Below are 60,948 nucleotides of genomic sequence, written 5' to 3' on the forward strand. Positions count from 1 at the left end.
TCTTCATTTCAGTCCTGGGGGCTTGTCTGTCTAGCAGCACCCCAGGTCCCCTGACCTCCATGGGTCCCTTAGGTGGCCTACACAAATTCTCCCAGCTGGTAGGTCACCAGGACAACGCTGCCTTCTCTCTGCACAGCTTCTGCTGGGTCTGAACACCAAGGACCAGCTCTCCGTGACTGACAGGGTCCTGCCAACTGTTGGCACCAGGGACCCCAAGGCAAGGGAGAGAGGGGAGGCCAGGCTGGGAGAGGCTAAATGGAGGGGCCCAGGGTGGCTGGAGGTGGGCACATAGGTAGGACAAAGGGTGTGTGTGTGTGTCTCGGCCCAGGGACTGGGGCCACCCTGGCTTCCCACTAAGCCTCGGTTTTCTCATCTGAACAGAGGGCGCTGGGAGGATTAAGTGAATTCATGGATCTGAAGCCCAGCATGGAGCCCTGTGACCCAAGACCAGCAGCAACCCCAAGAAAACCTCCCTGTCACCCTGTCACCAAGCACTCACACAGCAATCCCTGCAGCCCTCGTGGGTGCTGTGTGCTCAGGCCTGCGAGCTGGGAGGAGGCTGTAAAAAGGCGGAGGCCGGGATGGGAGGCAGAGGCAGAGGCCTCGTCCCTGCAAACCCTCCCGGGTCTCCCTGGCCTGTGTGTCCTGATCAAGAACCGTGGTCTCAGAATCAGGCAAAACCCACCCGTTCAGAAACGGGCCCGGGTGCTTTCTGCCTGCTTCCCGCCTCCGGAGCCTCAGTGTCCCCTGCTACGAATGAGAAGCGCCACCTGCGCCCTCGGTCCTCCAGGTGGGCCCAGGGACCAGAGGGCAGGCTGCCGTGGCGGCGCGGGCTCAGACCTCTGCGGTGGGGGCTGGGGACCGAGCGGGCAGGAGCGCGAGCCCCCTCCCCGGCCGCGCACACGCGCCCCCCCAGCGCGCCGCCGCCTGCAGGAGCGCGCCTGTGAGTCAAGCGCTATTCATAGAGGAGCTCCGCCAGCTGCGGCGTCACAAGCACAGAGGCCTCAGCCCATATTATTATTTCAATTACCATCTGAATTAAAAGTTTGAGCAGCGATCAGCCCACGTAGCCAGGGGAAGAGGGAGCAGGAGAAAAATAAAGACGAAAAGGAGAAGAAGGGCCGCGCTGGAGATCCCCCACACCGAGGAGGGCTGCGCGTCCGCCCGGGAGGCTGAAAGGTTACGCCAACCCCCAGGATTCCTGACCGCCCCTTTGCCAGGGCCCAGGGTCTGCAGGGGAGGGGCCTTTTGAGACAGCAGCCCAATGGCAGCGACTTGTTGGAAACAGGTCCTTCCTTCCAGATTCTTTGTCATACAGATGGGCAGACCAAGCTCAGAGAGGGTGATGGACTGACCTAAGGTCACACAGAGAGCCCAAGGCTGCTGTCTCCAAGATCATCTCTTCTCGAGCAGGTTCGACACTCAATTTCCCCTGACCTCACCAAGCCATATGACACTGATATAGTAGGTGGCCCTGGGGACAGGACAAGGAGGACAGAGGTGCTGTCCCTGCTGGTTTCTCTCTCTGTTCTCAGAGCCTGGTTCTTCTGTTCCAAGTCCTGGTCTGGAGCGGTTCCCTCTGTGACCCCAGCCTCACATCTCATGTCCCCATCAACCCAAAGGCCCCTTCTTGCCCACTCATGCAGGGAATGGAGCCCCTGGCCGAAATCTAACACTGGACACCTCTGGTAGGTTATCTCTTGTCTGAGCCTCAGTCTTCCCGTCTATGAAATGAGTCGTCCCCTCCAGTTCATGTCTGTGTCTTCAGAACGCAGCCCCCAGAGGATCCCTGAGGGGGTGTCAGGCTGTGGGGGCGACTAGACCATCTCCTGCCAAGCCCCAGCACAGGGGAGGAATATTTTCCACTCTTTTTCCCAGGGAAGCCCCAAAGCAGCCTCGGAAAACTGGATCAGTCTAAGCTCAAATTCAGGCTCTTTTGCACTTTCTTGCTGTGTGACCTTGGGCAGATCACATAGACTCTCTGGGCCATGGCTTTGCCATCTGTAACATCAGGATATTAAGTCAACAGGGCAGGTTGCTGGGAGGCCTAGATGAGAACTTGCAGAAGCTCCTAGCCCGGTGCCTGGGGAGGAACGTGGCTTCACTAGCTGGGAAGAGTGGAAGTGAAGGGCGCTGCCTCCCTTCTCCTCCCGAGAACATCAAAGACTCCCAGGGTTTTGGAGGTGGGGATGTCATTCAACCTTGCCCATGAAGCAGGAGTCACAAGGCCAAGATCCCTGGTCCCACTTGCATAGGCCTGGGAATGGGGAGCTCACTATTTCACCAAACGTCTATAGTTACTCCCCGTTTTTCTTGGCCTCTAGTTCTAGGAATTTTCTAGAATGGACCATAACCTTCTAGCCTGTTCCTGCCAGAGACTGCCTGAAACTGGCTCTAAATGAGCCTGACAGGGGGTCCTCAAACAGACGGAGCAGGGCCCACGATGGCAGGATGGGGATCTGGAGGGTGGGGATGGAGAAGGGAGGTGGCCAAGGCAGAGTGGGTCAGAGCTCCTGGGTAGGAGCTGTCCCCGCGAGCCATGGAGCTCCTGTCTCTCTGCTTCCAGGGGGTTGGCAGCCAGGAGCCCTGGGTTCAGGCCTTAGCTCTGTCACCTCTGCCCTCAGACCATCACTGTGACCCTCAGGGACCCACGTCCCCCTCTGGGTTTAGTCTCCACTTTTGTAAAATGAGGGATCAGATCTCCAATAGAAGCTCAGGCCGTGGGTCTGGCTGAAGACCCCGCTGCCTCCCCAGCCCCAGCAATGGTTGGGCCTCTTGCCCGGTCTCCACCCAGGGGGCCCCACCAGTGTGGCTCCTGCTCGTCTGCCGGTTCAGGGCCATGTCCGCCCTCCTGTGCCCTCCGTCCCATCTAGTGCCTATAGTATCCACCATCCCCACTCTTCAGAGGAGAGAGGGGGTCCTGAGGTGAAGCCACTCGCTGCTCAAGGTCGCGGGAATGGAAATGCAGAACCCACCCCCTCCTCAGACCCTGAAGAGCGCAGCACCCACAGGCTCCTTCACCAGGAGAGTCACCCAGGCCTGAGTGGCCAACTGCTCTCTGTATGGATGTGGCCTCTGCATGAGGGGACCTGCCCAAGGTCACACAGCAAGCACAGCAAAGACAGAGAAGGGTCCTGGGCACCACAGACCTCACTTCACCAGGGGGACAGCGGCACGGGCACGCTGGCTTCCTCCCCAGACCTGGGGATCTCCCCTAGGCTGGGGCCTTGTCCTGCCTCCAGGTCCACGCAGCTGCCCCTAGAAGCCCCCGCGCCTGCGCCTGAGGCCGGCAGGGTGGGCAGAGGGCAGGGAGGACAGTGGCCTCTTGGCCCGGGCCTGCCCCTCCCGCTCCCTCGTGCAGGGGGAGCGGTGATGATGTAATGCGCTCGGCTTTCGTCCCGGTGCCAATCTCAGAAGAGACGACAGATTGCAAGAGCCAAATTTGGCATCCTAGGGGGAGAGGCACGAAGAGTGGGGGAGAGGAGCGGGCCTGGAAGGTGTGGAGAAGCCCCCTGCCCGCCGCGCCCGGGCGTGTCCCCTCCCTCCACTCTGGCCCCCTGCTTCCGCATGGCCCACCTGCTGGCCCGGGGCCTCACCTCCTCTGTCTGGGTGGCCAGCACAGCTGCTGCCAGGACCCTCCCGCCTGGCGCTGCCAGTCTCGCCCTCCCACCCCCACCCCACACAGCTCAGCTTCATTTCCCACCGCTAGTTTCCTGGTTACCACGTTGCTGGTTGTCATGTCGCTTACATGTCCTCGTGACTCAGTGGTCCCCGCAGAGGGGGCCCCTCCTCCTCACACCCCCCTTAGCACTCGCCCCCGCCTCCCCCAGATCCACATTAAGAAGCAGCCCGCCCTGGGAGCCCGCCCGGCTCCTCTCCCTTCCCTCCCATCCCAAGCCTGGGAGTCTTCCTGCAGCACCCTAGAGCTACTCCGCTCTCCCTTCCACAAATGTCTGTGGAGGACCTACTGTGCGCCAGGTTCCTGCAAGTTGCTCTGAGACCTGACAGGGTCTGTAAGCCACTCGGTGCCTTGAAGAAGTCAGTGACACAGCCCCATTCTCCAGACGAAGAAACTGAGGTTCAGAGAAGTCAAGCCAGCTGCCCAAGGTCACCCCAGCAGAAACCCGTGGCTAGTTCTTTTTGGTCATGGTCACCTCAAAGGTTTTTTTCTGGGAGAAATTTCTTTTCAAGGGCTTCTTTTCAAGGGATCTTGAGGAATAGCTTCCAAGCCCCAGATGCCCCTTCTAACTCCCGACCCTCTACTCCACGGTGGCCCCTCCACTCCACGGTGGCCAGTGGCTGGGCCTCTGTTGCAGCCACATTCCTTTCACACCCCCTCCCCCCATCAGCTCTACACCTCTTTAAAGGTGAAATGAGTCCTTGCCCCCATCTGCCCAGCACGTCCCCAGCCTGTGGACAGCCTTCTGCTCATGGAGCCCAGAGCTCTCCATTGGAGGTCAGTGGGGCAGGGAATGTGGCCTCTGGGAATGAGGTTCCACAGGGGTGGAAGTTGAGGCTCGGGGAGGGGAGTGGACTGCTGAGGCTGCGCGGAGGATACGGGAGGCTTGATGCCCTGCATGGAAAACCCCCGAGAGCCTTCCGTCCAGTGGAGAAGGAAGGTTCCAGGCGCTGCCCTTCTGGCTCCAACTTGGCTATGGGTTCTCTTGGTGGCCAGAGGCCCTTACTTCTGCCAAGTTGTACACCACCCTCATCCCAACTGTCCTCTCTTCCATTTGCCTTCCTCATCAGAGGCCATGCCAGGGCCACAACAAGGCTCTTGGGCCTAAAGCCCGAGAGGTCATGGATCAGAGCAGATGCTACACACACAGGGCTCGAGCCCCTCTCTGCACCACCCAGGCCTGGCCCTGGGGCCTCCCGGCTCTGGTCCCCGGCTCTGGTCCTGGGCTCTCTTGACTCAGTGCTGTCACTCCACCACTCCCGAGCCCATCTTTCCACACAGCAGACCACTCCGCCTCTCGTGCCACCACTACCCTCCAGCCCGCCATCTCCCCTGCTTTCTCCCATCCTGCAGCCTGGGCACTGGAGGCAGAGTGTGGGTGGAGGGAAAGTAGATGACAGTGGTTGGGGGACATTCTGCAGGTGGCAGGGCTGCTCTCCCTGCTCAGGGAGTCATCAGACGGCTCTTCCCTTGGGGTCCTCACAGAGGGAAATGCAGCCTCTGCCTTTCTCCCCAGCCTCAGTTTCCAAAACTGTAAAACACCTGTCATTCACAGAATCCCTGCCCACCCACCCTGGGTTTGCCTGGCACAAAGTAGGTGATCAAAATCTGAGAAGTAGGATTTTTTGTCAAATTGGGAGGCATTTGGAAATAGGCTGCAGGTAGGGGATTGGGAAGAAGAGACCCTCCACACACACCTTGCCACAGTCACCTGCCTGAAAGCTCCCCACCTTGACAACTGTGGGTGGGTGGAGGGGAGGAAAGGTCATGGCCAGGGCAGGAGGTCAAGATGCCTTCCACCCACTCTTCTCTTCCTCCCTGCAACCCAGACCTCCGCTCCTGACCCACAGCCTGACAGAGCGCAGGAGCGCACCAGCTCCGGGGAAGTCACGGGACCGCGCCAAACGCGCGCGCGGGCCAGCCAGGACCCGGGTCAGGGATAAGGTGCGGAGCAGGCGAGAGGCCTGGCCCCAGGACACACAGACACACAGTTGGCCAGACAGACGCACGGACGGACGGACAGCGCCCGGCTTACCGCGGGGCTGAGGGTCCGACGAGTGTCCGGGAGGCGGCAAGCGGGCGCTACATCCCCCGGCGAAGTCCTGCGGGCGGCGTCCGGGAGGGGAGAGGGGCGTCCCGGCGCCCCCGGCCCGCGATCTCGGCCGGCCGGCCCGAGCCCCCTCGCCGGCTGCCGGTCGGTCTGGGCGTGGGGTCTCGGGGTCTCGGCGCCTCCGGGCCGTCCCGCGCCGCTCCCCGCGGGCCACCCAACTTTCAGCTCTGTCACTCGCCGCGCCCTGGGCGCCACCTCGGCGTCAGCATCCTCGGCCCCAGGCCCCGGGCTCAGAGCGCGGGGCTCGGGGACCCAGGACGCCCGGCCACCGCGCCCGCGCCCCCCGCCCCCGCCGCAGGCACTGTCGCTCCGCCGCCCCCCGCGGTTCCCTCCCTGTCACTCGGTCTCACTGCACGCCGCCCCCCGCCTTCCGCTCTACTCCCTGCACCCGGCACCGGTCACCGGTCCCGCGACCCTCGGCCTCCTGGCCCGGGCTCGCCTCCCCGCTCCCGCCGGGCCGGCTCAGCCGCCACCTCCCGCCCTCGCTCCCGGTGGCTGGCTCCCGCTCCTCTAGTCTCTGCCTCTCTGCTCCGTCCCTCTCCGGTCTCTCCCGCCTCCCTGTGTCTCTGTCGCTTTCTCCCAGCGGGGTCTGTCAGCGTCCCCGTCGCCCTGCGGGTCTCCCCCTGCCTCTGCCCTGTCGCTCCCCTGCCCGCCTCTAGCCGTCTCCCCCGCGGCTCTGTCCTCCGTCTCTCTCCCTCCCACTCTCGGTGCGGCCCCCTCTGTCTGGGACCCAGGCCCCCGCTCGCCGCGTCCCCGCCTCGCCCGGGAGCCCGAGCTCCCGCCGCCCGCGGCGCGCCGAGAACTCCCAACTCGCCGCACGCCGCCCGCTTTGCGAGACTTTCGCCCCTCCTCACACGTGACCCGCGCCCCGCTGCGGAGGCCACGCGCCCCCCCAGCTCGGCAGCCCCGGGGCGCGGGGGCCCCCCCCTGCCCGGTGTCCCCGGTCTGCACGAGTCTCCAACCCGCTCCCCGCGGGGCCCGCGGCGCGGGGCAGGGGCAGGGGCTGGGGGCTGCGCGGCCCCGCTCCGGCCCTGGATCCCGCCCGGGTTTTCCTCCTCGCCCCAGGAGCGCTCCTCCCAGAACCCGTTCCGGGGATCCGCTCCCGTGTTTCCCAGCCCCCCGGGGCAGGTGGGGAGGGCTCCTCGGAGCTGGGAGGCCGGTGGGTGGGAGCCGGGGGCCTGGGGTCCCGGGGCTGCCGGCCCCTCTCTAAGTCGGCCGCGACCCTTCCCAAGTGCCTGCAGTTAAGGGCCCCAAGCACCCGGCTCCAGGAAACCGAGGTGGCCCTAGGAGGGACCCTCATGATCAACTCTTTCACAGACCGAGAGAGTACCAGAGAGGGTCAGCTCACCCAAGGTCACCCAGAGGTGGCAGAGCCACACCAAACTTGTCTCCTTCTCCACCGTCCGCACTGCCCTTGTCTAATTAAGCCGCCTTAAGGGAGGATCTGTTCACTTCTACCAGACTCACCACCAGTGCGTCCAGGTCAAAGCTGCCAGCACCCCACTGTCCCTAGCTAGTTGGTGGCCATTCTGCCACCTCTCTCCAGTTCTCCAAGGAGACAGGAGGGAAAGTGAGTCTGTCTCTGTGGTGATAGGATGAGCAGACACCTGTGGTTAGACTTCCAGAAGAACTTTCTTGGGAGCCTGGCCATCTCTGACTAGCCCCTGCTCAGAGAGGGAGAGTCAGGCATCCCAAAGCTGGGTGGAGAACTGGCTGGGTAAGAAATCCCGGAGGCTCCTACTCCAAGCTGGTTTTGAGCAGAAAACTACCAATGTGCAAACCACCTGTTTCCCTCCCTGTCCCCGGGTCCCAAGTCCTCAGCAGAGGGTACACTCAGGCACCACCTTATTCCGCACACCATATCCCCCCCACACCCTGATTCCCACAGATGGAGAACACACCAGATGCCTGCACACCTCTCCGCTGCTCGGAGTTCCTCCTGCCTCCAAGCCCAGCCTCAGTCCCCCTCCCTCAGGGGCCTCCTGATGCCAAGCAAAAGTCATTTTCTACCTGCTCATTCATTCACTCAGCCAGCACTGGGTGCCCACCATGGGCCGGGCACAGTATGGTTCTTGCTTAATGAGTCTGGGAGTCAGCCCAACCTGGGCTCAAAAGCCCTTAGGAGCTACGTGATTTTAAGCGAGGGTTTTATTTAACCTGTTAAATGGGGACTCTAACAGCTCCCCCAGGGGCAGATGGGCTTAGGTGGACACACCAGAAACGCACAGCTCATGCCAGCACAACTGTTCCTTCCTGGTGCAGCCTTCAGTACTGCACACCTCCACAGTGGGCATCTCCCACGCCTGCGTCCCTTGTTACCTGCTCTGTGCCCCTTGTTACCCGCTGTGCCCCCCGCCCAGATGGCCAGGACTGATGTTGCCTGGTGCAAGTCCACTGTGGGACTGAAGAGGGGTTAGGCCCCGTTAGCAACCGATGTGTGCTGGGGGCCTATAGCACCTTTGCTTGACTGAAAGTGGGAGGATGCAGATGACACAAATGTCCACAGCCTCTCCCCCTCACCAGAGGCCTGGCCTGGGGGCTGCCCTGGGAGCGCCAGGTTCAGGGAAGAAGACAGCCGAGAGAAGGAGGTGGGTAGAGAGACAGGGAGGTCTGCATCCAGAGTGCCTAGTCCCACAGGAGCAGTCCCCCAGTGCCAGGTCACTCAGCCCAAGCTGAGGTCCCCTTGCTGGGCCTGGGCTGTACTCCAGGGGCATCTCAGCCCCTGCGAGGGCGGTGGACTGGGAGGGAGTGAAGAAGGGCATTTCCAGGAAGAAAGAGGCTCAAGGGTGTCAGGAAAGGGTCCCTCCTCCCCCATGGACCCCTCTGAGGCCATGTGCTCTAGACCTGGTTTCCTCATAGGTAAAGTGGGAGGGACAAGGTCCAGCTCTCCTGAGGATGACTAAAGATCAAGGAAGGATTGGCCATCGTCTGTCCCATGTTTGAGAATTTCTGGCCCTGTTGAGGTCAGGAGGGGTGATTTGACACAGGTGTGCACAGGCCTGCCAGTGTGTGTGTGTGTGTGTGTGTGTGTGTGTGTGTAAGTGGGCTGGGGAAAAGAGGGTCATGTATCAGAATCTTTGTGACCCTGGGCAAGTTGCTTATCCCCTCCACACCTCAGAGGCCAGGTCTGTAATGGGACAAGCTGAACTAGGTCCCCAAGGGGCAAGTAGACTTCGACGTCATCATCCAAGACAGAAACAGAAGCATGCGTCCTGGGGGCGGAGGCAACCTCCAGGAGAGTGAGGTCCACCCTGAAGTTTGATGATACACGTCCTTTGTCCCTCTGTCCATTTCACCAAAGCTCCCTAGCCAGACCCTCACAACTTGGAGGCAGAGGCCGCGAACGTCCCCACTTCACAGGCAAGGAGACTGAGCTGAGACCCAGAGGGGGGGGGGGTCTGGCATGGTCAGTCAGGGTTAAGCAAATGTCCAAGCCGGGATTTGAGCCAGGCCCAACTCCTGGAGTCTGGTGACAGGTCATTCTAGGCCAGCGCGTGCTCACTATCCAGCCCACTCCAGGGGCCTGCTCAGGGGTCCTGAGGGCATGTGCAGAGGACTATGTAGAACAGGAGGGCAGAGGGACTTGGGCCAGGCAGGTGAGACAGGGTGAGACAGCTGGGGAGGAGAGGGGAGGGTCACTTGGATAGGCCAGACTCACAAGGTCCAGTTCTGGGCCCAGAGAGTTCCTTAAAGTCCAGTCTGCCCACTCTGCAGAGGAGACAAACTGAGGCCACCCAGCTGCTTAGCTGAGAAATCAGATCAGGGCACAGCTGGCCGGCCTCAGAGTGCTTAAGTCCTGGAGGTGGCAAAAGGGATAGCAGAATGGGCCAGGACCCATCCCAGCAGGCTGTACCCCAGGGATGGAGGACTGTAGGGGTCTCTCCCGCCCTCCGCCCCCTCCCTCAGCCACCCCCCAGCACTCAGTAGTCACCAGGGTGGAATATTTTAGCACCTATAGAAAAACCGCCACAGACGGCCGTGGCAGCTGTTGCTAAGGAGACGCTCCCAAAATAGCCCCCCTCCGCCAACCTTTCCCGCTGCTGCTCCTGCTGTGGGGAGGGGAGGAGGCCATGCGGGAAGGGGTGTCACATGAGCCCTGGCCCCAGGCTCACCCACCCATCTGGGCCCCTGGCGGCCACCCTGGCCAAAGACCTGGGCAGCCACAGGTCGGTGGAGAGTGCAGAAGCCAGCCAGTGTGTGCCCGTGGCTTGTGGGGACAAAGGTCACTCAGGTGAGAAGAGAAGGAGGAGAGAAGCCCCTGCAGCCAGGACCAGCAGCACACTGTCACACACACAAGGCCACAGACCCTCACACGCCAGTGCACATGCAAGAGCAGCCCCACACATGCCCGTTAGACATTCACACACACAGCAGAGACACAAATAGCTGTGCGGGTAAACACATATGCCACCCGCACAACACACACCTGCACGCGCCCTCCACGACGCCATAAATACACACATTTTCATACACACACGCAAATACACATCTGAAGTGCACACAGACATCAATGTGTGCAGCCAGGCATATGGACACAGAAGCCAACCTTCACAGTCCATGGACACACACATTCACAGATACACACAACTGTCCCAACTCATGCCCGGCACGAGGCATCAGAAGGGTATTCAGTTACCCAGTGGGCCCTGTCCAGCGGCCAGGTGCTGGGGCTTCTGCATCCCCACTTAGTGGGGACCTTATGATCCAGACACAGGGCATGGAATAAGGAGGATGTGTCCAGGCAGGGGGACAGAGGGTCACACCTCTGTGAATCCCTCTAAGTCTGGGGGCTGTCTTAGGAGAGCTGTCCTGGACCCTTTCCACGGGGCGGGAAGCACAGAGGACTCACCTGCAGTCTTGAAACCTCTGGGCATGGAGGGAAGTTCTGAGACCCAGGTTCACGGTGCAGTTGAATGTCACCAAGGCTGCCCTTGGGGCTGGGGTGATGAAGAGGACAAGGTGGCAATAGAGAGCCATGGTGACGGTCCTTGACATGTGCAAAACACTTTACAGTTTGCAAGCTGCTAGTACACTCCTTGATCACTTCACACACTTGGTGACAGCTACTCTGAGACATTAGTGGTGGTGGCCCATCTGGGAGACCAGAGAAAGAGAGGGGATTTCAAAAACACACAGCAAGTTACTAGCAGAACCAGAATCAGAAACCAAGCCCTACTGGCCGTGCACCTGGCTGCACTGTGGGGTGGGAGGCAGGCCACCAGGGTGGCGGGGCCTGGCCTGGCCTTGCACCTGATATGCCCAGTGTTACCGGGATCAGCCAAGCCCACCTGGAAAGCTGAGAAAGAATCACCATAGGTGCGCCAGGCAGTAGCCTGAGGCCAAGTCAAAGCTCGGGGTGCTGTGTGCCGGATGCCCTCAGAATGCCTGGAAGGACACAGGGCGGCCCATCGCTCCCCTGCTCAGTTGGCCGGCCGCGATCTCTCTCCAGCCTCTCTCTGGGCTCCAGTTAGCAACCCGCGCTCCGGGTCTTCGCTCTCTCCTCATCACTCAGGAGACGCCGAGAGCGGCTCGCGGTTGCCGTGGGAACCTCGCCGGGGCCAGGCGCGCGGCGCACGACTCTGGGTACCGGGCGCGGGGCCTGAGCACCCTCGCGGTGACAGCAGCGTTTTGGGTCTCCAAAAAACACCTGTCGCCAGCCGCGAGGGCGGGGGCTTCGTGACCTGGGTTATTAGTCCTTTTCCTTTTAATTAAATTGTGCCTTATAAACAGCAGGGCATTCGCGCTCCTGGAATTTTTGCATGTAAATAAACCCCGTCACCACCACCCGGATGAAGATGCGGCACTTCCAGCGCTCCTGAAGTCCTCCGCCTCAGGGAGGAGCGCAGAGAGAGAGGACGCGAGTCCCGGTCTTCTCCAGGCTCTGCGGCCCCTACCCCTGGCCCTCTTTGGGTGTCAGCTTCCTGTAAAAGGGGAGCAAGGAACCGAGAGGTGCTGCGTATTCACTCCTTGAAAAGCGCTGGAGATACTTGCTTTGGCCCTGAAGTTGCCCTGTGAAGTCGGTCCTTGGTTTATGCTCAGCTTACCAACGTGGAAACTGTGACGAAAATTGGACTTTGGCAGAGCTTGAGACTCCAACTTACCTGCCTGACCTTGGCGGTCCTTTTTTTCACCTTTCTTTCCTCGACTTTTCTTGTTTTTATTTGTGAGACAGCTCTCCTATGTGGTCCAAGCTAAGCTGGTCTTGAATTTGTGGGCTCAAGCAATCCTCCTGCTTCCGCCTCCCAAGTGCTGGGACTACTGCCTGGTGCCACTGTCCTGGCTTCCTTGGCTTCTTTGGGACGGGCGGGTGGGGGGTAGGGATACTGGGGATTGAACCCAGCGGGTACTTTACCACTGATCCATATTCCCAGCCCTTTTTATTTTTTGAGACAGGATCTTGCTAAGTTGCTGAAGGCCTTGCTAAACTGCTGAGGCTGGTCTTGAATTTGCAATCCTCCTGCCTCAGCCTCCTGAAATGCTGGGATTACAGGCTTGCGGCCTGTAATAACACCGCCTAGCTTCCTTGATCTCTTTTTTTTTTTAATTGACTTTTAAAAATAAATGACAGCAGAATGCATTACAATTCATATTACACATATACAGCACAATTTTCATATCTCTGGTTGTATATAAAGTATATTCACCCCAATTCGTGTCTTCATACATGTACTTTGGGATAATGATGTCCATCACATTCCACCATCATTGCTAACCCCCTGTCCCCTCTGTTCCCCTCCCACCCCTCTTCCCCATCTAGAGTTTGTCTATTCCTCCTATGCTTCCCCACCTCCCCACTTGATTCAGTCTCCTTATATCAGAGAAAACATTCAGCATTTTTTGGGGGGGATTGGCTAACTTCACTTAGCATTATCTTCTCCAACTCCATTCATTTACCTGCAAATGCCATGATTTTATTCTCTTTTATTGCTGAGTAATTCCACTATGTATCTATCCAACGTTTTTAAATCCATTCATCTACTGAAGGGCATCTAGGTTGGTTCCACAGTTTATTTTTTTTTTATTTTTTTTATTCAAAACATTACAAAGATTTCAGAATCACATCGGTTACACATCCATATTTTTACATAATACCATAATAGTAACTGTTGTATTCTGCTACCTTTCCTATCCTCTACTATCCCCCCTCCCCTCCTCTCCCATCTTCTCTCTCTACCCCATCTACTGTAATTCATTTCTCTTCTTATTTTTTTCCCATTCCCCTCACAAACTCTTATATGTAATTTTGTATAACAATGAGGGTCTCCTTCCATTTCCAAGCAATTTCCCTTTTCTCTCCCTTTCCCTCCCACTTCATGACTCTGCTTAATGTTAATCTTTTCCTCCTGCTCTTCCTCCCTGCTCTGTTCTTGGTTGCTCTCATTATATCAAAGAAGACATTTGGCATTTGTTTTTTAGGGATTGGCTAGCTTCACTTAGCATAATCTGCTCTAGTGCCATCCATTTCCCTGCAAATTCCATGATTTTGTCATTTCTTAGTGCTGCGTAGTACTCCATTGTGTATAAATGCCAGATTTTTTTTATCCATTCATCTATTGAGGGACATCGGGGTTGGTTCCACAGTCTAGCTATTGTGAATTGTGCTGCTATGAACATCGATGTGGCAGTATCCCTGTAGTACGCTCTTTTGAGGTCTTCAGGGAATAGTCCGAGAAGGGCAATAGCTGGGTCAAATGGTGGTTCCATTCCCAGCTTTCCCAGGAATCTCCATACTGCTTTCCATATTGGCCTCACCATTTTGCAGTCCCACCAGCAATGTATAAGAGTACCCTTTTCCCCACATCCTCGCCAGCACTTGTTATTGTTCGACTTCATAATGGCTGCCAATCTTACTGGAGTGAGATGGTATCTTAGGGTGGTTTTGATTTGCATTTCTCTGACTGCTAGAGATGGTGAGCATTTTTTCATGTACTTGTTGATTGATTGTATGTTCTCCTCTGAGAAGTGTCTGTTCAGGTCTTTGGCCCATTTGTTGATTGGGTTATTTGTTTTCTTATTGTTTAATTTTTTGAGTTCTTTGTATACTCTGGATATTAGGGCTCTATCTGAAGTGTGAGGAGTAAAAATTTGTTCCCATGATGTAGGCTCCCTATTTACCTCTCTTATTGTTTCTCTTGCTGAGAAAAAACTTTTTAGTTTGAGTAAGTCCCATTTGTTGATTCTTGTTTTTAACTCTTGTGCTATGGGTGTCCTATTAAGGAATTTGGAGCCCGACCCCACAATATGTAGATCGGAGCCAACCTTTTCATCTATCAGATGCATAGTCTCTGATTTGATATCAAGGTCCTTGATCCATTTTGAGTTAACTTTTGTGCATGGCGAGAGGAGGGGATTCAGTTTCATTTTATTGCATATGGATTTCCAGTTTTCCCAGCACCATTTGTTGAAGATGCTATCCTTCCTCCATTGCATGCTTTTAGCCCCTTTATCGAATATAAGATAGTTGTAATTTTGTGGATTGGTTTCTGTGTCCTCTATTCTATACCATTGGTCCACCCGCCTGTTTTGGTACCAGTACCATGCTGTTTTTGTTACTATTGCTTTGTAGTACAGTTTGAAATCTGGTATCGCTACACCTCCTGATTCACACTTCCTGCTTAGAATTGCTTTTGCTATTCTGGGTCCTTTATTTTTCCATATGAATTTCATGATTGCTTTATCTATTTCTACAAGAAATGCCGTTGGGATTTTGATTGGCATTGCATTGAACCTATAGAGAACTTTTGGTAATATTGCCATTTTGATGATGTTAGTTCTGCCTATCCATGAACAGGGTATATTTTTCCATCTTCTGAGATCTTCTTCTATTTCTCTCTTTAGGGTTCTGTAGTTTTCATTGTATAAATCTTTCACCTCTTTTGTTAGGTTGATTCCCAAGTATTTTATTTTTTTTGAGGATATTGTGAATGGGGTAGATGTCCTCATTTCCAGTTCAGAAGATTTGTCGCTGATATACAGGAATGCCTTTGATTTATGCGTGTTGATTTTATATCCAGCCACTTTGCTGAATTCATTTATTAGCTCTAGTAGTTTCTTTGTAGACTCTTTTGTGTCTTCTAGGTATAGGATCATATCATCCGCAAACAGTGATAATTTAAGTTCTTCTTTTCCTATTTTTATGCCTTTAATTTCTTTCGTCTGTCTAATTGCTCTGGCTGGTTCCACAGTTTAGCTATTGTGAATTGTGCTGCTATAAACATGGATGTGGCTGTGTCCCTGCAGTATGCTGTTTTTAAGTCTTTTGGTATAGACTGAGGAGAGAGATAGCTGGGTCAAATGGTGGTTCCATTCCTAGTTTTCCATTCCTTGGCCTCTTTTAAGGAGCCTTTACGCACTTGGTTTCTTCGGCTTGGCCCTCTCTCCCCCTTCCTCCAGGCTTTGCCACCCTCTCCAAACCCACTAGGGCATCCCTGGCCCTGGCGCCTTCCTTAACTGCGATCGTCCCCCGCGATCCCCCCACGCCAGGGTACTCGCGCTCTCTGCCTCCTGTCCCCTCCCCCAGGTGCCCGAACTGTCCCTGGTGGTTGCATCTGCTTCCAGTCCTCGAGGTGCTAGGCACAGCTGGTCTCCAATAAATGTGCTGGAAGCTTAAAGTGGAGAGAGCTTTTAGAACCTTGGCTTCTGGCTTCGTAAAGTGCAGTCCGCCTGGCCCAGTCGCGCCTCCAAGGTGTTGAGCAGGAGAGCTTCGCCACCACCTGGGCAGGGCGCGGGGAGAGCCGGGCTGTGAGCCCACCTCCGCGCAGAGGAAATGGACTCGCCCGAGGTTCGGGCGGGGACCTCTGGACTGCGTGGAGGAAAGAGTTCATTCCTTCCGGAATTCACTCCCTGAGGCCAGGCGACGCCTGGAGTGGCCCAGGGGCTTGGGCCATTGCTTCCCGCTTCCTTCAGGGGCCCCACCAGGCGAGGTTGGTGGTGGGGTGTCCTGAGCCAGTGATTTTCACTTTCCACCCATTTCCTTCCTCGCAGAATCCGAGGCCCTTTGCAGGATATTTGATACAAAAAAGGGAAAAAAGATTCCAAATACACTTTCCTGTAATAACCTTTTAAAAAACATATTTGTTTATTTGTGATCCTGGGGGTTGAACCCCGGAGCATTTTACCACTGAGCCACATTCCCAGCCCTTTTTATTTTATTTATTTTTTTTCTTTTGAGGCAGGTTTTCTTTAAGTCGCTGAGACTGGCCTTGAACTTGTGATCCTTCTGCCTCAGCCTCTGGGCTGCTGGGATCGCAGAAGTGCACCACGTCTGCCGTCCCCCAGGCCCCAGAGTTGAGCAACCTTCCCAGTCTCTCTCCCATAACTCTGACCTCAAACATAAAATTTGCTTTGTCAGTGAGAAGAAAACAGTCCTTGGGTTTCGGGGTGTCAGGAAATTGAGGGTGAGGGTCATGCCAGTATCTAACGACATCAGGGTCCCCCCTAACCCTAACCCTAACCCTCCAGGAGTGAATGGAGGTGGCCTGGTGTGGGCTAGAGCGTGTGTTTTAAGTGAGCACAGAATTTCTCCTTTCTCCTTGGGGAGCTTTGAAAATGTGCCCGCTCGGAGATGGGGTGAGTGGGAAAAAAGCAGGGCCGAGTACTAAGCAGGAGAACTTGGGGGAGGAGGCTAATGTAACTTGGGGGAACAAGCAGCAAAGTTGAGCCTCGCTGTCCTCATCTTGTCAGATCAGAACGCAGCTATCAATTTCAGAGGCGGATCGCAGAGACCTGGTGCAAGGGGCGCCGAATACCCAGTCAGCAGCGCCTCTGTTCTCATTATCCCCATTAACAGATAGGAAAGTTGAGACCCAGAGAGGGGACCTGGCAAGTTCAAAGCCTCACTGCACCCTAGGGCCACCAGCCTGATTCTTCCCCTCCACTACTGTGATGGTGGCACTTCAGACCTCCTCAGCCTCGGCCAGTTCCCTGTGGTCTCCTGAGAGAAATAAAGGGAAGGGGAGGACTCCAGCCTCCAACTGCTAGTTGGGGCCCCTTCCGGGGAGGACAGATGTTTCACCAAATGGCAAATGCGCGTGCTTTCCCTGGCTCATGGAGGAGTGGGCGCTGAGAGGGAGATGCCAGCTGGTTGGGCAGAAAGAACCCAGCCACACCTGAGGGATTTAAATAGCCACCGCCTTCTTTGGGTGCTGGCTGAGGAGAGGCATCTGGGCAGGGCTGAGGGGAGCAGGGTACGGAGGGGTCCTTTCAGGACCTGCCACAGCCCAGGGATGTGCCTGGCTCCTGCTCCTAGAGGCCCCTGGACCCTGCGGCTCATCTCAGGGACCTCAAGCTCCCTCACCTGAGAAGTGGCGCTCTGAAGCTGAGGAGGCCTGTCTTGACAAATGGGCCGTCACCTCACCCCCCACGACGGGGAGCTCGTCACAGTGTGAGGTCATGATTCAATTGCATGAGCTCTGGAGTCAGACGGTGTGTTGGATTCTGGGCTCCAGGACTACTTAGTGTCTGTGTGACCCGGAAGCAGATCATTTAACTTCTCTGTGCCTGTTTCTATGTGGGAATAACCTCTCTCGGTACCTCTCAAACCTTCAGGTGTACCTGAGTCACCTGGGCATCTTTTAGACTGCAGATTCCGAGTCACCCCTGCAGGGCTGGGAGGCACTGAGATTCTGCGCTCCAAGGCATAGCAACGCTGCTGGTCTTCAGGCCACAGTTTGCCTCTCAGGATTACCTTGCTCTAGGAGTCATGGTGAAGAGCTGGGGGGCCACGGGAGGGTCTTGAACATGGGAGTGACATATTTTCATCATGGAAGGCTCTCTGGCCATCTGTGGCAAAAGGTGGGTGTGCACGGAGGCTAGTTGTGTAGGGAGAGATGAGGGTCCCGAGTAGGGGAAGAGAAAGGGAGGGGCAGGGTCCAGCAGCAAGGGCCCTTGGCTTATCTGCTCTGCTCACGGAGGCAAATTCTGCTGCCCAGAGAGGGGCTGATCCCCCAGGCCACACAGTACTGAGGGGACTCTCATCCAGAAGTTCCTCGCCCCCACCTTTCCTGCCAAGAAGGAAGTGGTGGGAATGAGTTTCCCAGGTCTCCCTGGCCAGCGTGACCTCGTTCATCTTACAGCAACTCCACACTACGACAAAACCCCCGAGGCCCACAGCATGAGGCTGGAGCCAAGTTCAGCTGACCAGACACGTGGACTTGTCGTGACCACTGTGCACACTCAGTGTGGATGTCCACACTCACAGGCCAGAGGACAGGGACGCTCTTCTGGCTCTTTCCCCACCCCAATCCAAGGCTAGAGGTGTCCAACCCCAGGATGCTGACCATCACAGCAGTGGTCACCATCCAGGGTGACCCCCAACTGCCAGGCTCATGCCAAGGCAGGCACACAGGACTGAGCCTCACCTGGCACGAGCGTCCTCGGGCCCATGAACAGAGAGGGAACTGGGCACAGAGGGGATTCTGTGGCCGGCCCCGTGCCCTGACCAGGCCTCCCATTTCCGGGGACGCGGAGGGCACCTGGAGCGCCCTGGACGGCGGCGGGGCTCTGGGCGGCCGCCTGGGCCCGAGGCGCTGGAACAGGCGGGAGGCGGGACCTCCCGGCGGCGCCGCTTCCTGGCTCCCACCCCGCGCCGCGGCCGGCCTGGCCACGTCACCGACTGGCCAAGGGTGCGTGGCGGAGGCGCGCGGCGGGCCGGGCGCGCGCGGAGCCGGGCAGGAGGCGCGGGCAGGGGCCGGGGGCACCGCGAGGCCGGCCGGGGACGTGGCAAGTCGCCCGCGCGCCAGAAAGTTTCCTGAAGTTTGCTGCGCGCGAGCGCGGCCCCGGCGGGCGGCACCATGAACGTGTTCCGAATCCTCGGCGACCTGAGCCACCTCCTGGCCATGATCTTGCTCCTGGGGAAGATCTGGAGGTCCAAGTGCTGCGCGGGTGAGGGGCGACGGGGTGGGAAGGGGGACCCTCGCTGGCCAGCCCCTGCCTTGGGCGGGGCGCTCCACAAAGGTTGCTCTGGGTGGGGACGTTGGCATGGGGTGGGGTCCTTGAAACAAAAAGAGCTCAGCTTCCCAGCGCCCCCATAAAAAGTAAGGACCAAGAGCCTGGAGGTGTGGGGGGAGGGTGGCCTTGAGCTTCCTCACCACCCCCCAACTGGCATTGTCCCTGCTAGTTGGAAGAGGATGGGAAAGAGGAGGTGACACCTATTCTCCTGGCGGTGGTCCCCCATTGTTCCCTCCACCCTCACCAGGGAAGAGAGAGGACACACTGAGGGAGTGGTCCCCAATCTCAGGGTCTTCTGTCCTCTGTCCTCCTCTCTCCCTCCCAGCCCCCTCCAGGCAGGCCCTGTGCCTTGCCCTGCCTTGGGTGATCCTGTGGCTGTGATGTGGCAGAGGGGCACCAGCCTGGCCCAGTAGGCAGGGAGCCACTTGAGCAGAGGTCCAGGGAGGGGTGGAGGTCACCTGTTTGCCCAGCATTCTGGCTGTCCTGCAGGGGACTGGAAGTTTCCAGGCTGGACTGGTGGTCACCAAACGGGCCCTGTGCCATCAGAGGCTCCTGCAGCCATCTTTGACCTGCTGCCCAGGAGGTGCTGCCTCCACTTGGCAATGGGGTGAAGGAGTACCAGGGTGAGCAGGGGAGGCAGAAAGCTGTGCTTCATGGAGGGAGCTGCTCTGAGCTGGCCCTGGAGAGGGGTAGGCCCAGGAAGCTGGTGGTGTTGAGTGTACGAGGGGCACCAACACACAGAGGTCACGGAGGGCAGGGCATGTCCCAGAAAGGGTCCAGGAGGGAAATGAGTCAGGAGTGTGAGGCCCAGATGCAAAAGGCCTTTTCTCTCAGGCCGAGGAGCTGGGCTTGGGAGCAATGGAAGGGGCTCAGGAGGGGGCCTGACAAGTGTCTCCTGAATCCAGGAGAGAGCGGGACCCAGGCTGCCGCCTGGAGTAGGTGCAGGTGTGAGGTGGTTTCGGGCAGTGCTCCGGACCTGGTGGCCTTCCGCAGCCTCTGGGAAGATTGTCTTCCAGTCTCCTCCACCACCCTGCTGTGGCTCATTTGCCCACAGCCAGCCCCACTGTGACCCTTACCCTCGAAGTACTCAAGTGCCAGGCCAAGGGAGGACACTGACTGGACGCAGGTGTGAGGCCCAGGCTTGGTCCAGGTGGTACACTGACCCCACACCCTGCAGAATGTGAGAGGCTTTAAAAGGGGTGTTTCTCCTTGGTCATTAAAATGAGGCACAGTCCAGGGGTTCAATGGAACCAGACCGGAGGCAGTGGGAGTGGCTTCTCAAGGCCACACGCCTCAGACAGTTTGTTCCATTCAGAATCAAATCCAGACATGTCACCCCGGCTGGAGGAGGGGAGGGAGAAGGAGACCAGGGGAGGAACACCCCAGGACCTCAGAGCTGGGATAAGGCTTTGGGACTTTATTTTAAGAGCATTTCAAAGCCACATAAGAGCTTTAAGCAGAATTTTATTTTTAAAATAGCTCTTGGGATGCTGGGTGAAGAATGGAATTGGGGTGCAATGGAGGATTTGGAGAGACCAGTCTGGGAGTCATTAGGGATGGTGGCTGGGCCATCTGAGTGGCACTGGAATGGCGTTGGGCCTGGTAGCTGGACGTGAGGGACGGAGGGGAGGGAGGCTTGCGGGAAGCCCTAGGTTTTCAGCTTGGGCAGGAGGGTGGGGGTCGTTTATGAAGAAGAAGAAGGAGGAGGTTGGGAAAAGGTGATGAGTTGGGCTGGACCGTGGTGAGTCTGGGGGCTCATGGTCAGAGCAGGAAGACGAATGTACAGGTCAGAACGTGGAGGGAAGCTTGGTGCTGGAGAGTCCTTGGCACATGGGGTGATGGGCCAAGGAATGGCTGCGATGGCAGAGGCCAGGGAGGAGGCAGCGTGAGGCCGAGGTGGTGAGGACAGGCTCAGCCAGAGGGGCAGGAAGCCAGCAGGTTGTCCTGGAGCCAGGACAGTGAGGCTCCGGAGAGAGGACAGAGTAGGCATGTGAGCAGGAGCAGTCTGGGGAGGTGATGGGCTGCAGCTCCCCTGCTGATGGCCTGACTGGGAAAGAGAAAAGTAAGGCCCGGCCAGGGACCCGCCCCATGACGTGTCAACAGTGGTCACAAGAGTCCCCGAGCAGCATGGACTCCTGGGCCAGATCCCTGAGCCGTAGGAAGACTATGGACAGGGGAGCTGGCTGGAGTGGGGCAGAGTGGGCCCAGATGCATCTTCACCGTGACACAGCACGGCTGCCAGGCCCGATATTCACATTAGCACACGTGTGTGAGTGTCACGAGGTGTGTGTGCACACATAGTGATCCTTGGGGTGCACTCTGAGGCCTCTCTCTTTGCATCTTTCTATATTGTCAGATTTTTTCCCCTCCCTATGAGGCTGGGGATGGAACCCAGGGCCTCACCCATGCCAAGCAAGTGCTCTACCACTGAACCACGTCCCCACCCCTGATTTTTGTTTTATAAAGAGTAAAAATAGGCATAATTTTTATAACTAGGAAAAGGGCTTTTTTAATCTTTGCATTTTGGAAAATGAAATTGGCTGCTCCTTGGCCCGCGCCTTCCTCCGCCTGCTCCAGTCTCCCTGGTGAATCAGCATCTTAGAGTCAGTAAGCTGTTGCCCCCGGGACTGAGCTCTGGGGGGACTGTCGCTGGAGCTCTGGGGGTGGAGCAGAGAGGAATCTCGACAACCCCCCACCCCGCCCGACTCACACCACCCCCAGAGCAAGCATCAAGGCGGGCACATGCAGGGGGTCTGGGAACTCAGTGTTCACGTCTTTATTTGGAGATGGGAGACTGATTTCAGCTTAATGAGAGGAACAAGGACTCCAGTGAGCTGATGGGCTCAGCTAAGTGACCTGGCTCTTGGGGAGCAACAGGCAGGGTTTTCATGAGGCAGGCAGGGACGCCCCTGGATCTGGGTTCCATGTGTGGGTGGCCTGGGAATGTGCGTTCTCACTGTCTCCTGTCCCCTCTGGTGCAGGCATCTCTGGGAAGAGCCAGATCCTTTTCGCTCTCGTCTTTACCACAAGGTACCTGGACCTCTTCACCAACTTCATCTCCATCTACAACACTGTCATGAAGGTGAGGGGTTGGGAGGACGAGGGGGATGGCGTTAGAGCTCAGTGGCCGGGCAGCCTGGCTTGGCGAGGTCTCAGGCTCTCCGCGCTCACCTCCTTGCGTGCAGAATGAAGATCATACTTGTCCTTAGCTGAGAGGGTTTGCTTGTGGAAGTTAAGTTAGGTAATAAAAGTAAATGTGAGGGCTGGGGCTGTAGCTCAGTGGCAGAGCACTTGCTTAGCATGTGGAGGCTCTGGGTTTGATCCTCAGCACCACATAAAAATAAATAAATAAAATAAAGGCATGCTAGCCATCTACAGGTATAAAAAAATTTTTAAAAAGGTAAATGTGAAATGCCTGCCACACATCAAACGTTCGATGAAGATCAACCATTATGCATAATGGTTAAAAAATAAGCAAACCGTCTAGTGCAGTGGCACACGCCTGCAATCCAGCAGCTCAGGAGGCTGAGACAAGAGGATCGTGAGTTCAAAACCAGCCTTAGCAAAAAGCCAGGTGCTGAGCAACTCAGAGAGACCCTGTCTCTCAATAAGATACAAAAAAAGGGCTGGGGATGTGGCTTAGTGGTTTAGTGCCTGAGTTCAATCCCCGGTACCAAAAAAAAAAAAAAAAAAAAAAAGAAAAAGAAAAAGGAAGGAAGGAAGGAAGGAAGGAAGGAAGGAAGGAAGAAAGAAAGAAAGAAGAATAAACCAATTCAACGGGTCACCCGGAGCTTTCAGAGAACTTGTTTGCCTGTTGTGCCCTGTACTTTTCATCCTCTGCTGTGCAAGGGCTCCTGTTCTCACAGAACCGACATTTCATGGGGGACTCATCATAAATAAGAAAGACTTTAATCAGGGACAGGGCTATGCAAATAATTAGTCATATTTTAATGGACATTTCCTTCAATTAAGTTATTATTATTATTATTACCAGGGATTGAACTCAGGGGCACTCAACCACAGAGCCACATCCCCAGCCCTATATTGTACTTTATTTAGAGATAGGGTCTCACTGAACTGCTTGGCGCCTCACCATTGCTGAGGCTGGCTTTGAACCGGCAACCCTCCTGCCTCAGCCTCCTGAACTGCTGGGATTAAGGCGTACACCACTGCCTGACAAGAAACGGTTTCAAAAATGGTTCCCTGATAGAGGACCAGTAGGGAGCCAGCCTGGGGAGTGTGGTCAGGAAAAGCCTCTCTGAAGAGGCGACGCTCAAGTGGAGATCCGAACCACAAGGAACCAGCCCTGTGACAATCAGAAGAGAAACATTCTGGGCAAAAGATATGGCTGGTGCAAAGATGTCTGGGGACAGGAACAAGCTCAGTCCCTGCGGAGAAGACAGAGGGCTGCTATGGCAGAGCACAATGGGCGAGGGCCACCCCGTGTGGTGGAGATGCCTGCAGAGGACTGGGGAGGGCAGGGTGCAGGCTGGCAGTGTGATGTAATGTTCTGGGGAGAAGCTGTGGCTCTGAAGTGTGCCCCTGTTTTCAGAAGAAACTGGCTTTTCAGTTCCACCCCGATGCCCCAGGCCCTGGCCATAGGTGTCCCTCCTTCTGTTGGGGGAGGACTGTCCTGCTTCTGCTGAACCGTCCTGGCAGCACAGTTTAGTGGAAGGAGCACAGGTGCAGTCAGCAATGTGGGCTGGGACTGCTGGGGTGCTGGTGACAGATTTCAGGGTGATCTTCACAAGGTCTTATTTTTTCATTCTCATAACATGAAATCTGGGGGCAGGCAACCCAGGGCTGGGATTGGCAGCCCCACGGACACCCAGGCTCCTTTCAACTTTCTGCTTTGCCATTTTTTGTGTGACTGGGGCTTATAGGTGTGTGACCTGTGCAGTGGATTAGCAGGGCCCCCACTTGGTTTAATGTTGCCATCTTGAAATTCTGTTTTTTTAAAGCAAGAGGCTCTGCATTTTAGTGTGACAGTGGGTCTGGAAATGTAGTTAGTCCTGAATGATGCCTAGTTGGTACCCGGGTTGGCATGGGGTCACAGAATGCATGTTAGAGATCCTATCATCGTTATATCGTATTCTGGGCAGGAAGAAGGAAGTGGGAATAGAATAATAGAGTGCCTGCCAGTTGGGTAAGAGCTTTCCCCAAACTCCACCCTGTGCCATTGAGTGTCCTTATCTGCCAAGGAGCCAGGAAATGTAGTTTTTAGTTGGTGCATTATCTGATAGAAGTCCTATGCGGGGGAGGTCCTACCTATGACACAGGACTGTTCTGAAAATTACGAGGTAATATACAGAAGCTAGAAGGTATTTAACCCAAAGGGACACCTCCTAGGCATCTGGGTACAAGGCTTGATAGGATGGAGGGTGCTGCTCCTTGTGGAGTATTGAACTCATTCATTGTGAACCTGAGTCTGGGGTCTTCAAATCACCTAATTAAATTCACCTGAATATCAGATGCCACTTGTCTAGTCCATTTCTCTGCTCACGGATCTGCTATGGACATTCTTGGCTGAGACTTCAGAACCAGCCCTTAGCCTGGCTGAATGAGTCCTAGGAATCCTCAACTGGCCAGTCTCCACATCTGTGAGACAGGGGACCACGGCTGCATCCACTCTTTCCAGCATTTGTCTGTTCCAGGTGTTGAGTTAGGAGCTGGGGATTCAGAGGTGGACCCTGCCCTCCATGAGCCCTCTTGCATGGGAGAAGGACTTGTACATACACATTTACAGAACACAGGAGCCCGGGCTGCAGGGAACATTTGCACATGGAGCAGTAGTGACAGCAAGTGTCCTTCATTCTAGTGAAGAGGAAATTATGTCACTTGAGTCTTGAAGGACAGGTAAAAGTTCTCTAGGCCACTGTGCCAGCAGCATCTCCATCAGCTGGAAACTTAGAAAAGCAAATTCTCAGACCTAGAGGCTGGGGCTGTGGCTCAGCGGTAAAGCACTTGCCTGGTGTGTGCAAGGCCCTGGATTCAATTCTCAGCACCACATAAAAATAAATAAAAATAAAGGTATCGTGTACAACTAGAAGAAACAAAAATTCTCAGACCTAACAAGCAAAGGAAGAATTTTTGGGGCTGGGGCAGAGCAGCCCATCTATGAGATTTTTTTTTTTTTCAATATTGGGACAAGCCCCCTGGGGTACTCTCCTATTGAGCCACATCCTCAGCCCGGTTTACTTTTTGCCCAGGCTAGCCTTGAACTTGTGATCCTCGAACCTCAGCCTCTTTTGAGTGGCTGGGATTGCAGGTGTGCACCCATCTGGGTAATTCTGATTCACGCTTGAGTGTCTGCATGTGGCCAAGGAGGTTAGAGGACATATCTGAAGGAAGTTACCTGCCGGGCAGAAGCTAGGATAATTAGACTGCTTTTCTAAAGGAACACTGGCCAAATAATTCCAGGGAGGTCAGCCTGAGGGAGAATGTTCGCAAGCCATTGATGCGGATCCAGGAAGCGGGGGGATTTTTTAGGAGCCCTAGAATGGCACTGCCTCATCCCCTAAGAAATACTGGTCCTGTTTTCTTGCCCAGTACTCCACAGACGGAGGGGACAACCGGCGCCGCACATTTCAGTCCCAGTTAGAAGCGTGGAGTTACTTTACACAAGAGCTGTTCACTCCGGATTGAGAGCACATTTCACCTGCTGGCCAGAGCCCTGGGTTTGGCAGGCTTCAGGCTGGGGAGTGGCTTCCTAGGCTCTCACGGCTCTTTCCCTTTTTAGGTGGTTTTCCTCCTCTGTGCTTATGTCACAGTGTACATGATCTATGGGAAATTTCGGAAAACATTTGACATCGAGAATGACACATTCCGCCTGGAGTTTCTTCTGGTCCCCGTCATTGGCCTTTCCTTCCTGGAGAACTACAGTTTTACACCCCTGGAGGTGAGGGAGTCTCTGAGCCCACATCCCCCAAACGTGCCCCTAGCATCCATCCCTCAGGCCCACGGAGGCATCTGGGCTTGACTTCTGTGACCCTTGCTCAAAGACTGTTCAGTTCCAAATTTGGAAAATGGCAACATGCTTGTCACAGTCCTCCACAGGAAGAGAGGCACACCTGCGGCAGCAAGAGGCTCATGAACCAGTGGTGCCAGCCCACTTCTGGTTGTTGAGACCTTGAGTCCAACATAGGATTAGCAGATCCCTAGACCAAGCTTAGGCCGAAGTTTTAAGCCTGTGTGCTTGGCCTGATGGCTACAAATCTGTGGACAACAAGCCTGAGATCTTGATGCTGGTATTTATGGATCATTTGGAGAAACTCTGGCTTCAATTATGGCAAGTTTAGCAAAATTGCAACCTTTAAAAATTATGTTCCTTAGAAATACTCATTCTAAGCATTATGTATTGCAGTCTTAATATTAAAAATCAAAATTATATTTACATAGGAAAAAAAGGTGACAAAATACTGAAGTGTGGGGCTGGGGATGTGTAGCCCAGTGGTGAAGTGCTTGCCTAACACATGTAAGGTCCTGGGTTCCAGCACCAGAACCAGAAATAGAAAAAAACTCAAGCCCACTTGTGCAGTTTGCTGGGGGTGGAGCCCAGCATACTAGTCAAGGGCTCCACCCGAGCCAGAGGCACGATTCCTTTAGTTCTTTATTGAGAATGTGAATTTAAACCATTTTGCTGAACATATTCCCTCCAGTAAACATGTATTTACATCTCTTAAAGCCACAGGCCCTTTCCTGGCCTCGCTGAGCTCCTTTGTGCTTGTCTCTTCGGCTCAGATCCTCTGGACTTTCTCCATCTACTTGGAGTCAGTGGCCATCCTGCCCCAGCTCTTCATGATCAGCAAGACTGGGGAGGCCGAGACCATCACCACTCACTACTTGTTCTTCTTGGGACTCTACCGGGCCCTCTACCTGGCCAACTGGATCAGGCGGTACCAGACTGAGAACTTCTATGACCAGATTGCGGTGGTGTCAGGAGTGGTGCAAACCATCTTCTACTGTGATTTCTTCTACCTGTATGTGACCAAAGGTAGGTGCTGGGAGGAAAGCACGTCCAGCAGGCTCTGGCTGGCCGTTACTCATTCATCCCATAATACCCAAGGAACAGGGGAGAGCCCAGGCTCCCCTCTGCAGTGTTCCCTCTAATAGGGAAGGCAAGGATTTTCAGTATGCTGCACCAAGAGAAAACAGACCAAGAGAGCCATGACCTTTGACTTAGTTGGGAAAATACAGGTGAAATACCCCTGAGAATCAGCCAGCCTTGTGCAATGTTAAGTATGCAGGTTAGCAGGATCCAATCCACAAAACTGGAGATGTCAGGTCACTGGGCTGCCAAGGTAAGGGGTCTGCACTTAACAAGAGCAGTGCCTGGAGGAGCCATTTAAAAAACCAATCCTCTAGCTGCTATATTGGTCAAAAGAAGCCAGAGCAGAACTAGCTAGTTAGGGAACTGCTGCATTATCCAGGTTTAAGAGGTAGAATACAACATTGAGGCCAAATGTTAAGTTTACAACCTAAGAGGGATGGAGTGTCAGTAACCAAGACAGAGGTCAGCAAGTCCATGGTTCCTCTGTGGTTTAACACTGAAACCCTTTCCCCTATGGTCTTAACATCTCAACACCTGGAGCTGGATGTGGAGACAGGATTATGTGGTTACAAAGCAGTCCTTTGATCCATACAATACATTCTAACTTCATTTCCATTTTCTTCCAGTACTTAAAGGAAAGAAGTTAAGTCTTCCAATGCCAATCTGAGGGCCCTCAGAGATGACCTACACCTTAATAAGAACATGGAGCAAGCCACTTCAATTGCTCTCCTTGGTGACCTATGACTTGGGATCAAATATTAAAATTAAAGCCAGAAAATTGCTCAGTACGGATTTCAGGAAAACACTGGTCATTCTATCTAGGCCTCATCAGCAGGATCTTCCTTCAATACCCACGGAAGAGGTGGGCCAAATACAAACCTAAAGCCCTGGCTACCAGGAAAGAGAAACTAAGGTGCCTGATCCATGAATAGATAATATTAGCACAACTCCTGCCTGGAAAGGGCAATGTGGAACAATGTCCACGGGAGACTGCCCTACCTAGTGGGCTACATTATGGGCATGTTCCTGTAGTAAACTTCACTGTAAGAGACCAGACGGGTCAGGGTAAGATTATAGCTGGCTATTTCACTTTAATATGGACTCAAGCCATAAGCAAACCAAATTCACCAGCTTTGGAAGGAGTGAAGTCATTCTGTGAGTCCCCTTTACTTGGCTTAAATTTTACTTAAGGTTCACGGGAGCCCTGAACTTAGAACCGTAACCCTAAGGAATGACCCAAGTGGGGCACCATTAGCAAAGATCACCCTTTTCCTGATGAGCTAGATACCCAAGCATTTACAAGAAGTTCCCTTCATCTTGTTTTGTGATTCAAGTTCTTGCTCTAAAACTAATCAGTTTTAGGTGTTTAAGGAGATTAGCCACCCAACTTAACGTCTTAGAGCAAAAAGCTCTATGCTGGGTTACTCAGAGAAATTTTAAGGAATAAAAAGTTCACACCTTATTGTCAACAGTTTTTATTTATTTATACCTACAAAAGAAAACAAGATGGTATAAAAAGGACAATTTACAAACTAAGAATAGTAACATAGCTCTTAGCATCCTGTGCCTGAACATCACACATCTACAAATCTTTCAAGTCTTAATGCAACAGGAATGTGTTCAGAGACCAGCAAGGACATGTATATAGAGAGCACTGATCCCAAGCAAAAGCCACCAACCTTTTAGATGAAATAAGTCCGCACAATGAATTGTTAAGGAGGGATTGGGGAGAAGCGGCCTGTGGTTTAATACTGAAAACCCTTTCCCTAAATGAGTTTCAAATGTGAATGCAGTAACCGGCATTAGATGAGGATTTGTCTGCTCATGTTCTGAAGCAAGAGCCGAACCTGAACATAGAGGCAGAAATTCATCAAAGAGCTACATAAAAAAAAAAAAAAAAAACCTACTACATTTCAGCTGTGCTCAGGCCACAAGAACTCTTGAAATTTGGAATTTGCTGTTTTTCATTTTGAGATTATGATGTCCCTGATGGAAAAGGGAAGCAAGCTGTCCAGATATTGCTCGTGTACCCACAGACCTTTCCCTGAAATGGATGCTTTTAGGAGCTGCAATAGAGTAGGGCATTCCCTGTGGTGAAATCTCTCCTATGTTAACAAAAAATCAGAATTTGGTTGTAAAAAGAAATGTCCGCAAGAGATTGATCAGTGCTTAAATACCTTCTCTTTGGGGAGTGATGGGGTGAGGTGTGGGGGGGACATGACACTCACTTTGGTTTGAAAGCACAGAACAGTTTTGCCATATTTCTTCTGTGCCTACCATCCTTGGCCTCTATTTTTAAAGATGGGGAAGAAAAAGAGCAGGGAAGGAAGTGGAAAGTAAAAAAGGATGCCAAAGTTTTTACATGCACACATTTCAGCTTATGCTGACAACCTACCTGGTATGCTGCACACTGAATCAATACTTTCAGAACCCCTCAGAAACCATCCCTTCTCTCCCCCTGAAGGATTTTAAAAGGAAAACAAAAACAAAAACAAAATCCTCAAGTATTTCAATTTTTAGATCTTACAAACCAACAAGCATGTTCAGGCCATAGCCTAAGAACGCAGGGGAGCCTTTCCTTTAACTGCACTGTGATACTGGTAACAGCATAAAAATGAACAGTTCCACCACAGTGGATCTGGAAGAGGCTTCTGGAGCAGGCAGGCTACCTGCCTGCCCGCCCGCCCTATGGTTATCGTGAACACGAAAGCAGAATATTTTTTCCAGTCCATCTGCTGTTTTAAGTCTTAATAATAAGACAATATCACTATAAAGGGGACCAACCCACCTACCTTCAAATGGAGAAAAATTTAAAAAGGAAAATTAAAAAGGACTTGGGTTTGAGTCCTCCAGAACATTTCCTAAGAGCTACCTACCTGTGAAAAGCTGAGTGCAAAGGGATATTGAGGACAGCATACCTTCAGAAGTTGTTAGAAAGCACGCAGGACAGGGCATGAAGAGCTTGGGGGGGGCTTAAGAGTGTTTGCTCACAATAGCTTGGCCAAAGGGGCAGAGTGACTGGCAAAGAGAGCTGCTTTTATCCTAGTTCTACAAATACTGAATTGAAAAGGAAAATCTGCCCATTTTGAATAAAATATTTAATTATTAAAGGTTCCTTACACACTGCAGGTGAATGCAGAGGCTCGACTACTTAAAATTAAATTCCCAGTGAGCACTGACATTCATTTGCTCACAGTAACTCTTCAGCCAGGAAATTAATTTCACAGATGGTCCCTGGTTAAGTGGGGAAGAAAAAACAGGCAAGTTCCCACCCCAATGCCAAGATGCTGCAGTTTAACCAATGCCATTAACCCTTGTGGTTTTCAATTAAAAGACAGAATTAAACTGACACTCAGCAATTTCTAACCTGACACTACACTGGTTATTTTTCAGTAACTGGGAGAGGGGAAGGCAGACTGTAAGAGAAGAGAAAACCAATTAAAAATATTTAACTGTCAAATGCACTCAAGCCATCAGCAGAAATGATAATGGCAAAGCATGGTCTTTAAAAACAAAAACAAAAAAACCTCATCAGGCCGGAGGAACCCTGATCCAACTTGAGAAATGCTTAAAAAAAAATAAAATAAAATAAAAAATAAAAAAATCATGGAAAACGTGCAGGGAAATTCCTCTTGGTTTTCTAACCCAGTGATGAGAGTAATTCACAGCACAGATGCCATCTTCTTCTGCAGGACAATCCAGTCCTCCCCCCCTGCCTCCCAACAAACTCAGGACAACAACAAAAAATAGGCTCCCATAAAAGGACCTCCTAATACCTTACTTTTTCTTTTAAGATGAAAAATAGCTCAAATATCCTCAACATGCAAGAAGTTGGGGGAAGAAATTTTTCTCTTCCAGTCATTATGTATATTTTTACAAAATCTGTTATTATAGACTGGATTGGGGGGAGCGGGGGCAGAAGAAACCTGGCAGTGAATTCTAACTAATCTGCATGAAAAGACAAATCACAATGGTTGGGAGGGGGAAAAAAAAACAATAAAAAAAATAAAGAAAAAGGGAAGGGGGGAAGTAAAGACAGTGTTCCTTTATATGTAATTTTAAGTCTGCAGGAGTCACTACCACTGAGTGGCTTCATTTACGTGAAGGAGGAGGGGGAGGGGGAGGAGGAGGATACTGGTAGGCCGTCTGCCCCATGTAACCTATCATATTGGTGGCTCCTGGAGGTTGTGCAAACTGTTGTGACATCAGTGGCTGTGGCTGCTGCCCAGAACGGCCTATCCCACTAAACTGCTGGCTAGAGCTCTGTGAACTTCTCCCGGTTGAGGTGGTGCTACTAGCACCATACGTGCCAGCACCATATTCCTGGGCTGTATAGCCACTGGTGCCATAAGCAGCTGCCCCATAGGTGCCTTGACCATAGGTATATTGGCCTGCTTGTGCTCCAAAGGCAGAATTTGGACTTCCATAGCCACTGCCATTAGCATAACCGGCTCTATCGGTTTCACCACGATCCCGGTAGCTTGCAGAGTCTCTTCGGCCACCATCTTTGACTCCTCGTAGCCTCCGGTCACACTCATCCTGATACATCAGATTGGGATTGTTGGCTGAAGAAGTGGTCCGGTATCGAGAACGACCTCCTGATGGAAGGATACAAAGTATTTTTTAATGCCAAGCCTATGATCCAAACAAAAAAAACAAATATAAAAATGAAGGGGTATACGCTGGGGTTGTGGCTCTGTGGTAGAGTGCCTGCCTAGCATGTGTGAAGCTCTGGGTTTAGTCTTCAGCACCACATATAAATAAATAAATGTCCATCAATAACTTAAAAAAAAAAAAAAAAAAAGTCCTTGACCTTCAGCTAGGCCAGCCCCCAAGTAGGCACTTTACTGTTTTAGGCTCTTTTCTTGAGCATGACCAAGACTACAATCTTAACAACAAACCTGGAGTTAGGAAGTCTAACTCCTAGTATATTCTGCAATGGTGGAGAGACAACCGTGTCTCAATTTCTGTAAAATCACTGACTTCATATAGAAACTGAAAACTAAGATGCTAAGCATTTAAGGTATTAAAAAATAGTTTAGCTTAATGATGAACATGTACCATATATTTCACAAAGATCAATTTTAGATGACTACAGAAATACTGTGCTGCTAAATATATGAAAAATATATAAAAATTCAGGAAAATTACTAAGCAGCCTCCTTTGTTATTAAGCAATATATTTAAAGTTTTCACAGGATTAATAAACCAAAACAGGGGCTGGGGATATAGCTAAGTTGGTAGAGTGCTTGCCTTGCATGCATGAGGCCCTGGGTTGGATCCCTAGCCCCACCACCTAAATAAATAAATAAGTAAATAAATAAAGATAAACCAAGACATAATAAATGTAAAAGATACCTTGGCAGTACCTGGAAAACTCCAGGACTTACCCTTACCCCCTCCTCCGCCGCCACCTCTGTGGTCCACCAGCTGCATCAGTTTTGGATTGATAGCTTGATTAGCCTCTTCCAGCACTTTGATCAACTCTCTGGCCTGCTTTAGGTTCCCTGGGGTGAAGAAGGTATAGGCAGTACCCTTGTTGGTGCTACGGGCTGTTCTGCCAATACGATGTACATAATCCTCTGAGCTGTTTGGATAGTCGTAGTTGATCACAAACTTGACATCTTCCACATCTTCCACGTCAATGGTGAGTCAGCGTGTAGGTTGACGTGGCAGGGAAAGAGAAGGTAAAGGACATGCCAACAACAGGTGGGAAGCACGAATGCAGATGACAGCAAGAGGAGAGAAGGTGCAGTTAGTAACCACTCTGAGCAGGAACAAAAAAAGACTCATCCCAACAGAGTAAAAGAAGATTAGTGATTCTTGGGACATGCATGGGAATTGGCATCTTTACTGGCTATCGAACTCTAAGGAAATCCCATCCAGCCATCAAACTCCTGCCTCATCTATAGTTGACCAATGTACTGACAGGAGCTGCACCAATGTTGGTCCTTAGACCACCAAGTTCCAGTGCCATCCTTTCCAAAACTGGAATACAGAAAGCAAGTGCTAACCACTGTTATGTTACAGGGCCAAATCACTTCTACTCTGTTGGGAGAAGCCTGGCAAAAATCTACCAACAACATAACAAACTTACCTTTGAACCAGTCACAGAGCAAAATGAAAAAAGGAGCTTCATGTGTTTTATTACTACATTTTCAAGGAGACTTAACATTTAGGTTAATTCTTTTTTGCTCTTATATTGAAAAAAAAAAAAAAAAACAACAACAACAACAACAAAACAACAAACTGATCAGAGCCAAAGTACACACCTAATTTCCTTTGCAAAAAAATATCCTTCCCCTTTGAATTACCACAAGCACACATTACACTAAAATTTCACTATACTACCAAACCCAGCTTCTGTCAAATAAAGTTTTTTGCCCAACTCAAGGTTATTTCAGGCTTAGTACTTGTTTCAATGCTCAAAGATCGTCTATGTGACCTGGGAAATTAAATAAATAGCCAAAGAACATGGGAAAAAAATGAAACCTTGAGACACAAGTTTTAATATTCTCTCTACTGCTGGGAATTGGGCTGAATAATCTCCTAATGCTTACAGTATGTAAATGTTAGTGTAATGCTTTCAGCTAAATGTATTTTTTTACCTACTTAAAACAAACAAATTTAAGAATATAACAGAATCCTAATGTTTTGTGGAAAAAAAATCTGCATTTTACAAAGAATATTCAGAAAATATCCTAGATAAAACACAGATTTTTGTGATATAAATAATGAAAAAACATTCTCTGTTTGTTACCAGACCGATGCACACTCCCTCCTCCTTTGGGAAACCGCTGCAGCCGATCCCGTCTCTTTGCCTTTTATTTTTGGCGGCCTCCTTTCGAAAACTCCGCCTTCTGACACGGGACCACTGGAGCGCGGGGAGCATGCATCAAGGGTCCGTGGCAGTGAGAAGTCCCCACACACGCTCGCTCTGTGAACTGGCTTAGATGCTTCTCTGTAGCCCCATTTGGTTGCCAAGCGCCGGAGAACCTGGGTTCGGGTAAAAATTTCAGGTCCTCCAACGCCTCCCCCAAGGTAATTGGGGTGATTGTAGAAAAAAATAATTAATAAAAAAAATGTAAGTTACATCCAAAGGGTCAGACTGCATCTATTGCCCAGACTGGATTAATTTCAGGGGGAAAGGGGAGATGATTTAAAAAAAAAAAAAAAAATCGGCTGTTGTTACAGGGCTTGTGAAGAAGGGGCATTATGTCTGTTTCTTATTACAATAAAGGCTCCTCGGTCTTTACTGACCCCTAAAGTCCTGAATCACACCAGAAAGACGAGAAGGCACTTATCACAGGGGGCAGCGTGAGTCTCAGGCTAGGGTCGTTGATGCCACAAAGAAAAAAAATTCACAGGGCAAGGGTTGGGGAGGGGTGGGGGTGATTATAATCCATGACCACATCTTCAGAGCTAGGATAATGCTCCTTAGTCGCTCCCACTGAGTATAGCCCTTGGAAGCAGAGCAAGTGGAATTACTGCACAAACACACAAAAGTATGCTTTCCTAGCAGAAAGCACTGGCATTGAGGGTGGGGATGGGGTGGGGGTTGCAGTCAACAATAATACTTGGGAGTACTTCTGGAGGGGCTCAATAGGGGGCAGACATGGTGCAAGTTCTTCACTAGAAAGCTGTCCTGTGTGTGCACATAGCTGGCCGAAGGCACACAGGAGCAAGCGCAGAATTTGTTTTTCTCCAGTCAAGCCTGCCCTGATGTTATTTGTGCACTGCCACAATATTATCTTGCTGCCTTTATAGAAGATGCTGTAGCAGGGTAAGAAATGGAAAAGTTAATGTTTTGGCCAGCTGCCTAAGAACCTTTGGTCTGGAAAGCCCTAGGACATGGCCTGAATCTCCAATCACTAATTGGGAGGGTCTAAGGCTAGCCAACAGGCCCATCTAGAGCTGCTTCGGGCCAATGTAGATTTGCCTCGGCCATGTACTGAGGGATCTGCAGCTGATATCAAAGCTTCTGTTAAAAAACAAAACAAAATAAATTCAATACTTTTAGTTTAACAGCGTGTAGTTTAAACAAAAAGGAGAAATAAAAAAATATCCCAGTGGAAAGGGAATAGTGGTTGCCTTGAGGATGATTACTATAAAATTATGGGAATCAAAGAACTTACCTGAAGGGAACATTTAAGATCATCGCTCGACAGGAAGTGAAAAAAGGCCTGGTGACTCAGCTGAAAATCGCACCCCTGTCTATGAGGTAGAAGCCTTCACTTTCCAGGATCTTGTAGGACCTTGGTCAGAATTCTGCCATTTTGGTGGGTTTTCTCCCTCCTTTTGATTTTTTACAAGGCAGCAAACAAAGGGGCCCAAAACAAGCACTGATGTTGAGTAACAAGAAACAGACTCAGGTACCTTCCCTCTCCCCTCACTTGGATGAGGGGGACTGGGATGAAGAGTCTAAGTTATTCTAATGGTAGCCAATTGATTCGATTTAGAAATGCAAGGGACATGGAGCAAATATTTTTAATTGTCTAGGCAAGATGCACAAAGAAGCTACCAGCACATAGCAAGCCTGTTTAAAAACCACATTACTGAAAGCTTTTGAGTAAAGTGCTTTCAGGCCTCCACCTCCTCTCCCAACAGGTCCAAGCTCTACCGGCACAGACCCAGACAGGACCTCAGAGGGCAGGGACAACTTTCCATCATGGCTGCAGGTCACCCCCTCTGAAGGAGGCAATGATAAGTCCAATTGTCAAAAAGGCTCCATTACTTTTTTATTCCAGTTTGACTATGTGTCCTCTTTACATTAAATAGTATTAGGGAATATGATACTTCTCACCTTACTAGACAAGGAATCAAACGCCTGCCAATCGTTTTAAAATTTCCTTACAACAGAAATAATTGTTTTTAAATATAAAAGTTTTGAGTCAGACCTGTTTAGCTCAAAATGATGGGCTAAAGTACCAGAGTATCTGTATATACCTTACATCAAAAACATTTTCAAATTAAGCTCTTAACTTCTGTATTATCACATCTATGATATGAGTACAGTAGTAGGAGGAGATAACTGAGTGCCCACCATTTTTTAACTTCAGTAAATTACACCGGGCAATATAGAATTTAACTGAATGATACTGTATTATAAGTTTGTTAAATATGATTTAGAATTGGGCCTCTATAATTTATCTATAACAGACTGATACAAGGAAAGTAATAACTGAAGAAACTAGCTTTCAATAGCTAGGTTCAATCAGGCTCCTTCTAAAAAGCCAGAAAACAGAGCAAAACCAGGAAGAAGTTAAGCTGTTCAAGTGAATGTCTCCTCTCCCTCAAACTGAATAGTCATGCCTAGGCCTTGCTGCAGACCAAAGCCTGTTTATTAGGAGCAGGAAGAGACTTTGAAAATAAAAGGAGAGGAAAAAAAACCCCAAAACCAAAAACCCAAAAAAGCAAAAACAAAAAAACAACTAAGGTTTTGAGGAAAAAACAAAAAAGACCAACAAAAAACAAAAAAAACTGTGGGGAGAGGGAGTCACACTTATAGTCTTCTCTTTTTACTAAACAGATGTTTATACAATTCTAAAATTGAAATGACAAATCTTTAAACCAAAAAGATACATAAACCCTTGACACAGACACCTATCTATACAAACCTAGCCCACGGGAGGCTACATCCGTGGCAATGAGGATGGGAGCCTTTCCAGAGCGGAACTCTGCAAAAACAAATGAAAAATCAAGTTATACAAACAAGCTAGGGGACATCTTAAAAAGCTGTGGAATGAAGAAGAAAAACCATTATTATCACCCCCCACCCCAGCAAGATGTGTGTGTATTGATTGCCCAGGAAATTGAACGTTCTACTTCAGCCTCATGAATCGTGAAATTACAGATGTACACCACCACACCCAGTTCTTAAATACTAACTTTTGCCACTTAGTAAAATTTTGTTGAAATTCAGCCAGGCCATGAGTTCTCATGTTGTCTATGGCCAGCTGCTTTCTGTGTTACAGTGGCAGAGTTTAGCAGTGGCAACAGGGATTACCAGATGGTTTGTAAAGCCAAAAACACTATCTGGCCCTTTAGTTTGGAACTTACCATTAAGTACCCAATCTCGTTCTGGTTGACTCTTATCTCCATGGATACACATAGCAGGCCAACTAGCAGGAAAAAAGTGACCAATATTTTAAAAATCTTTAAAGAGGAAAGCTAAGCCTTAAAAAGAAATGCTATTACATAATTTTGTTAGGGTTTGTTAGGCTGCAAAAGATGACTATTCATTTAAAAAATAAATTGCATGTGGGGCATTATTAAAATACAACATTCACAACACCAGTTTAGAAATTATAAAATCCAAGGCTAATTATCTCAGTGCCATACTCACCCATCTCTACGCATCCTTCGAGTGAGGTCATCACAGCGTCTCTTTGTCTCCACAAATATTATTGTCTTATTTTCCTTTTCAGCCATTATTTCCTCCATTAGTTGAATCAACCTGAAAAAAAAAAGACCAACACTACTGTCATCATGCAGGAAAGGCCTCCCCACATACTAGTCAGATCTCTGCAGTATTAACTCCCCAAACTACAGCACTTTCTTTTCACATCATAGTAAAAATTCTTTAACCACAATGCTCCAATAAATGACACAAAAGATGAATTAGTAGAAAGCAAAAAAAAAAAAAAAAAAAAAAAAAAAAAAAAGTTTCTCTTTCTTTTTGGTACTGGAGACTGAACCCAGGGGCACTTTTTCCACTGAGCTACATCCCCAATCCTTTTTGAGACAGGGTTTTACTAAGGAGATGAGGCTGGCCTTGAACTTGCAATCCCCCTACCTCAGCCTCCTGGGATTATAGGCATACACCACCATGCCTGGCTAAAAAATTTTAGATTCACTTTTAATTTTGGATCATTATGAGCATTATCATCAGTGTTATTAAAACAGACAGTAACATCTCTTTCATACTTGTGGTCTTTTTCACTTTCCATGCAGACATCCACAATCTGAAGGATGTTGTGGTTGGCACTCAACTCTAGATTGCCCACGTTGATCTGGGTGTAATCACGAAGAAAATCCTCTGCAAGCTGTCTCACTTCTTTTGGCCAGGTGGCACTCCACATCAGTGTCTGCCTATCAGGCTATCAGGAAAGGAAAGGCTTTCTTTTAGGCTAACGAACTGTAACAATAGTCAAAGAATATAAAGATAGTGAAAGATCAGTTTTACACACCCTGATTTGGTCAACAATTTTACGAATCTGGGGTTCAAAGCCCATATCAAGCATTCTATCAGCCTCATCCAGCACAAGATAAGTACATCGGCGAAGATTTGTCTTTCCTGACTCCAGGAAATCTATCAGGCGCCCAGGAGTAGCTATGCAGATCTCAACACCTGCAAAACAAAAAAGATCTAGTTCATTAAGAATTCTTGCATAACCATTAAATCTTACAAAGTTAAGACTTTCCAGCGTGGTGCAATTCCTCTCCCAAAATAGCTAATAAACCGAAGGATTTCTAAGTTCCTAAAATACTGATTTTTTCCCACAACATCGTACTCCTTTCTTCTATATCATTCACAGAAATTGGTAAAGTAAGATAAACTAATATTCCTGATAATTTTTTAAATTACCTCTTTCCAAGTCTCGAATCTGGGGACCTTTAGGAGCACCTCCATAAATGCAAGTACTCTTCAATCTAGAACACTTGCCATAGTCATCAGCCACCTGCTGTACTTGCTGAGCAAGCTCTCTGGTAGGAGCTAGAACCAGACACTGAAATAGGCAAAAACCCACTTGAGACATTGCAGGTTAAGAAAACAATAACAATAAAAACCCATAAATAACTGTGAAATACAATAAAATATCTCTTCCATTATTATCTAATACTTTTCAAATCACGTGACGGGGTGCGTGGTCAACAGAGAAGTAGAAGGGCACCATGGGGTGGGGGAAAAATGATTAGAATTCACTATTTAGTATGTGGAATGACACTGGCAGCATTCTCACCTGCCTTTGATGCATTATAATTCATTACAGTTTATATGTACCACTTAAATGGATTTACAAATTTTATTACCTAGTTTAAACTATACAACTCTTGCAAAACGAGCAAACATTTTAAAAAATATCCTGCAACATAACTATGGATTAAATAGTAGCAAGAAATACAAATGAATTAAAAAATAAAAGCCAGAGCCAACACTGCGCATTTAAGCTCTCTTCACTGGGTATATAAGCAAAAACAACAGTTCATGTAAGCTGCCAGAATCACATGGAATCTGGCCCAAATAATACCAAATCAAGACTCTTGAAACATGTACTATACAAACTGTGAGCAACTAGTAATCCTTCTCCATGTATTGATCCACTCATATCAGCTAGTGATAAAAGAACAATCTCTATAGAATACACTATGTTATATAAAGCAAACAATATATCATTTTTGTATTTTGAAACATCCTCAAGAATATACACACTCATTTCAAATACATGTGGCTAGTACACACACACACAAAATCCCAACCTGATTTTAAGAACCACACAGCAGGGAACCCATCTCACATCTTTTCTATATTTCTCACAGCATCACTGAGCAATTAAGAACTGTGGTAATATCACTTTCAGATATGGAGGGTGGAGTTAAGAACAAAATCAGATAACGTGTATAAAGCATAAAACTTAAAATACAATAATTATAGTTTTTATTAAAATTATAAACACACTGAAACACACTTACAATCGGGCCATCTCCCCTTTCCAAGTACGGCTGGTGGTTAATATGAACAATTGCAGGCAACAAATACTGGGGAGAACAAGAATCTTATATTAAAAACAAGCCGCCATCTTTTCATCATTTTTTGGTGGGGTGCTGGGGATTGAACCCAGGGCTTTGTGCATGTGAGACATGCACTCTACCAAGTGAGCTACACTCCCAACCCCAAAACAAGCCATCATCTTAATAATTCTAAAATATAACAGTAATTAGTTAATACTTAAAACAGGAAACTGAAAAACAGAACTCAACATTACTGTGTTCATGCTAATGTAAATTTTAAAAATACTTCCACACATTTAACAGCTAAAGTATTACCTACACTAATTACATTTTAATGAAGAATTAAAAGTATATGTGCCAGGGCTGGCGTTGTGGCTCAGCAGTAGAGTTTTCGCCTAGCACGTGTGAGGCCCTGGGTTCAATCTTCAGCACCACATAAAATTAAATACATAAAGGTATTATAGTTGTGCCCAACTATAACTAAAAAATAAATATTTTTTAAAAGTATATTTAACAATTAGGATACTAAAATAATTACCACTTGCTGGTACATACCGCCAATGTCTTTCCAGAGCCAGTCTGAGCAATGCCCACCATATCCCGCCCACTAAGAGCCAATGGAAATCCCTGGCACTGAATTGGAGTTGGTTCTGTGAAGTGTTGATCCATCAATACATCCATTACATATTCTGTAAAAGAATAAACATGTCATTGTTTTTAAGTAAAACTAAGAATGCAGACAAAACAGGCTTTAAAAACTTATTATGGCTGAGGGCGGTGGCGCATGCCTGTAATCCCAGTGGCCTTAGCAAGGGTGAGGTGCTAAGCAATTCAGCGAGACCCTGACTACAAATAAAATACAAAATAAGTCTGGGGATGTGACTCAGTGGTCAAGTGACCCTGAGTTCAATCCCCAGTAACCATAACAATAACAACAAAAACCACAAAACAAACAAAAACTTATTAGGCTTTTAAGATTTACCCAGCTTTACATCTCTCTAATAAATTTATTATTAAAAAAAAAAAAATCAAAAAACCCTAAAATTCTGCCCTGAAGTTCTCTGCTATCTTTGAAAACCACTATCCTAAAGCATCTAACATCATGGGCAGTCCACTTTTTTGGGAGCCAAATTTATATTATCTCCAGTTAGAAAGCAACTTTATTCTGCTTTGTAATACAGAGGTAAAACCCCAGGGAAAGATAGAAAAAACCTTTTTCTCAGTCGGAACTGAAGAACAGAAGAGCATGAAAAAATTTTCCCTTATGCAACAAGAGATTTGCCTTGAGCAGGTTTACATATTTTTGGAACCATAACATGGAATAAATTATTACCTTCATGAAACGCTTTATACACATTTTTTCAACAACATCCCGAGCCTATGTCAAAACCTTTAAATAGCCTAATGTTCATGTTTACTATTCAACCCTTAATTAAGATTCTGAATTAAAAAACACTTACGTGGGAAGTTAGCGTGATGGAAGGCAAAGACAGGTTTAGGACAAACATCTCCTCCTCTCACTGTGATCTCTTTCTTTCTGCGTAGTTCATCAACCTCATACTAAGAAAGAAATGAAGACTAGTTAGTATAAATTATTCTCAACAATTCAAAACTTTGTTACAATCCAGCTGACAATTACCTCCCAATTCACACTAACAAAACTAAATATATAATGTTTTCATTACTTCAACTTTATAAGTTAATGATACAGGTGAACAAGGGTTCCATTTTACATAGGAGAAAACATACTCAGAATGAGCGACATGTGCCTAAGGTCAAAACTAGGAAAAAGGAGAAAATGTGAAACCTGGCCCAAGTGCTCTTTTCATTACTTTTTTCCCTTAACAAAAAGCCATTTCATGGGTAGAATCTAAAATAATTATTATAATGAAATTAAGAGTATACACTGCCAATTTATTTTTTAAAAATGTATTTCATTGTTGAAAAGACCTGACACCTAGCATAAAATAGTTAAAATCACGTATGACAGATAGGTTGGGAAACAATCAATAAATAAGAACCAAGGAATACATTATATGCTTATTTAAACTGGTCCCTATCCTGAGTATCCAGTCTTAACACACTAGAATAAAATATAACACAGTAATAGCAGTACACAAGTATACTCCAGAGCCAGTATGTCTACTTTTACTTGTGTAAGATAAAAAAAACACACACACTCGCTCACTTACTGGAGTCAGTCTTGCCACTTCTGGATGTTCCACATAAAAATTCTTCTCAAATTTGGGGAGCTCACTCAAATCCCACTTCTTTTTACGTAAACGCTCCCCAGGATTACCAAATTTCTTTGGGGGAAGGCCACCACCACCTCTTGCTCCAAATCTAGAAACATAAAGAAATTTTTTTATAGTCTTTTTTCAGTGCTGGGGGTTGAACCCAGGGCCTTGCACATGCTAGTAAGGCAAGTGCTCTACCACTAAGCTACACAGTGCAGTCTTTGGTTCATTCATATTTTAATTTAAAGTGATGCAAGCACTCTACTGCTGAGCCACAACCCCAGCCCCAAGTGATATATCTTATATGCCATAAAAATGCCCAACGTTGACTCTAGTTTCCCACCCCCACCCCAAATAATTTTATACATGAATTTGAAGATAGAGAAGTTTTTTTTAAAAAAACTTCCTTTACTACCCAACAACACTATTATTAAGTATGATAAAAATCAGAGACAAGATTTGAATTTTAATCCCCCCGCCCTTGCAAGGTGCTGGGGTTTGAACCAAGGGCCTTGTGCATGTGAGGCAAGCATTCTACCAACTGTGCTACATCTCTAGCCCTAATTCTGCTTCTTAATGTTTGATCCAGAGCAAATTATTTACTTCTCCATGCCTCAATGTCCTATATAGAGCAGAAAGAGAAGTACCACCAACTGTGTAAGCTGTGAAGATGGCATGTGTAAAGTACTTAAACAGTACTCACCACAGCAAGCACTTAGTGCCAGTTAGTTGCATTAATATATTCAACAAATAGCTGGTGCCAGATATTATTTTGAGTGGTGCTAGATACAATACAATGCCCAACTCCATGTAATAGAAGACATTAGTTTAAGCTTTAAATTAAGGGCAAGACTGTGGTCAGGGAGGACAGAGGTTGTAGCTTAGTGGTAGATTGCTTGCTTACCATGGGTGAGGCACCTGAGCACCACTAAAAATAAAAAAAATAAAATAAAGGCACTGTATCATCTACAAAAAGATTGTGGTCAGAGAGAAAAACCACAAAAAATCAACCAAATCTTAGAACAGCTTCTTGGACCCTTCCTCTCTTCCATGACTAGTACTTTTCATTTCGTTTTCTGCAAAGGCCTATGGGACCTAAGCAGAGTAGTAAGACAGTCTTCACCTGAAACTGAAATTCAGTTTATGGTAACATCCAAAGGAATGAAATTTATGAGCTTTCCCTCCTCCTGTTTCCATCTTTACTTATCTCCCAACCCTGAGCAAACAGTACTATTAGTTGACAGAAGAACCCTTCAATAAACCTTTTTAAAGTTTTTTTTTTTTTTCTTTTCGCACCCCCCACCCCAAGTACTGGGTTGAACTATGGGGTGCTCTAAAACCAAGCTACATCCCCAGCCCTTTTAAAAATTTGAAGCAGGGTTTAAGTTGCCCAGGCTGACCTACAACTTGTGATCCTCCTATTTCAGCCTCCCAGCGCCAGCTTTCGTAAAGGTTTTCAATTTTAACAAATTACACAAAATCAATCTCTCGTTATATACCTTTTAAAATAAGAAAGCTAAATAATACAAACATGGCCACTAGCTAAACCTAAAATATATTAGAAGCTTCTTTTCCTAGAAGAATCCTAACACTAAGAAGGCCTTCATTTCCCTAAATTGATATATATTAAGTATAAGATTTTGGTATACAAATTATATAGCATTTTTTAAATTGCATTTACTTATTCCATGTAAAATACTGTATTGAATCTAATTTGTTGCTTCTATTCTCACTTATTTCATCTTGCAGAAAGTTCAGCAATAGCTATTTTAAAGAGCTTCAATTTCCTATAATTCAAACTATTAGAAATCTTTAGCTTCGAGAATAACTAGTTATTTCCATTTCTGGCAGGAAATTTTATTGGGATCACTAGGTATCTCAATGGACAGAACCTGGCTAATTTCATTTCATTTATATTGCTGCTTAACAGGTACGGAGAAATCAGGAAACAAAAGAGGAGAAGCTTTAACAGTATAAGAATACATGTAGGGCTGGGGTTGTGGCTCATGCGGGGGTTCTGGGTTCAATCCTCAGCATCACATAAAAATAAAATAAAGACAGTGTGTTCAACTACAAATAAAACAAAATATTATTTAAAAAAGAATACACGTAGCTGCTGAGGATACAGCTCAGGAAGAGTACTTGCTTAGCAAGCATGAGGTTCAAGGTTCAATCTCCATCACCACACATGCAGAGAGAAAAAAGAATACATACAGAGTAACTTACTCTTACACAAAGAGTACACTACCCTATCTTAAATATGCTCTCAGCTTAAGGCTTAATACCTAGGTTGGATACCACCCCCACTTGCAAATGAAACAGGTACTATTTCAAGAAATATAACCTAACTGCACCACCACACACATTTCTAATCACAGGTACTTGAAGGCCGGGACAGGAGGAACCTAAGTTTAAGGTCAGCCTAGGCAACTTAAAAGGGCTGGAGGGTCTAGCTCAGTGGTAAAGCACTTGCCTAGCATAGATGAGGCCCTGGTTCACCCCCAGCACTGGGGCAGTGGGGGAATATAAAATCAAGCTTTTAGATTATTAGTCTTGCAATGAAGAAAATAAAAATACTAAAACCCAATTTCTAGCGATTGTCAGCCTATTTCATATCCACTGTTTCTGCTGTATTCCAGTGTTTGTTATCCAAACCTTAAGCAAATTATCTAGGAGAAAACAAAACTTTTTTTTTTTGATAATTTTTAATATTTATTTATTTATTTTTTAAAGTTTTCGGCGGACACAACATCTTTGTTTGTATGTGGTGCTGAGGATCGAAGTGCACTACCGCTTAAGCCACATCCCCAGCCCCAAAATAAAACTTCTTAAAAAATTCAAATATGGTGATCAAACTCTTGGGTTTCACAGACTAGGCAAGCGCTCTACCACTGGGCTATGTACCCAGACCTCCTTTATGGCTTGTACTAAAAGGACCACTTGCATTTTTCTTTTCTAGCTGGTTTATTATTTAAAACACATGACTCTATACTAAATATATAATTTGAAGTTTAAAGTTATTAGAAAATATACCATCTCCTCTATAATGCTGACCCCAAAATTCAAGGCAGTCTTTTACCCCATCAAGGTCTTGAGCATCTCCATGCCACCCATCACACGTACCCATATCCTACTCTCGGGTATACTACAATATTCAGTAAATACTTTTAACAAGTAAGTAGCAGTAATGATTAAATGGTTTATTTGGCTATGCAATAAATTCAGCTCTTAAGACTTCAACATTCTTTTATCAACATACAAATCACACCTGTTTAAATGTGTAATCTTTTTTGGACCATTCACATGCTGATCTCATCCATCCCCTTTTCAAACAAACAAACAAAAATTTAAAAAAGTACCCTACACTGCACAATAATTCAGCTCTGTAACATTTAGTGAAGAATGAAAACAATAGCAATTCAAATTATAAAGGAAAATTCAGGCAAAGCAGAGTTAGGGCATTGGACTTATGAAGAATGCTGTTTTGTTTGAGGCTTTTTAAAAAAAGCTTTTGTTTTTTAAATGTCATCTAATACTCAACAACCCAGTATGGGATAAAATATGAACCAGAAACTTTCTTCTCTTTTCAAATAATTTTATTGTTAAAGTATAAATACGGTGAAAGGAAATGTTAAACCAAACACCCATGGTAAGTAAATAGAACACTACCAGTATTTTGGTATTCTCCACGTGCCTATTCTTAGCTTAAACCCCCCACCATAACCACTGCTTTGAAATCTGTTACCCCCTCCCTTGTTTTTTCTTTAAGCAGTACTGGGGATAGGACCCAGAGTGTCATGTATGCTAGGCAAGCATTCTACCAATAAACCACCCCTACCCCCACCCCAGCCTGGTTGAGACAGCTCAGGCTGGCCTTTAACTTTCAATCCTCCTGCCTCAGCATTACAAGCATGCAACACTGGGCCCAGCTTACCCCCCTGGTTTTTATATCTTATTTATATACCCTTAAACTTTTCTTACTACAATTTGGCTCTTAGCTCAACATGTTTGTGAGTCATCCAAGTTGAACAAAGTTTTTTTCTTTTCCACTACTATATTGTATTCAAATATGAACACCCAAAATTTATTCAGACATTTGTTTCCAATATCCTTGTGTCAAGAACAATATTGGTAAAAAGCATTTTTGCACATGGATCTTGGGACACATGTGGGAGGACTTCTCTAGGTCTTATGTACTGAGAGTAAAGCTTAGAGAGGGTCCCTTTCAACTTTCCCAGATGTTTTCTTAGTGGTGGTATTGAAGTCCACTTCTGAACTTGGCTAAATGTGCAGCTCTCCCCTTCAAATCAGGCACTAAGATCAAATATTTTCCTAACAATATATAAACTGAAATGATTTTTATTTGGCCTAAGTGATAACTGAAGTGCCTGAGACTAAGTAAGGCTGATAGTTGGGCCTCTGAACCAAAGACAAATGTTTGAAAAGAATATCATTAACTGAAGAGTTACTGCAGCAAGACAAATGCGCCACCCACATTCTCTTAATTTCTGAGAACACAACAAAATGAAGGCATTACTGCTGCCTTCTGATGAAGAAATAGAGGGTCACAAAAGGATCCTGTCCAAAGTCACACTGCTCTTTAACCAGAAATGTCACTTTTATAAATAAAAAGATGACTGCGCAAATACCTGTATCCCTTGAGCAACATGATCGTTTAGTAAACTTATAATAAAAGATTTAAATCTCTGGATCTGAGAGGACTTCAGGTTTACTCCCAAGTTGAAGTCCAACTATGTTGTTAACTATGGCATCACAACATCAAAAACTTCCTTTTAGGCCGAGAAGTTGATGTTGCAGTACAATTAAGAGGGAAAAAGAAAAAGATCGGATCACAGGCACACTAAAAAATTAAAAGTACAAAACCGCCACCCCAACCCCTCTCTTCAAACACAATCATTTGGATGCCAACTAAGTTCACTGCTTTACATCCCAACGTGCTTCCTCGCAGTTATTCGAGGTGTGACCGAAGGCGATTAAAGCCTGTGTTATAAAACCAGAGGTGGGGCCGCGGGTGCAGCCCCGGGGTGGAGCGCCTGCCGGGCCTGCAAGAGACCCTGGGTGCAAAACTAAATAAATAAATAAATAAAATAACAAAGGGAGGAAAAGAGTGTTTTTTCAGACTCCGGTGCCATAAGCGATGACCGCTGGAGACGCGACCCGAGTGGAGCCACTGGGCGCCGGGCTTGCCCTCGGCAGACCGAGAACACCCACCGCGTTCCTTCCAGGTGAGGCCGCGGCCTGCGGATCAAATGACTCCGCGCGACGGCCGGGCTCCGAGGCCGGGAAGCGGGCGAGGCCGGCGGGGCTGCGGCGCCCCTCCTGCTCACTCCCCAGGGCGGGGCCGAGCCTTCAAGACGGCCTCCCGCAAGGAGACGCTCTGTGAGGCCGAGCCGCCGACCCCGGGGCCCCGGGACCCCGCGGCGAGGCCTGCGCTCAGGGCCGCCGCCGCAGCCGCGGAGCCTTGTCTCCCCCGCCCCGCGCGCGCGCGCCCGCGGTCTGGCCTTCCGCGCCCCCGCGGTCCCCTTACCCTCCGCGGTCCCGGTCCCGGTCCCGGTCGCCAAAGCCGCCTCCGCGCATGGTCCCAAATGGGTAGAGATCTGGGAGCGGGGCACGAATGGCCGGGCTCGGGAGGGCCTGCGGCTCCGGTCTGGTCACGACCGATGGCGGCGGCGCCTCCGCTGTTGGGGCGGCGGCAGGCGCGGCGCTCTCTCGCTCCGACGCGCTGTCTCCCGTCGCAGACGCCACCGTCGCCGCCTCTCTCGTCGGAGACGGGAGCAAAACACAGAGAATCGGGGTTATAAAAACGGTGGGTAGGTTTGGCTACGCTCAAACCCGGCAGTGCCGCGGTTCAGGCGTCTCCTTCCTTCCCAGCGACTGCACAAAATGGCGGCCGCCGCTGAGACTGCTCCAACTTAACACTACGTACGTCGGAGATGATACGTAAACAGCGTCTCGGAATAGCCCGAGGGGGTCCGCGGGGTGCTACGGCGATTCTTGGAAGCGTTTTGCGTCAGTTGCGGAAATGGGCGCTTTTTGCGGTTGGGCTAAGAAAAACAAAGTACGGAGAGGGCGTAGAGCTCTCGCGCCAACTGAACCCGAACGTGGAGTGGGATGGGGGAAGAGCCTCCGGCGCGACGTAACATTCTGTACGTCGTTACCCGGCCCACTATTGCGAAGATGCGCAGTATGCGTAGCGCATTCTGTTTAGAGAATAGAGGATTTTGCCGAGTTCCGGCCGCGGGACGAACTTGAGGCCTGCTTGTGCGGGCTGCCATGCAGAAACAATAACTATCCTCCATGTTGTAGTCAAAGTTTCAGGGTCTGCAGTGCCAGAAGCCAGCAGGATCTTTGGGTCCCTGGCCAGCCCTCCTAGTGGCCCTGGCGGCCCTGGGCCGGCCGAGCCTGGCCGCGCGCCCCGGCGCCATTTCCTTTCAGTTGCCCCTCTCCCGCCGCCGTCGGCGCCATAATGGATGCGCCGGATGCCTTTCTTTGGCGATTGGGCAGGCGGCGACGTCCCGGTAGCTTAGGGCGCTCTGTGCTTCCCTTGGTGCGCGCCGCCGAGCTGCCTGTTCTGCAGCGAACGATGTCACCGTCCCCGCTGAGCACAGCCGACGTGCTAACCGAAGCCCGGCCTGCCTGGGGCCTCCTTGGCGGTCCCCTCTGGCCGGCTTCCGCGTCGCCGGTCCCGGAGACCTGCGCGCCTCAGTTCACCCATCTCTACCGATGGGTGAAGGGGGTCGTGAGGCCCCGCCGTCCTGAGTGCCTCCCACCCTGTTGGAAAAGGAGAGGAGCTTCACGAGAGGCCACTCGGATGTCGCTGGAGCCAGACAGCGGCAATCGTGGACCCCAGGAAAAAGTGTTGAGTGGCCCAACGACCAGGCGCTGTGCTAGGCCGGGCACCCCAGAACCAGCGAGCTCGGCACCCAGTTTGCCCTGGAGGGGTTGTGGGGGGGGGCATTTATTTCAGGCAGTTGCTTTAAAAAAAAAAAAAAAAAGGTGTGGGGGGGGGAAGGGATAGAGAGTGCACACGTTCTGTGAAGAAGTCCACCTAGGGCAGTCAGGCCTCTGGATCCAGGGACACTTAGGCTCAGACCTGAGGGAGCTGGCCAGAAAAGAACAAGTCAAAGCCCTGGAGGCAGGGGGTGAGTAGAGCGGAGCAAGGAGAAAAGACAGAAGAGGGCTGCCTTATGGGCTTGTGGGCCACTCTGAACAACTTGCCTTTTGAATAAGGTGGAAACTTCTGGAAGGTTTTAGGCAGTAACAAAGAACATCCCCTATGACTGCAATATAGAGAATGAATTAAGAATTGACTGGAAGGCAAGGGCATTCATTAATCCAGACAAGAAGAGGGGGCTTGGTGCGGGTATATAGTGATGGGCTAGGGGGAAGTTATTTGTAAGAGTGAAGCCAGTGATTTACTGCTAGGTGGAGTGGAATAAAGAAGAGACAAGGGTGATGAAGACTTAAGTGCCCCCATGAGTGTGATAGGCAGAGGGATTTATGTGGACTGGTTTGCCTACTCTTCATACATATTTCATAATTAACCTTGAGGCTTTCTATGTAACAATAAATGACTTAGAAAGTCAGGTTGGCCCACTGAAGCCCTCCCTGTATTTTACCGCTGGGGAATAATTCATATTTTGGTCCTAGATCAGGTCCCTTCTTACAGTATTTCAGCTTTCTTGTCCTCATAAAACATCACAGTAGGTAATATATATTTGTCATTATTTAATTATTCCCACCTTCCAAACAAAGTGTGTAGTCTTCTTCTGGTAGACAATTTTTTTTTTAATACAAAAGGAATCTAGAGAGTCTTATTTCACATTCTTTGTGTATCTCTTTTCATTCCAAAGATGGTTGAAGTTTATTGTTTTTTCTAAACATGGAGAAAGTGTTTATTAGGTATGGGAAATGACAAACCCCAAAAGTAGTGAGACCTGGGGAAAGGGGAGTGAGAAGGAAAGCCATTCATTGAGAGCATTAATCCTTTCCCAATGTATTCTTTCCTGGTGATAAAACAAATTCTGAGGAAGAGGTTTCCTTCGAACCTGGAAAGCATCTCTGAGAAGAGACTGAAGCATTTAACCCTTCTGTAAACAAATCCTTCCCAGATACCAGCACTGACCCCAGGCCCTCCATCAGGTCCAGTTCAATAAATTCCAGAAACTGACCACTGACCCTAGACTCCCTCTCATTTCACCCCGTAAAACAGACCCTTAGTACCCAGGCACTAAAACTGACCCCTTCACTGATTGATAGAACTAACTGCAAATCCCTGGGTTCACAAAGAAGATTGATGTGCTCCCTAGACCACCTCTCAAAATAACCTATATAAGCCCAGATCCTTTATTTGGGGGCTCATTTTCCACCAGGAAAGTGGGTCCCACCATGGCATCATTTGTCCCTGCATCCCTTTCTCCAGTGTGAAACTTTGTTCCTGGATAAAGCTGAATTGTGAAGTTTTCGTTTGTCCTGGTCTTGATATGCTAACAGTGTTTCCTTAGGAAAGGAGGTGGGAGAACTGGGGAGTCTCAATAATGTAATGACCAAAGTTGTTGGCACCTGCCTCAGCCTCTCAAGTCGTGCCTGGATCCCTGCAAGATTTTTTTTAAGGTAATTTTTTAATATTTCTTATTTAGTTTTCAGTGGACACAATATCTTTATTTTATTTTTATGTGGTGCTGAGGATCGAACCCAGCGTCACGCACAAGCCAGGAGAGCATGCTACCGCTTGAGCCACATCCCCAGCCCCCTGCAAGATTTTGACATTTTGCTATGGACAATTAGGATGGACAATTTCTTAGGACAGGGTGCTGTCCTAGGCATCATAAGATGTTTAGCTGCATTCCTGGCCTCCACCCACTAGGTGCCAGGGGAATCTTCCTCCTCTCCCAAGTCAGGACAACAAGACATTGGCCCTCTCTGGGGTCACACTGAGAACCACTCAAATTGAGAACCAGTGCTGTGGGTCACTCTGCTGCCCAACCTCCCTTAGAACTGATTTTGTTCTTTTGATCATATTTTTCTCCAGATGTTGTTTGCCTTCTGAAGACTGCCAATACCACTGCCATTATCTAAATGGTTTCTATTTTATTCTTATAGTGATAAAATGTATATTCAAGACTCAGACTTAACTTTGAACCACTAATAGAATGACTCCTTCAGTTTAGGTTTTAAAACCAGAGCTTTTGTTTTTAAGCTATTTTTACTGTGAACCATCAAAATTTTGTACAGTCTATGCAGTTTGTGCAGCTCTGCAATCTCATAGTTGAAAGGAAAGTGACCACGACACTCAGAGTGACCAAGAGATCTTTATTGCGGCAGTATCTAATTAACAGGGAAGGAAGAGAAAAAGAGAGAAAGAAGAGCGGGGAAAGAAAGAAGAAAGGGGGGTGAGAGAGAGAGAGGGTGAGAGAGAGGAGAGAGTGATAGAGCAAGCGAAAGCATGAGAGAGAGGGGGCCCGGCAGTTTTTATAGCCAATATCTAATGGGTCTTTGGGTCTGCAAGCTGCCTCGATGGCCTGCAGTGATTGGAACATATGGTTATTGCTAAGGGTGTCATCTTCTGCCCTTAGGCAGACTGGGCAGGGGCTAGAAGTGGGTTTCTGTTGCACCAGACGAGTGGGGGCTGAGTTCAGACTTGAGGCAAATAAGCGATCAAGAGCCAGACAGGTGAGGCTCGGAGTGTTCAGCCCACCTTGCAGCTAACATTCATTCAGCCTGCTTCGCAACTAATAAGAGTCATTATTTCACTGAAATGTGGGATATGGTGCCTGTGTTTCTTCCCTGTGGACCCTTGTTGGTTCTCTGTGTCTTGGTTGTACTTGAGATACAGGAGGCTGAGAATACTGACATACTTGGGTCAAAAGGCACCCTAAAGCAGAGGCCATCAAACAAGGGGCATGTAGGAACAGAGAGCCTTCAGAAATCTTGTTTCTAGAACTCGAACTTTCTCTATGGTACTAGTAGAACCCTAGTACTTCACCCATGCTAGGCGGGTGTTCCAGGTCCCCAGCCCTAGAGCTTGGACTTTCATACATACTCTTTTCTGAAATTGTTATGACTCAGGAAATTGTTCACAGTAGCACTTTACAAAAGAAAAAGTACTTTTTTCTACTCAAAATCTCACTATTGGGTTTGTCATGGGTATAACAATCTCCAAAGGGCCAGATAGAGAGACAAAGACACTGTATTGATGGGGTAAAGTGAATGATTCCATGTAGTTGGTGATATGCTTTTGTAATCAAGTATTCCAGTTCTTTGTTCCCAACAAAATGGAAGGAGGGCCATGTGGAATTTTCGGCAGATAGATAAAAAATAACTTAGAATACTGGATTTTGGACATATAAATTGGAAAATTAGCAAATCGAGTGACATTACTACAAGAACTCTTTCCAATCCCACTTACTAAATTATTTGATCAATATTTCTTACACAGCTATAGAAATGGAAGGAAAAAGTAGTCAAAAGTATGTATTCTATGGACACAGAACCTATTGTTTCCTAATTTTCCTTTATTATAAGAATGGCATTTCCAATAAAAATGTTCTAAGCCCAGTGCTGTGACACATGCCTGTAATCCCAGCCATTTAGGAGGCTGAGGCTGGAGGATTGCAAGTTCCAGGCCAGCCTGGGCAGGTTAGCAAGACCCTGTCTCAAAATAAAAAATAAAAGGGACTCAAGTAAAGTGGGACACTTTACTTGGTGGTAAAGTGTCCTCTCTTGCTTCAGAACTTTCTGTGGTGGGCTGGGTTTGTGGCTCAGTGGTGGAGCGCTCGCCTAGCATGCATGAGGCACTGAGTTCGATCTTAGCACTACATATAAATAAAGTCCATCAACACTATTAAAAAAAAAAAAAACTTTCTGTGGCCCTATGACCTGCAAATTCAGCTTTGATAAATTCCATATTCTGACATTCAAGGCCTTCCAAAATCTGGCCCCAACCTCTCACACCCCATGCTTCAATAAGTCTCCTCTCTTCTCTACTCCTCACCCACATTTAAAAATTTTGCCAACCTCTGTGATTTTTGGTTAGTCCCTCTCAATGCATATTTGGAGATGGAGGTGTAGCTCAGAATAAAAGCATTGGGCTGGCACACGCGAAGCCCTGAGTTTGATCACTAGGACCTCCACCACCAAGAAAAAAGATGGATTAAAAAAGTGATTTTTTGTCCTTTGACACTGAGAGGCATTAATAACTTCCCATCCAAAAACAATGTATTTTTTCAGTTCTCATTATAGATAACTGAGAAACCCTTACACACACACACACACACACACACACACACACACACACACAAGCAAGGGAAGGAAGAAGAGGTTCAGACTACACATTAAACTCACTAGGGATGAAATATTCAGAATTAAAAAGACAGAATGACTCACAAGCATGAAGATGAACAGTATTAATACATCTTAAAGACTAAATCAAAGGGGGGATTATAATTAAAAGGTGTGACAAATCCTACACTCACACAAAAGCGAGGCGTTTCTCTCTTGGCATGCACAGGAGCACAGGATGATACAGCCACCCTGCCCTTTGCATCAACAAATGAACCTTAAAAAAAAAAAAATTTGTACAAAGGGTTGAACCCAGGTTGAACCCCTCTACCACTGAGCGACATCTCCAGCCCTTGAATTTGTGATCCTCCTACCTCAGCTTCTCAGTGGCTAGGATGATAAGCATGTACCACGGTGCCCAGGGACAAAAGGACCTTTAATTAGTGTGGGATGATAAAACTTTGTTTTGTGACAGAAAATATTATTATACATCCTAGCTGCCTTCTAAGTCCTGGTGATCTCAGTCCACAAAGACTCTGTGTATAACTAAATTTAAAGATAGTGTTAAAGGATGGGTGCTGGGGCAAAATTTGAGAAGCCAGGAAAAGTGGGGAAAAAATTGTCCAAGGAAGAGTTGGGAGAAGAAGTGATGAGGTAATGATTTTCTGTTCCATGGAATCCGTACTGCTCATTAGTGCTTGCCACAGGGTTTGCGTAGCAGAGGCACAACTACCACGCCCTGGAGTACCAGGGTCCACTGCAAGATGGACTCCACTCAAGAACCCGGACAGTGGGATGCAGCTAGAGCTGGGTTCTCAGCCTACAGAAGAAACACTGACATGTTTCAGCAAGTTGTAAGACACAGGGGTGAGGTCTTCTTTAGATTCCTTGCTCCCCAGCTTCTCCATCCTGCCTCATACCTATGCTGCTGCCTCCTACGCCCTCTGTGGCCCAGGCTGCAGTGTCCCTGGGTTGTCCAGTAGTGAGTCCACACCCAGCTGACTTCACTGACTCCTGACTGCTTGCTAGAATAGAAACAACTTATCACAGGCATGGACTGGCCAAAGGCAGAGTGACCAAGGCCATATCAGGGGCAGCTCTTCAGTTCTACAGAAGCCATAAAACTGACCCATGCTAACTGTGGGGGTCAGTTACTGTGGCCATGGCCCCTGTGCTCCACCACCTGCAGGGCTCCAGTCTCCCAGGTCTCTGGGTGGGGCTCCAGGTTAATGCCTTATGACTGACTCTGGTGCTGGAGAGACCCAGACATCTCCTGCCTTGCAGCAGGGAGGGCTTGCTCTTATCAGGATAACACAAACAAGTCTTTCTCTTTCCTGAAGAACAGGTGATTGGGAAAAGTTTGCCTTCACAGCCTGGAGGGGAAGGAGGTAGGCACAGGCTAAAATTGAGACCCAATTCCTTAGTGACTGAGCAGGAGGGCAGTTTCCTGATTTTCAGAGGATTCCTCTGTGTTCCCCAGGGCGTTAAAGGGTATTGATCAGACAGGGACTGAATGGAGAGCAACAGAGTTGGCGGCATCCTGCCAAGGAAGAGAACAGAGAGGAGAACTAACCATGTTTTGTTATATTTAATTAACTGTGAAAATACATATATTTAACACAGTAGTCCCCACTCATTGGGGGGTTTCTGGCCACAGTTTCAGTTACTTGTGGTCAATAGCAGACCAAAAATATGAAATCAGAAATTCCAAAAATAAACAATTCCTAAGTTCTAGATGTTGTCTAGTGTGATGAAATCTCATGCCATCCTGCTGTTGCCAGATGTGAACCAGCTCTTTGTCCAGAGCATCCACGCTGTATATACTACTCACCTGATAGTAACTTCAAGCCGTCTCGGTTATCACATCATCTATCATGGAATCACACTGCTGTGTTCAAGTAACCTTTATTTGACTTAACAATAGCCCCAATGCACAGGTGTAGTGATGCTGGCCATTTATTTTATAGTGTATTGTTATAATTGTTCTATTTTTTCTTCTTTAAAATAAGTGTTCTCATATATTATTGTTGTTAGGAGACCTACTTTAAAAATCTTCAGCCAGTCGCACACGCGTGTAATCCCAGTGGCTCTAGAAGCTGAGGCAGGAGGATCGAGAGGTCAAAACCAGCCTTAGCAATGGCGAGGGACTAAGCAACTCAGTGAGATGCTGTCTCTAAATAAAATGCAAAATAGGTCTGGGGATGTGGCTCAGTGGTTGAGTAGCCCTGAGTTCAATCTCTGGTACTCCCCTCCTCCCCAGAAAATCGTGCTTTATCATGATAGGTATGTGTATCTAGAGGAAAGTAGTAAGTCTGGGGTTCAGTACCACCCATAGTTTCAGGCATCTGCTGGGAGTCTTGGAATAGACACCACTGGATAAGGGAAGACCATTGCAACATGAATAAGGACAGGCTGGCACCAAAAATCAGAACATAAAGACAGAGACAGTACAAAACATCAACGGGTCAGTTAAACACCAACTGGTGTTTCTAGGATGTTATGTCACAGAAAGTAAAGTGCTGGTATTCGCATAATTTTGATCACAAAGGCAAAACAGAGTTTGCACACATTTGGAGGGTTATTTCCAAGGAACCACTATGACAAACAAACCCACCCTCTGTACTCACATCCCTGATCCTGGGACAGTTCTAACTGGTATTAGGTGGCAATGAGGCAGAGTCAAAGGCAGGACTTTGCTCTTGTATGTATGTGTGATTCCAGGCAAGTGTGAGAACTTGTGGGGGTACTATTGGTCTGGGGTTCCTCCTGGAACTAGCTATTGCTCAGAGTAAGTGAGTTGGTCCACATAAAATAATGACTCTGCTTTAAAGGAAATAAGAAATAATTATTCTGAGTCAAATACCAGTGACCATCACTTGGGAACATGATTCAAGTTACCATGAATGACATGTTTGTTCCATGTTCCATGTTCATGGAGGAGGTTATATGAACTTTTATAGTCACAGAGAAAGTCATAAATCAATACATTTACCAATTACACTAGGAGCATCAGGTAGGCAGCTGCAAGGAGGCTGGGAAATCTTCTCTGCAGGTTTTGGATGTCATAGCAGGCTTAGCTTTAGGGCTGGTGGAGGCTCGAGGTCTGCTAAGCTTAGTCATTCCTACATTTTAAGAAACTTTATGTATTAGTTCTGAGAATGTTAGGTCATATTCAGAAGTGAAGATAAATGGCTGCTAAGGAGCTTCACATAGCCCAGGGCAATTTGGGCTCTTAACCTACAACATTCCATCTCTCCACAGTCCCTGTCACCAGGCTAACATCCTCTCAAATCCAGAAAAGCAGTCCTTGCTAATCATGGTTCTATTCCAGGCTAGACATCAGCTGGCCAGTGGTGCAGTCTTCCAGGACCTTGGCTGCTGTTGTAAAGCCAGGTACAAAATGGAACTAGGCCAAACCCGTTGTTTCAGACATAAAGGACCAAGTGGACCTGCTGTTCATCCCAGATGCACTGCCACCTACATCTTCATGATATATGGCCCAATAAAATTCCCACTTGCCAGGGCCATTGCAATCTGGTCGGCTTGTGACCCTGATTGCAATAGGCCCATATATGGATTGAAAGAGCGCCCCCTCCCCAAGAAGTCAAAATTACCTTACTTTTAAAATAAAGTATGCCCCTTTCTTCCCTTAGTCTTTATTTATTTTGGTGCTGGGGATTTAACCCAGGGATATTTTATCACTGAGCCACCTCCTGAGCCCTTTTTTAATCATTTAAAATTTTTTTATAAATATATTTTTTAATTTGTTCTAATTAGTCATACATGACAGTAGAATGCATTTTGACACATCATATATAAATGGAGTAAGTCTTCTCATTTGTCTGGTTGTACATGATGTAGAATTACACAGGTCATATAATCACATATGCACATAGGGTGGTAATGTCTAATTAATTTTTTAAAATTTTGAGACAGGATCTTACTAAATTGCTGAGACCTTGAACTTGCGATCATCCTGTCTCAGGCCCCTGAGTTGCTGGGATTACAGGCATGTGCCACCGTGGCTGGCCCCTTATTCTTGAAAAGTAAGTGTCCTAGTAAGTTTGTTATTGTAAATTAATTGTACTGTAGGGAGAAACTGAGCTGAGAGTTATTTCTCCCAATTTCTCCTTTTTCTGCATAATAGGCTCTTGATTTTGTTATTGATTCCATGACTCCAAGAGGGAAAAGAACCTAGTTTGGGTGAAAAATTTGTAGCATCATAACCTGATGTGGTGGTACATTCCTGCAATCCCAGCTACTAGGGAGGTGGAGGCAGGTGTACTGTGAAAGGACACTCACAGAATCCATGCAAAGTCCAAAGACCATGCCACACACTAGAATCTCACTCAAGAGATTTATTGTCAGTAGGGCGAGGCAAACTGACAAGGCTGTCCTTCGAGGAGAGCAGTGGCATATGGACACTCAAAGAGCATCTTTGTGGCCCACAAAAGGAATTTCATAAGATGCTTAGGAGTTTAAGCTGGGGTGGGTTGATCGTTTCACAGGGACGTGTTCTCATAAGAAGTTTAGCAGCACTGCCTCAGAATTGAAACTTTGGGGCCTCTAGATGCAATGGCTCCCAACCTGAAATGGCGAATCTGATCCCAATATTGATCTGATGCCAATACAGTACAAGTTTGATGTTGGGCAACTTAGTGAGACCTTGTCTCAATATAGAAAAAAGGGCTGGGGGATGTGGCTCAGTGGTAGAGGTCTTGCATGAAGCCCTTGCTTCAATCCTCAGTTCCACCAAAAAAATAAAAATAAAAATAAATTGATGGCATTCCCATGTTCTAGTGAAGCAAGGTCAGGTAGTCTGCGGGATCTTTACACAGACACAGCTTCTTCAGGTCAGGGTAGGCAGACTTGGGCACTCTGCCTTCCCTACCCACTGGAATCACGGCAAAGAGTAGCTGTTGGAGTGGGAAACAGGAAGTCGATGCCTCTGGAGTGCTTATCATCAGGACAGGTTTTCTGCTGTCTGCCAAGAAATGGGGAAGACACTTGGGGAAGGGAGAGGTTGATACCACTGTTGAACCCCCACACAAAGAAAAGACCACCAACTCCAAATTTAAATCAAGTTAAAGCAAGCTTGTACTTGTGCACACAAAGAGAGCTGATCAGCGGCTGTCTCTCCTAACACGGGCTAGAGACCAGTCCCCCAGATCTCCAGAAACAAGGTTTTATAGCACAAAAGGTTGCAAAGGGAGGTGTCTTGAGAACTTACAGCTAACAGGATTTTGACAAGCATAATACAAAGGCAGATAGCAGATTAATGATCTACATGGCATGATATTTTAAGGTAGGGAGTTAATTCAGATCACAACATCAGAATTTATGAGGTGCCACTGAGGTTTCAGAGAGGGTTGTTATCTGGTCAGGGAAAGCCAGACATGGGTGAGTTCAAGGCACGGGAAGGAATTCCAAACAAGTTCAGAAATTGCAGTAATTTATAGTAAAACAGAAATTAACTTTTCATGACTTTGTGACAAGATGGCTCCCAATCTTAAGATGGAATTAGGCTGGGTTCATCATACACAGCCTTCATGAATTACGTGGGTACAGAATGCCTCATCAAGACAATGTGACTGCCTAGGGCACCTACTCAGGTGCACCCTTGCTTTGAAGCACTTAACCGCAATTGTGACTGGTTATTTGGGTGACAATTCCTGCAACTCCATGTCCCAGGCATGTCTTGATTAGTTACAGCTATGTCCATTGTACCTGGTGTCTCAATATTGGCTGAAGGAAAGGCAAAATTCTGTATTTTACACACACACACACACACACACACACACACACACGGTGTAAGAATGAAAAAATGCATAGGGACACTGACACAAATTTTAAGAATGAAAAAGTCTGTGGAAAGGTGGTTTACTCCTTGAGGATGTTCAGGGGTCTTTAATTGCATTGATGATGTTTTACTTCGTGTGATGTCCACTGCTGGATGTTGTGATGTTGTGCCAGGGTGGTGGGTAGGTTGCTGAAAGTGCCCCAGGATGGCGTGCAAGATGTACTACTTTCTGGGGAAACTTACAAGAGACCAGTGACTGCTCCAAGAAGAGTTCAGTGGCGACCAGCTGAAAAGATACCACTTCTGTCCCTCAAGGCATTTTGTCCAATGGTGGCCTTCCTTACATTGTCTTAGAAATGTTATTTAAGTCTTTAAATCTTTTATTACTACTTAACTTTTCAAGAGTTTGTGCTTCATGTTCCTGACAAACTCTTGAAGCTAAACTCTCCCTACTCCCAAAGAGCCTGGCACAGTGCTAGGGATACACTTCCTCTGATAACATCTCAGAACGCATACTTCCTGGGATCCAAACCTGTGTGTGTCCCCTTCCACACCATCTCTAAGCTTGGGGCAGGACTTGCTTTGGCCAACGGGAGGCAAGCAGAGGCCAATGGATGGTGAGAGACAATGAGGAGAGTAGTCGCCACCCTTTTGATCATCTCTGCAAAGACCGCAGATACATAGGTGAGGCCATCTTAGATCCTCCTGCAAGCCCATTGGATAAATGCACCTGCATGAGTAAGCTTTTTACTTCCTTCAGAAAGAATGTTTCCCTTGTTTTTCCCTTAATGAATGTGAAGGTAGAACTTCTATGGTCATCTTTTGACCATAAGGGGAGATTTTGGAGAATAAAACCAGCACACTGAGGATGGAAAAATAAAGAGAAGAACATTATGGGCCCTTGATGACACAAAGCTGCTGAATTAACCAACCCTGGAGCTGGTCGAGTTCTGGCTTCATACAGTGCAGTAGTATATTTCCTCATTGTTTAAGTTCTTTGATTTTTTTTCAAATTACTTACAGCTGTAGACATTCTAACTGCTACATTCATTAACCAACTCCTCCAGGACAAGTACAAAATCTGAAATGCCTTGCATAGAATAGAAAAGGTGTTCTGCCTTCTTTATCACTGATGAGAAAGTACAAGAAGATTTTGTGGTAGAGACAGCTTACCCAAAACCCGTTATCCCTTCCCTCCTTGGTAACAAACTCCAAATCTGAGCTGGGCCTCTTAATGTCTGGAACAAAAAACTGTATTTTCCTACTGTCTGTAGAGACTATGGCTGAGGAGCTGTAAACCCAAGTGCTGTGTGGGAGGGCCGCCTGCTTCCCAGGAGCTGACTCAGCTGGAAGGAACTTTTTTAAAACATGGTGCCCTTCTGCCTTTCATTTTTCTTCTCCCAACTTTGCTTCTCTGGCTAGTATTCCAGCTGCCATCTTAAGTCATGAGCTGACCTTGAAGATGGAAGTCAAGAGCTAAGATGAGAAGACAGAAGCCTGGGGTCCTGATGACCGAGCGGAGCCATCCCAGCGTCTCTGGATTGCCTAGCTTCAGCTGTCTTTTCAGAGAGAGAAAAATAAACCTCAACTTTTTCATCAGACACTTTTATTTTGGAGTTTGCTCCTATATTCAGCTAAGTAAAATCCCAATGAAAGGTCTGTTAACCAACTTTCTTTTTAAAATAGTGAAGACGGGGAGGTGGGGGGGGGAGAATAGGGAGAGTATGAATAATGGGGAACACCCATCTAAGGATTAAACAGGTCCTCCTGGCTTTCCAGTCCCCTGAAGCAACATTTGGAAGTAAGCAGATTGGTTCTTTGGTTGGAGTTCTAGAAGGCAAGTAATAGAATCCATCTCTGGGTTAGCTGAAGTGGAGGGAAGTTTATCAGATGGACATCAGGGTCTCTGAATTGGCAGGAGGCCAGAGAACCAGCCTGGGAATGGTTGGGAGTCGGAGCAACTCAGCAGTCTGGAAGTCGGAAGCCTCCAGCCTAGCAGCAAAAACAGCCTGCTCAGGTCACTGCTACTGCTGCTTGCCCTGCCATCCCTGCTGTCACCGCATGACCTCACTCATGCTCTTCACTATCATT

General features: G+C 48.1%; 2 protein-coding genes across 3 annotated transcripts; one reads left to right on the forward strand and one right to left on the reverse strand.

Annotated features, from left to right (window-relative positions):
• The first annotated feature begins 18,413 nt into the window (after nucleotides 1-18,413).
• Kdelr3 (KDEL endoplasmic reticulum protein retention receptor 3) lies at nucleotides 18,414-28,256 on the forward strand. The gene is made up of 5 exons (XM_076855164.2): nucleotides 18,414-18,671; nucleotides 21,719-21,819; nucleotides 25,477-25,635; nucleotides 26,478-26,730; nucleotides 27,414-28,256. Exons 1-5 carry the CDS (start codon nucleotides 18,581-18,583, stop codon nucleotides 27,452-27,454), a joined length of 645 nt encoding a protein of 214 aa, XP_076711279.1. The 5' UTR covers nucleotides 18,414-18,580; the 3' UTR covers nucleotides 27,455-28,256.
• A 2,519-nt stretch (nucleotides 28,257-30,775) lies between these two features.
• Ddx17 (DEAD-box helicase 17) lies at nucleotides 30,776-47,591 on the reverse strand. 2 transcript variants are annotated; one of them, XM_076855160.1, is made up of 13 exons: nucleotides 47,305-47,591; nucleotides 41,712-41,862; nucleotides 40,980-41,079; nucleotides 40,075-40,208; nucleotides 39,481-39,546; nucleotides 38,375-38,516; nucleotides 37,977-38,137; nucleotides 37,714-37,886; nucleotides 37,133-37,243; nucleotides 36,847-36,908; nucleotides 36,405-36,464; nucleotides 32,178-32,420; nucleotides 30,776-31,385 (listed from the first exon to the last, which is right to left on the reverse strand). In XM_076855160.1, exons 1-13 carry the CDS (start codon nucleotides 47,352-47,354, stop codon nucleotides 30,880-30,882), a joined length of 1,959 nt encoding a protein of 652 aa, XP_076711275.1. In that variant the 5' UTR covers nucleotides 47,355-47,591; the 3' UTR covers nucleotides 30,776-30,879. The 2 variants fall into 2 exon arrangements, with proteins under 2 accessions (XP_076711275.1, XP_076711274.1); XM_076855159.1 differs by having other exon boundaries at nucleotides 32,184-32,420; nucleotides 47,305-47,445.
• Between the last annotated feature and the right edge of the window lie 13,357 nt (nucleotides 47,592-60,948).

The sequence above is a fragment of the Callospermophilus lateralis genome, chromosome 4, assembly GCF_048772815.1.
Source record: "Callospermophilus lateralis isolate mCalLat2 chromosome 4, mCalLat2.hap1, whole genome shotgun sequence".
Classification (NCBI taxonomy): Eukaryota; Metazoa; Chordata; class Mammalia; order Rodentia; family Sciuridae; genus Callospermophilus; species Callospermophilus lateralis.

Excerpts from the sequence above, each read along its gene's own strand:
- Kdelr3 (XM_076855164.2), top strand. The coding sequence starts at position 18,581 with ATGAACGTGTTCCGAATCCTCGGCGACCTGAGCCACCTCCTGGCCATG. Across the intron at positions 21,820-25,476 it reads TCTACAACACTGTCATGAAG|GTGGTTTTCCTCCTCTGTGC; the intron begins GTGAGGGGTTGG and ends TTCCCTTTTTAG. Across the intron at positions 26,731-27,413 it reads CTACCTGTATGTGACCAAAG|TACTTAAAGGAAAGAAGTTA; the intron begins GTAGGTGCTGGG and ends ATTTTCTTCCAG.
- Ddx17 (XM_076855160.1), bottom strand. The coding sequence starts at position 47,354 with ATGCGCGGAGGCGGCTTTGGCGACCGGGACCGGGACCGGGACCGCGGA. Across the intron at positions 41,863-47,304 it reads CGGGACCGGGACCGCGGAGG|ATTTGGAGCAAGAGGTGGTG; the intron begins GTAAGGGGACCG and ends TTATGTTTCTAG. Across the intron at positions 40,209-40,979 it reads CCATCACGCTAACTTCCCAC|AATATGTAATGGATGTATTG; the intron begins GTAAGTGTTTTT and ends ATTCTTTTACAG.